A 59,269-nucleotide genomic window follows, 5' to 3' on the forward strand; every position below is an offset into this window, starting at 1 on the left:
GTGCTGAATTCGGCAGGGCTTCGCCGCTTCCCTTCTCCTCACCCCTCTCTTTTTTTCTGGATTTTTGGTGAAATTTTTGGACTCAAATGAGGAGGGAAGGGGGGGTTGGACCTTATATAGGGGAGGTCACCCCGGTCGCCCGCGGGGGGGGGGGGGGGGGGGGGGGGGGGGGGGCGACAGGCCCCCCTGCCGCGCCCGCGGGCTAGGCCCACTGGTCGCCCGAGGGGGGCGACAGGCCCCCCCTGTCGCGCGTTGGGGGGGCGACCGACCCCTTTTTTTTCAGGGAACTTGTTGCAAATTTAAAGAAAAAAAATTACACTTAAGTCCTGTCGCACTATGGGGGGCGACCGGAAGATATTTTTGAAATATTTCAAAACAGATATATATTTTTGAAATTTTTATTTTTAAAAAATATAAAAAAGAAAAAACCGCGCATAATCGCACCCCTGCTTGCCGCCTCTGTTGCCGCCAAAGCTCGTATAGGGTTCTGAACAGTGAAGCTAGTGTGGGCTGCCATTTTGTGACTTCGTGGGCTGCCGTTCCATGGGCCACAGTCCTTTTCTGGGCTATTTGCTTTCAGCTGCCGCTAAACAATCCATGAATTAGCGGCTATCGCCGGTTATCTCCGGCTATTAGCGTTGACCATTGTTTAGCGCTAAAAGTTGCATCTCCTAGCTATTTCTTTCCTCAGCAGCTATTTTCGGCTATAGCGAAGATTTAAAACCTTTGCCAACGACATAATAAAGGGACTGAAGAGGGGGTGCCACGAGGCCAAGAAAAACAAGGAGCACTCAAAGAAGCAAAAGATCAACCTCGAGTAATAAGCTCTGAAGGTTATTTATTTTTTGTCTAGGAAACCACCAGATCAAAGACATCTTCTCCTCAGTTGCTGTCTTAGGCCCTGTTTAGTTTCTAAAAATTTTCTTACAATATCCATTACATCAAATCTTCGGACATATACAAAGAGTATTAAATGCAGTTGAAAAAAATAACTAATTACACAGTTTAACTGTAAACAATGAGATGAATCGCTTAAGCCTAATTAGTCCATAATTGAATATTAATTGCCAAATAACAATGAAAGTGCTGCAGTTCCAAAACCCAAAAACTTTCTCCAACTAAACAAGGCCTTAGCCAAATGAAAGCCACTCACTGTTCTCAGTTGCTGTGTTAGCCAAATGGTAGCCACTTGCTGCTAGATTATATTGGTGGAAAGTAGTGGAAAGTAGTTTAGTGCCATCTTGTTAGGCTATAAGAACCTTTGTGGTGGCTGTCACAACAATATCGTGTACCACGCCGCTATGTCATCTGAATTCAGAGAGAAGCATGGAAATTTTGAGCCGTGACGACGATAGTATTTTACAATTGATCTACCGTTTGGTTGCTGCCTCTGATCTCTGGTGGCCGATGAGTTCAGTCCTCATGAATGAATGTCATTTCGATTCATCTGGTTGTGGACTTTGAAGCTGTTACAAATGTACGGTTGCTATGAAATCCTATTGGAAGGCAAAGTCGCCAACTGTCGTTTTGTTTGCTGTGATGCGGGCATCTAGAATGACTGGTGTAGCACGTTCTTGATTCTGGAATGAATAGCAGTAGGTTACAGCACATTTTGTTTTTTTTTAAAGGAAGCGGCAAGAGTTTTGTCGTTCTTGTATTAATATAGTAGAGTGAGAACAAAACAAACGGCCTAAGCCGAAAAAGAGAGAAATAAAGTTGAGCCCTAGCCTATTCTTTCAGCCATAAATCACTAAGACATTTAGCTCCTGCCAAGCACCAGGCACGAGCTTCCTCCTTAATTTTGCAAGCAAAGTTTGAACCGATGACTCCTTATGCCGGAAGATTTTTCCATTCCTCTCATTCCAAATTTCCCAGGAAACTAGCAGCAAAAGCGATCGCATCGTCTTAGGTGGCAGTTCAGTCGACGCGCTTGCAACCCCCCACCGGTGAGCTGCGCTATCACAGATATCCCAGGAAGCCATATTTATTGTCGCCGCAGGAACACTGGCCCCAAGCTCGGCCCAAAGGCGTCTGATGTAGCGATATTGCGCGAATAGATGTAGAGTTGACTCATCCATATGTCTACAAAGTGGGCACTTCTTCTGGTTCGACCACCCTCTCTGGTCCAGTCGATCTGCAGTCCACAACCGATTTTAGTAGGCTAGCCAAGCGAAGAATTTACATTTTGGTGGCGCACATGCTTTCCATATCAACTGATCCAGATCCGTGTCCATAGAGCCCAAAAATTGAGCCGCGTCCAGAGGTTGACAAATTCCACAAAATGCTGCTGAGAGGTGAGCATTGGAATCCTGATGTTCCGCACCCAAGAATTATTCTGAATCGCAGCTCTAACTGACAAGCTCTTTCTTTTACTGCAGGCAAACAAGTTGGGGGCCAAGTCTTTCGGTGCATGTCCTTCCAGCCACGCTGACTGGCAGAAATGAGCATTACTTCCATCCCCAACAGTGATTGTGGTGGATGCGTTGAACAACTGTCGGTCAGTCTCATCGCATGGGATTTCCGTTCCCACCCAAGGCTTGGTGTCGCTCTTCCAATAGTGCCAAACCCAGCGAATCCGCAGTGCCCGCGCAAACTTCCTAAGGTCAAGAATCCCCATCCCTCCTAGCTTAGTTGGCCTGTTGCATCTTCTCCATTTGCCCTTGCATTTGCCTCCTGAAATCCTATCCAGGCCAGCCCAAAGGAATCTTCTGCGTCTTGAGTCTAATTCATCAAACACCTCATCAGAAGCCCTGAGCGCAGTTAGTAAATAGATTGGTTGAGAGGAGAGCACCGTCTTAACTAGCGTGTTGTGTCCAGCAATACTTAGTAGGCGCCCTTGCCAGGAGCTCAATCTCCCGGCCACCTTGTCGATGAGTGGTTGGTAGTCTACCCGTCGTAGCCTGTGGATGGTCAACAACACATTTTGTGAGTTGAATTTATTCTGTGTCGGAGGAGCTAATGCGATCACGAAAGATGGCTCGTCTGCGCCCTGTCAAAGTGTGATACTCGGTTAATTTTCTCTGCTAGGTACACGATGTGGTTTGCGTTGGATACTTGTGTGCAAGTTCAGACACAGCAATGAGAACATCGTCCAGTTGTGTTGTGACCAGTACACGTGAAAATAGTGGAAACTAAAAAAAACATGCCATCAGGAACAAAGAAATGGCAAGGTAAGAGTTCATACACAGCCATGAGAACATCGTCCAGTTGTGTTGTGACCAGTACACCTGAAAATAATGGAAACTAAAAGAAAACATGCCAGCAGGAACAAAGAAATGGCAAGGCAAGAGAAAAAAAAATGAAAAAAGGATGGTGGTCTGTTGTAGTGGATCTCTAGGCCCGAGCGGGCCCATGGTGCAGCGGCCTGTGATCCTTCCACCGTTGGAAGCGGGCAGTGATCGCTGCTCTGTGAAGCCAGCCTCACGCCGTTCCTGCCACTCTAGGCCCGGAGAGGCCATGGCCTTCGCCACAGCCCCTTCCGACCACTACACAACTTGGAATGGGCAGGCCAACTATGTGACACCACAGGCCCAGGCCTGGAGAACGCACCAAACATCCTCACCACCCTGATGCCCCCACTTGGGTGACAAGCCCACGCTACTGAGCTCGGCGAGAGAAGGTGATTAGGACGAGTATTTAAGCTGGTGTTCCGATGATTAGAGAGGCGAGGTGGTGCTAAACAATGGAACAAACGAGAAGGTGACAGTGCACTGACTGGCTTGTTGTAACTGGTCAAGTGGGCCTCCGTTCAGGCTCATGTCACTGGGCTTCTATCTCGGTGGAGGTGACGACTGTTTGAGAATTCCTCGCTTGGAAAGCAGTTCATTTCTTTTAAGGACTAGGATGTGTGTCAGTTCGAGAAAGATTATCAATGATCAGATTGTACTTTAATCTCAATTCATATGTCCTTTCCATCGTCCTGTACTTCACCCAACAAAGGTGGCATTTCTACATTTGACCAATATCCTTTGTCTCCTCTGCTATAGCGTTCTTTGGATGAGATTGATGCTCCTGCAAAAGATTGTTAAATCTTCCGTGCCTTTGATTTTTCACGAATGCTAGAACATTTCTTTCCTTCTTGTTTGATGTAGATGCGCCTAAGAGTCATTTGTTTTGATTGTGGGGTGGCACGATCGACGAGGCGTAAGCGCTGCATAAACAGAATAGCTTCATTTTTCAGAAGTTATAGCACCACTAGTGTCTCACTTCAAAACTTGAACAATGCAAGGGGAAATTAAAAGATGCCCCGCTAGTGCCTAGTGCAGCACCAAAATTCTTGACTCGTTCTTTGTCTTTGTGTGCGCCTTCGTGACTTCGGCAGCGGCGAATTTCTGCAGTGAGCTTCAACATCAAGATGCATCAAATCTCTTCTTAAATTGGGTAAAGCAGGTAGAGGTAAAGAGATGGATAAGATGAGACCAAGGCTCCATCTTTCCTTCTCATTCTGAAAAAGACCAAGATTTTGGGTTTTGATAACTGGGTCAATGGGTCATTTAAAATTTTCTCAAAAGTTCCAACTAGCTACTTAAATAAATTTGCTCTTAAGCTTACTTTGATTTCTCCACACCTCTGCTGGCAGTAGCAGACACTCCCTCTATGTACAAAAGAGGTGGCTTCTTTTGAGCCTTTTCTTTTACATGTGTTTCTTTTGAGCTTAATAATGAGCAAGAGACAGGATCTTTATTCCCTTCTAGCATTTCCTTTAACTTTATTCCTTCCAAATTGGAGAAAAGATAAGCAGGCCAACACAAAAGGCACAAAAATCTCTTTTGTTCTGACATGAGCGAGAAATTTTTTACAGTATATAGGAAACGATTGATACTATGATTAGTCTAAAATGATCAATGGGCGGACAGTTCAGTTTGTGTTAAGCTCGTGACAATAATTAGGCCCATAAGCAACCACATATGGTAACTTCAATGATGAGTGCACCTAAAATAAATCCACCGCGAATGAACCTTACACGTGCATGAACAGTAAAATTTGAACCTGCTCTTGTTTTAAAAAGTAAAAAAAAAGACTCACTGTACTGTTATTGACAATTGGCATCCTATGAGCACCGATGAGCATAGATCAACTTCAATTAGAGCTCACTAGAACCCCATGAGGACAAGTAGTAACAGCCTCACACAGACGCATATGCTGCATTACAGACCATTGGGATGTATTTACTTCAACTTCTCCAACAGATTATACTGTACAGTGATGCAGTGAACAGAACAGAACAGACACAAGGCACAAAGCAATGAGAGCAGCATTTCTATTCCATGATCCTATTGTTCATGCCTTTATCTACTTTTCAAGTTAATTAGGGAACAGGATAGACACTCAAGTTAAATTTAGATTTCTCCACACCCCAGCTGACAGCAGCGCCCCCCCTCCTTTTATCTGTCCAAAAAACGAAGTTTCTTCGGAGATTTTATTTTGCAGAGGATTCTTTTGAGCTTATGAGTGAGACAAAGATCTTTATTCCCTTCTAGGATTTCCTTTCACTTTAATGTTCCATGATGTCATATTTCAATAAAAAATGGGAAATGATTGATACTATGATTAGTCCAAGGTGATCATTGTACAGACACCTTATTTTTGGCGGAGCTTGGGACAATAACTAGGCCCATAAGAGCATCTCCAGCCGGGCCCTTATATGGGCCTCTATCCCTTGTTTTAGTCTCCCAAGTGAAAAAAAAAACAGCTCCAGCCGGGTCCCTAAACGAGCTACTATTTTGTGGAGGCCACCAAATTTTGGTCCAGGGCCCCTAGAATTGAAGGCCCTCTATTTTCACCCGACACGTGGGTCCCACATCTTTTTTTTCCTCTTTCTCCTGCGACGCAGCGCCGCTTGCTCTCACTCGCTCGATCCGCCCCTCGCGCGCCGGCCGCCGCCGCCACCATCCAGCCTCGCCGTAGCCGGAGATCCTCGCCCGCCGCCGGTAGACTCCCCGCCATGACCGGATCCGCCACTCTGGGGGACGGACGGCCGGCTTGGGGCACCGACGGCGACGGGCCGAGCCGGACCAAGCCGCCGCCGCGCCTGGACGGGGCGCCGCTGCCTCGCGGCATCTCCGGCGACGGGCGCCCTCCCCGGCCGGCCGCGTCCAACCGGTTCAACACGGAGCCGGGCAGGGTCCTGCAGGTCGGGGCGTCCAACCGGTTCGCCGCGTACGAGGCGGACTTCGGGTGGGGCCGGCCGGCGCGGGTGGAGCTCGCGTCGGTGTTCGTGAGGGAGTTCGTGGCTGTGGTCGGGGCGCCGGACGGCGCCGAGCAGAGGAGCTTTCGCCGCCACCAAGATCCATCAAGATCCGGCGTCCAACTTGAGGACTTCAGGGAGGCCCCTCTCGGCAGCAGCCTTCGCTGGCGGCGGCGGCGGCACCCGGATAAATCTTCATCCGAGACCATCGACAAATTTCAGTATTTGAGATTCCGATTGGTTTCTACCTGCGCGTGTTCAGGATGGTTGAGAGGTCGGACCTGGTGGCTCTCGAGTTCCTCATGTCCAAGCAGCCGCGCGGCAGAGTCCGCGTCTCCGAAGGCAACGCCGTGGGAGCTCGCGCGCCAAACATCTTCAACGAGGTCGCCAAGTTCCAGAAAAGATTCGAGGAGGAAGCACACATCCGCAACAAGAGAATCCCAGGTGACGTGATTCATCCTAGAATCTAGTTTCCCATCTCCTCTGGCGTCGAACTGGTCTGAAATCTGAATTCTGCACGGCGCAGGAGACAGAGACAGTCAAGCAATCAAGGACTTCAGCCGTGCACACCATCAGATCCATGTCAAACTGGTGGTACTGGCGTCCATTCGGGTCATCGGCGCCAGCCACCATCATCCTCGCTTCACGCCTCCTACCGCCGCCGGCGGCAGCATCATCTTCTAAAGCAGCTGACCCCGTGGCAGACAGACTCCAAGAAGCTGTCGCCGCCCAGCGTAAAACGGAAGGCGCGGCGACCGCAGCCGCGGCGCACGCCCACCGCGACGACTACTGGACCCCGCAGCTGAACCTGCCATCGTCTGCCTCTCCACCGAGCATTCACCAGAGGGGAAGGGACGCTCCGCAAGGGCACAGCCGGCGCAGGCGCGACGCTGCCAAGCTCGCCTCCGCGGCGCGCGCGCAGAGGCAGGTCGGCAGGGAGCTCGAGCAGCTCGCCGCCGCAGGAGCTGGAGCAGCCGCGGAGGGCAGGGTGCGGGTGCGGCCGGCGCAGAGGGAGGGCGGCGGCGTAGCGCGAGCGCAAGCAGGGGAGGACGGGGGAGAGTTTACTTCTTTCGCTGACAGCTGGTCCCACTAGGTAGATTGATTTAGGGGGCCAACATTTGATCGGGCTGATTGGAGTTCGGATAGGATTTCGAGCCTCTAAATTTTATGGGCCGATCCAAAAATGCAAAATAGAGGCCCAAATTTGGGCAGCCGGCTGGAGTTGCTCTAAGCAATCACATATGGTAACAGTACTTTTCTTGTTTAGCAACTCACCTAAACAACTTCCATGATGAATATATCTAGAATAATTCCACTGTGAATGATCCTCCCATACGTGTATGAACAGAAAAATCACACCTACTCCTCTGTCCCACATTACAATTCTTTTGAGCTTTTTTAGATGCATAGTTTTTACTATGTATCTAGACATAGTGTACATCGCTAAAAAAATATATGTATCAAGAAAAGTCAAAACGAATTGTAATTTGGGATGGAGGTAGTAGTTCTCTCTTTTTAAGGAAAAAAAATCAGATCACTATACCATTACTGACAATAGGCATCCTTAAAAAAAATACTCCTTCCCATTCAAAAATGTAGATCATTTTAATTTTTCTAGATTTATAGTGTTTGTGCATTTCTAGATTTATAGTATTTGTTATGCATCTAGATATAAGTATGTCCAGGTCATATTTAAAGTTATGAAACAAAAAAAAATCAAAACGATCTACTTCACACGGACCCATAAAATGCCCATAGACTGCATCATAGATACTATCAAAAAAAAAAAGATTGCATCATAGATCATCAGGATGTATTTACTTTTAACTTTTGACTGTATTACTGTACCTAGATATTACTTTTACTTTAACCACTTGGAGCAGCCTGGAGGGAAATGATCAAAAGTAACAAAGCTGGACACTGGTACATCTGGAAAACAGTAGGGTACGTACGAACATATAATCAAAGCAGATTCGGCACCAAATATGACCAGACCAGCAAGGCAGCAATCAACAAAGCTAAGCAGAGAAAGAAGCATCATCACTACTCCAGTTAAAGCATAGGCACACCCGCACAAGCACCACATGTCCACATGTACTCAACCTGTAGCCACACGAACATGAAACTTATCATACAAGCAAAGAACCTTGAACACAGCTCTCAATAGCACCCAAGCGGCAGTTGTCTTTCGTAGAATCAACATGATCAAAACTGTCAAGCAAGTGGAGGGAGGATGGTATGGAAGGCTTTCGCCTTCAAAACACAACCATTTAAGTTTCCTTGAAGACACGGTTTACAAACAATCCATCTCTAAGAACAAAGCCATATACAATTTGGGGGGGTACAATTCATAGCATCCTTCCAATCCATCCAAAAAGAATTGGACAGTCAGTTTCCTGGTTGCCTGGATCAGGGTCCAGCCTGTCGTAGTAAAGAATGATCAGTGCCCTAACAAAACCAACAAAAATTGATATTTGGTCAAAACTTTCTGTACAGCAAACGGTGTGATCTAATAATTCCTCATCCTCTGGCTAGGTAAACCTCCAAATGTTTCCCTTTCCCTTTCTGCTGTGAGCTCCCAGATTGAAAACTGTACTCAATTCTCTTCCTGTATCCCATGGCTGGAGTTTTACTTCCAAATGTGATTTGATGCAGCTGCAAGAAAGCAAGCATACTTACTGCAAATACCGCAGCATTACCCAAAGCACCACCGATCTTGTCCAGACGAAATGAATTCTTGGCCAAAGACAAACTACATGATAGCATGCTTGACATGATCCTTGAACCACTGCCCCTGTTGTCCACTGCATCATCCTCTGACTGGGTCGCACAGACGTCTTCTGGTGAGATAAATCGACTCTTGTCACTAACTTCACCCACAAATGCCAAGGCCTCGTCGATGACTCTGTACCTCTTCCCCTGATGTTCTGCTAATCGCATAGCAAGGACTAGACGGCTTTGCTCCAGTCTAGCAATTGCAGCATCTCGCTCAGCCCGCTGTTGCGATTGAACAGTCTGTAGAGGAACACACCACAAGTTAGAAGCTGATCTTAAGTTAGGATGGAAATAACCGAGTTTACCAAATGCCCAGGAACTCCAAGTTATCAATTTATTAGCAAATTTCAGAATGCAACTTTCAGCTTTATGCCACAATCTATATAACACAATGATGCTAAAAGATCATTGGGCTGAAACAACCAGCAAACTTGGGACTAATTCCATTTCCATGTGTTAGGATTACAAAGCGAAATCAAGTATATCCTTATGAGAGAAGGCAAGGATCTACATCTCTGCATACCATACCAAACATGTATCCATGCTATCGCCTTATAAGAAGAGACAGATGCCTATAGAATAGGATACTAATATTTCTGGCGCAATTGGAATCCAGAACACGAGACACCAGGACTGGGAGGGCAGGCAAAGCCATGTGAATAGGTAGGATACCCTTAAAATCCACCTGGCTCACATGACCAACAAATCTGCACTCAATGCGCAAGAGACCAACAAATAGCACAATCGTGGAAAAGTAAATGCATCATCATGGCAAATCAGCAACAGCCCTGCTAATGCCACAGGGACATAAACAAGTTCGGCCGCAGTTCAGTTCCTACTTTGTACCGTGCGAACATCATGGCTCGGGATGGTTTCAAGGCGCGAACACCAGCCAATCCCCCTGGAGGCCGCATACCGAGTAGAGGCAGGGCAGGGCAGGAAATCAGGATTAGCAGTTCCCTCATGCCAGAATCTGCCCAGCCCCACGGGGGAAAACGCGAACTGCGGCGCAGAAGTGGCGGTCGTGGTCCACACCTGAACTAACTCGCGCGAGCAATCAAGGCGGAACCCTAGAGGAGACTGGGAAGCGGTCGGGGTCGGGGGGAGACGGAGGGGCGGGAGGGGCGCAGGCTCACGTGCAGGAACTGGAGGTGGTCCTCGAGGTCCTCGAGCGCGGAGCGGATGGCGTGCAGGCTCCGGGCCTCGGCCACGGCCTCCTCCGCGGCCGCCCCGCCGCCCTTGACGAAGACGCACCCGTCCCTCCCGCCCCCGCCGCCGCAGCGAGGGCGGGCCCCCCCGGCGGGCGGCGCGGTCGGGGGCGGGGGAGGCGGCGGGGGCAGCAGGAGGTGGGCGCGCGAGGACGCGAGGATGGCGTCGCTGAGGCGGTCGTGGAGGTCCCAGATCCGCTCGAGGACCGCGTCCGGCTCCGCCGCGCCCCACCTCATCGCCGGCGCGGGTTGGGGGGGAGTCGAAAGGGAGGGGGAGTGGAGGAAGAGTATCTGGCGGCTGGCTGGCGGCACGGCCGATGCGGGTGGTTGGGTGGGGGAGAGCCAGAGCTTTTCGGCTTTTGTTGGTTGCCGGGGGGCTCCCGCGCGGCGCGCGTCCGTTGGACTGGGAGAGAAGGCCGGCGGGCGACGGGCGGGGAAGCGCCTGGAACTGGAGGCGTTCCGTTTCAGCCAGATTTCCCCCGTCCGAAGGCAGCTAGATTCTCTCGAGTTTTCCTGCTGACTCGGCCGCGGGTGGCCATCGTGTTTCCCTGCCGATATTAGTTGGGCGGAAGACACGAAGCCCGTGGGCCGGTCCACGGCATGGAATTTTGGCCCGGCCCAAGCACACGGGATGGCCTTTGTCGTGCTCGTGCAGGCCCGACCTATGCCCCCTACTGTGCTTGGGCCGCTCCGATCAGCCTCCTCATCGGCTCACGTGCCGCGGCCGCATGCTTCCCTTCCATCGTGATAGCGACGGCCCGATTAGCCTCTTCATCTCCTCACATCTTGGGGCAGTGCTCGCTGCTGACGCCTGGTCCTACTCAGTGGCGAACCTAGCATTTCAAAAAAGTATGCCACGACATTTTATTTCACTTGCAATTCGATACAATCCATATATAATTCGGTAATAAAATTTAAACCTCACCAAAAAAATTGGTTACCATGAACATAAATTACATTCCAGATCTTAAATTAAATAGTTAAATACTAAAGTTTCATAAATTGTAATACAAATACTTCTAACATACTAGTTCAAATGAAAAAAAAAGCTACTGGTCTCCGATTTCTAATGCTCATGGAAAAAAAAGCTACTTGTCTGGTCTACGAGATCTACAAAGTTTATTTTGAACTTAAATGAGATCTACAAAGTACAAACAAAGTATGAAAGCGCATCAAAATCAATCGACTCATGAATCCATACACTAAAATCAATCGATTCATGAATCCATAAATCCTATGAGCTGCAGAGCTACAGTTAGGGTTCCAATTTCACAAATTTCATACCAAAAATTGATGCAATCCTACAGCGGCAAACCGGCGTCTGGCGGTCCACGGAAGCGGCGCAGGGACGCAGGGCGAACCGGTGACGGCGGCGTCCGACGGCCGGCAGAGGTGGCGCAGGGGGTGAACTGGCGAAGGGGGCGGCTGTGACAGTGCGGCGCAAGGGTGAACCGGCGTGGCGTCCGGCGATCGGCGGAGGCGGAGGCAGAGGCGGTGGCGGCACGTGGCCCAATCCCGCCCCCGCCAGCTCCGTGTGGTCGATGGGTCGAGCGCCGCCAGCTCCATGCCTCCGTCCGAGATGGCAAGAGAGAGGCACTAGCTGCTGGTTCAGTGTTCCTTGACCAAGTCAGCTTATGGGCCTTGGACTGAGGATGATTTTTTTTCTAGTTGGGCTGCAATTTTAGGTATGCCAAGGCATATCTGGCCCACCTACTGGGTCCGCCTCTGTCGGAGGACGTCGAAATCACCCGACGCCGGCGGTGTTCGAAATCACCCGGGGCGCGTAGGGCGGCGCCTTGCCCCTGCGGGCCGACGCGCTGTATGAGATCCTGCTGCGCGTCCCGGCCAGGGACCTCTGCCGCCCGTGGCGCTGCCTCCTCTCCGACCCGCACTTCATCGCCGCCCACGCGTCTGGCAACCCTGAGCCGCCCTTGATTCTCGCCGGCTACAACACGGCGCTTCGAGACTACGGAATCATCTGCGACGTCGTTGATAGTGATCGGGTGCTCTAGCCTAAGAGGGGGAGGGGGTGAATTAGGCACTAATAAAAACTTAGACCTATGGCTCCAACTAGTTTGCACAAAGCTTAAACTAAAACAAGCTATCTAGATGTGCAACTAGGTTGTTCTAGTGTAAAACCCCTATCCCAAAAGAGTTTAGCAACCTATAGCCTTTCCTATCAAGAAACTATTCTATGAAAGTAAAGGCATACAAATTACTAGAATGAAATGCGGAAGCTTAAAGAGCGGGATAGGAGATAGCAAACTCTTGACGCGGGTGTTTATCCCGTGGTTCGGTTAGCCACAAAGGCACACCTACATCCACGTTGTTGTAGCACTCACTAAGAGTATTGCTACTCGGCCACCAAGTCTCTTCCGTGAACACAATCACGGTCACCTTGGCCCCGGGTTCCACTAAGGAGCTTCTCCACAAAGGATGGGGGTCTCCACGTCCCCCGCACAAAGGTGTCGTCGCCGCTCCACACCAAGTCGGAGGGTCGATGACGTTGCCGGCGAGCTCCACGCTCCAAGGTGCCGGCGCACCAAGCTCTTATTTTGGTTCACTAATGAACCACAGCACAAAGGCTCTAAGCCTTGCAAACTCACTCACTAAGAGCTAATCCTTTACACAACACTCTCAAAGTGTGCTAAGGGCTAAGGATATGATCTTGATGCTTTTGTATGGCTTGGAGATGTTCTTGGGTGTGTGTGGGATGTCCAGCAACTCCAGCAATCTTCAAATGGCCGGGGTGAGGCGTATATATAGGCCACCAAGTCTTGTAGCCGTTGCTCCAACGGTTAGCTGAAAATCTGCGTACCACCGGAAGAACCGATGCCTCTTGGCAGGGTAGCGTCGGTTCATCCGGTCACTCACAACATGAAGTAGCCGTTGAAGTCCTGACAGCTGACGCAGAGACCACCGGTTGAACCGCTGCAATGCACCGATGCCTCACCGGTTCAACCGGTGCTGAAAGAATCTTCTCCTGGACGCTGACGTCATTACACCGGTGGTATGCACCGATGCCCCATCGGTTGAACCGGTGTTGAAGACACTTCTCCTGGGCACTGACATCGCCTCTGGTACAAAGGACGGCCAATGCACCGATGCCCCATTTTGACCCGTCGGTTCAACCGGTGCCTGTAGGCTGACTTGGCTTCGATTTCCTCCTGCACCAAACATCGTAGCGTCGGTTCTTCCGACAAGCGTCGGATGCACCGGTGCCCCTGGCGTCGGTTCTTCCCCCGTAGGGGCTGCCCTTCGGGCCTTGCTACGCCTATTTTCTCTTTCTCTTTGTCATCACTTGAACCTAAAAGTCTGAGAATGATCATCTTAACAATCATATTAGTCCAAGTGTTGTGTTGTCATTCGATCACCAAAATCACTCGAAATGGCATAAATGGTGCCATGTTCGTTACAGTCGTGGACCTCACCGGGCGCATCGTCAAGCGGGTCCGCGCGACGGGGGACGACACAGGGGGCATGAGTGCGTGATGTCCGTAGGAGCCGGCTTCATCTGCACTTCGAAAGGGACCGAGTGGAGCTTACGATTGATCGACCTGGCCACGGGAGCTGTACGTGTTGGGCCTAGTGTTTCGTGACCAAGTCTGCTTATGGGCCTTGGACTGGGATGATTTTTTTTTCTAGTTGGGCTGCAATTTTAGGTATGCCAAGGCATATCTGGCCCACCTACTCGTGTTCGCCCTTGGTCCTCCTTCCTCCAGCCTTCTTGCGCTGCGGCTGCATCCTCCCCTTTCTTCGTGATAGTGTGATGGCCGACATCACGCCCTCCTTCCCTTTGACCTTTCCGCGCTACCGCCCCCCTTCTCCCCTCCTATCACCGCAGCCGTTGCCACCCATTGGCCCCTCCTCCCCTCCGAGCGCACCTGCTTAACGAGCCAATCAGACTCATGGGCTAGTACAACACAGTTGAAATTGTCGCATGGTGTGCCCGTGCCTGCAACTCCGCCCATGGGCTGGCACGACATGACCCATTTAGTAATCGTGCCTAGCCGGGCAAGCAGGCCAGACCTAAGAGCAACTCCAGTAGGGAGAGCAAATAGGCAGCCATATAAAAATTTAGTCGGTGGATATAAAAAATCAGTCTCCAGTAGATGGAGCAAATGGGCTGCCATTTTGGTAAGCCTTCCAAATTCTCCCCCCCCCCAATTTGGTGGCCCTTTATTTGGGCTGCCAACTGTTGGAAGCCCAATTTACTTAGTCTGCTGGAGTGGAAACCCATATTTAGATAAGTAAAATTTAGAAGTGGGCTTCTAAATAGGCATTTGCTCATCCAAATTTAACAGCTCTACTGGAGTTGCTCTAATGATTCAAGCATTGAATGATTCCAATGAGTGAAATGAACCCAAGCAATTCTCCTCACCTGGCTTGGGTATGTCGTGGTTGGTCCTGAAAGCCCTTAGTCTTGAGGTCTCTCCTGAAACTCATACTCCTCGCCGACCTCGAGGGGGACCAGGTTGTGCTTGAGGTCGAACTGGTCTATGGCACGGTGCACCTTGAAGACCCGCTCCACGGGGTCCCGGAGGCACGTCGGGACAAAGATGGTGGCCGGGCGCAGCCGGAAACGCCCCCGCGTAGCCACGGATCACCCTGCCAATGGGCTGGAATCCACGCTATACCCACCCTAGCCCATATGCAACATCAGATGATTATTTAACCCACCCCAACCTGTTAGTTGATATGCAAAATCCAAACCACACCAATCCATAATTTCCTTTCACCCCATATCTAACCAAACCAATGCTTTATTCATGGGTTCCACCCATTAAAAAACCATGGATTATCCACATGCCCCGCACACAGCATATCCACACAGGTTTTGGCGAGGGGGCGATATCATGTCGAATTGGGAGTGGATCCAAATAAAAAATCACAACGTATGCACACAGGTTTTGGCGGTGAGTGAATTGTGCCATATGGCCATACATATGCTTACATGTGCCACTAGATACAACATAAATAAGACTCCGGTAGGTAAAGCTGCTGCTGCAGGTAAATGCAGGTTTATACACTTTTTTTTACTGCTGAGCCTCCGGTTCTTTGTTCTTCATATACCTGTCAAATTCAGCTTTGCCATTTGAGTTGCATATAGTTATTCGGCCAGTATGGCCCAAGGGACATAAGGATCCCTCATTATATATATAGGCAACTTCACCAAATATGATGTTGCAATGTGGATGACTGAAAAAGAAAAATGAATTCAGCGCTGCAGTAAGCTTACCTCATAAAGAGTCTTGAATAGACGCACATGGCTGCACCAAATGAAACTGTTTGATCAATATCCATCGAGTCATAGACAGATGATTGCTGTAGTTAAAAATGTCTCAAGTATTTTTATTTCATTTACCTGCTGTCATATTGCCAGATATCGTTTCAGATGACGCATAAGAAGTTTGGACCCTAACCCTTCTCGCACGAGCACCCAAATCGGAGGAACCACCACCAGCCATGGCCGGCGGCAACGGCCAGAAGTCCAAGATGGCCCGTGAGAGGAATGCCGAGAAGAATGAGGCGTCCAAGGGTACGTACGCCCGCCCTACTACCAGATCCCCTCCCTTACGCTTCCTCCCATCCATCGATTCGTCTTGTTTCGGGGGCTTCTGCTCGATTCCTTGCAGGCAGCCAGCTCGAGGCCAACAAGAAGGCCATGAACAACTAGAGGGAGGGCCGTACTCACCGGCGGAGGCGTGGTAGCGGCGAGAACCGGCGACTGCGAGGCGTGACGGAGGTGGCGGGAACCGGCGATGCGTGGCGACGGCGGCTCCGCATCCACGAGCGTGGTGGCGGCCAGCGGGTGCTGGGAGGCGTGGCTGCAGCGGGCCGGCAAGGCGTGGCGGCAGCGGGTCGGCGAGGCTGGCCGACGGCGACGGTGGCCGGTGGAGGCGTGGCGCCGGCGAGGCACTCGCGACCGCCTGGCGTCGTGGCGGCCGAGGGTGGTGGAGTCGCAGACTCGCAGGATAGGGTCTGGCCGTCCGGGGCAGGTCGCAGCATAGGGTTTACCGTGGATGTCTAACCGTTTCCAATTCATAGGCTCGATCCATTTAGAACCAAATCATTTAGGCCCAATCCAAATCAAGCCGAACTATTCATTCGAGCATCCAACTCAAACCAAACCAATTAATATGGTGAGCCCATTTAAAACCAACCAAAACAAGACCAGAGCAAATCCAATCCACTAAAATCACTCTGGCCCAAACCATTTGCAGGTTGAGCCACGGACATGGGGAGGCCCCCGATGTGGTCGAGGTTCCTATGGGAGACGAAGAGGAACTCCTAGAGACGGCGCTCTGTGGTCGATTCGGGTTTTCAGTTTTTAAAGAAATTTGGTTTCTAAAAAAAATAGGAACCGATGTTTCAAGAAATTTCGGGAATTGAGTATTTCGATTCTTAGTTATTTTGGTTCGGTTACGATTCTAACATAACTAATTGAATTTTTTACCAGAAGCTAAAATAACAAGAAACACATATATGTTCTATAGAAAATGTAGATAATACTTTCTCTATTTTAGAAAATAATAATTGAGAAGGGAATGATAATCATATAGTAAGAGAAATATATAGCAATTGAAGTATGATACATCACATATAAACTAATCTTACAAAATGCAAGGTTTATGTAATTTAGTTGATTATATTAACCGAGAGTAGAAGCCGATTTTTTTTTGGTTATTTCGTTTCTATGCTTATTGGAATCAAATAGGGAACTGATTTTTTCAGTTTTGATTATTTCGATTTCGATTTCAATTATTTCTAATCAGTTTTTGATTCTCGGTTAATCATACCCACTCTGGGTGCAGGCAGATTCCATCGCGGACTCGCTGAGACGCTGACCTTGGCCATTGCGCAGCTGCCTCCTCCAAGATGGATGCTGGCCCTAGGCCGATCTTCTGAATGAAAATGGTTGCCAGGCCTGGGTAGTCGGCCTCGGGATTGACCTATTTGCTAGAGCGGTTTTTTATTTTTATATTTTTTAAAAACATTTTTATAGTAATATATTTTTGGTTTCACATTTTACAGTTTTATAACCCTACCACCTGGGAGGGGGGCGGCAGGGGGCCTACCGCCCAGCAAGAGGGCGGAAGGGACCTACATGTAAATAAATATAATTTCTTTTACGCGGAGGCCCCTGGCGGGAGCCTGCCGCCTCCCTGCCGGGCGGCAGGCACCTGCCGCCCGGTGGAGGGGCGGCAGGCTCCCCCCAAATATAAAAGCTGAGCCCCTTCTCTCGCACCCTCATTTCCTGCCCACGAGATTCAGAGAGGGGAGAGGGAGAGAGGAGGGGTGAGGGAGGTAATTCCACCGGCGAAGCCTTGCCGGATTTTGGATCCGAACCGCAGGTAGCCAATATTTCTCATCTTTCTCATTGAAATTTTTTTGTATGTTTAATTCTATGATTAGTATTTTTTTATTATTGCAATCACTTAGGGTTCAGATTAGTGGCTATAATTCGCCGAGACTGGACCTTCCGGGAATCCAACGGATGGGTCGGCTCCACCTACAAGAATTCGCCGTATGTAGTTGTGCACGACACACCTTCCAATGTATTTGTTTGTACGAAACTAAGTATATTGTGTATGTAGTATGCCTAAATGTATTGTTTAATTAGTTGGTAGTGCGTATTTCTATAGAATTTGGTTGTAATGAATGAAATCTTCAATGTAATATCTTATGTGGTATCTTGTTTAATGTTCAATTTAATTTTCATTCATTGTATCAAATTGGTCAGCCCCAAATGCTTGGACACATGGTTTGTGACCACCTTTAGCACAAGCACCAATTAAACAAATCAAACAATTCTGAACGCCAGCTCTACTTGACCGAGTCATGGAGCCACACGAGGTTCAAGGTTCACAAAAAAATATAATCATTGCAATCAAACATAGCAAACATATAAGTATTGCAATTAAAGGTAGAGGAGGCCTGCCGACCCGTCACAATTTACTTCACAATCTAGACCGATCAACACCATAACATCATATGATACACATCCTGTCATTTCTTGGAGGCCATATTTGTGGGGGGGGGGGGGGGGGGGGGCTGCCGCCCCCCTGCCGGGCGGGCGGGCTGCCTGCCGCCCGGCAGGGGGCCGGCAGGCTCCCACCAGGAGCCTCCGCGCAAAAAAATTTATGTTTATTTACATGTAGGTCCCTGCCGCTCTCTTACTGGGCGGTAGGCCCCCTACCGCCCCCTGCCGGGTGGTAGGGGTATAAAACTGTAAAATGTGAAATCGAAAATATATTTATATAAAAAATGTTTTTAAAAAATATAAAAATAAAAAATCCGCTTTGCTCGACCATCCTGCGGCCCGACTTGTTTTAACTTTTGAGATTGGGCTCAAGCAAGTCTCATCTGGGGTTGAAGATGGGCCTAAATGGCTCAACGGGGAAACTATTTGGTACAAACTGATTGCCTATTTTCTAAAAAAATAACAAAACTGATTGCTTGTAATTAGAAAAGATTTTTTTTTGCCTCCCTTAACTTTGGACTGAATCTGCTTTTCCTCCCTGGACATTGAAATTGTCTGTATAGACTCCTTAGACTCGTGAAACCGTTCACATAACCTCCTTAAGCAGTTTGAGGCTAAGGTGGCAGCGTTTTTTCCTTCTTTTCTTTTATATTTATTTTGATTGATTTTTTAAAAAATTATAATAAATCACAAAAAATTATAAAATGGAAAATCTAATTTTGTTGGACTCCACATAAGTAGATCTATACACTGAACATATTGTATGGTATACTTTTGTACAAATTTTTTTTTGTTGTAGCTTTAGATATATACTTTTCTATAATTAATTTATTGCTACAATTTTCGTCGTCCAATTATGGTAAAAATTTTATGATGGTATAGTTATTATATAATTGAGCTGTAGTAAAAATTTTATGATTATTGGATCATGTATGACTGAGGTATAGATTCATCTATATAAATCTAGATAAATCTATATATAAATCTGGACGAACCTATAAATAAATCTAGATAAATCTATAACTCAGTCACATATAATCCAATAATCATAATTTTTTTTACTACAACTTAATCATATAATGATTATCCCACCATAAAAATTTGAGCATAATTGAAAGATGAAAATTATAGCTATAAATTAATTACAGAAAAGTATATATCTAAAATTACAATAAAAATTTTGACTAAAGTATACTATGTAATATGTTCACTACGTAAATCTACTGATGTGGAGTAAAAAGAAATTGGATTTTCTATTTTATAAATTTTTATGATTTTTCAAGATTCAGTCAAAATAAAATATAAAAGAAAAAGTGAAAACCCTCTGCCACTTCAGTCTCAAACTGCTCAACCAGGTCATGTTTCACGAGTCCGAGGAGTCAAGATCGCTGCAACTATATATCGCGCGCGCTGCAAAATTAATAGCCATCGTATGAAGGAATTATATGGGCCACCATACAAAATCGGCCCAATAAATTTGGAACCGCCAGCTTTATAGATCCTGCGGCTTGTGCTGTAGCTGTAGCCTATTAGCTGTAGCCTGGCTGCACTACGCACGCATGCTGCAGATATGCTTCTTTAGTTTTTTTCTCTTTACTTTCTTTTTCTTTTCTATGTTTTCTCTTTCTTATTTCTTTCTTCCTTCTTTATATTATTTTATTTCTAATCTAAACATAGATAAATCTTCCATTATCTGCTCCTCTTGGTTTACTTTTCTTTCTATATTCTTTCTCTTATATCTCTTCCTTTCCTTATTCTTTTCTTTATAGTTTGAGAATATTTCTTTTCGGTCCATAAAAATTTAAGCAACAAAAATTACTGAAAAATTGGTGTGTGTGAAATAATTTATTTTTTATACACTAACTTGTTTAGCATGTGTATATGTGTTTATAAAAATATTTTTTACAATGTAGATGCATTTGTTGTCATGTAAAATTATTTATCTGTGTATAACTAATTTGTTCGAAAGGTCAAATTATTTATTCGCTTAGTGAATTAAATTGTTTCGTGATGCTGGCTCGTTTTTTCGTGACATTAATTTTTATTATTTATTCTATACAAACAAATGTTCGTGATATGTAATATTTTGTTCGTTGTATATTATTATTTGTTCGTTATGTTTAACTTTTTTGTTCATGTAAAATAATCAGTTGTTCGTGTAGTTAAAATATTTGTTCGTATGAGTTGAAAATAATTATTTAGTATTAAAAAAATATGATTATAAAAAATGTCGTAGAAACATAGTCTTGTGTGGTCTTGTTTTGAAGATCTTGCTATAAAAAAGATAATGGTGTAATCTAAATTTGATTTGGATGCTCGATTTGATAGATATCACTTTTTTTAGTTTCAAATTTGTAGTGGACACATGAATGACGACTTCATCATTGCTGTCTTTTTTACATGCGCATATATACTACGATTTATGTACTGTTGGCCCATTAAATACCGTGCAAATTTATTAATCTTGAGGCGATGGTTCCTGTTATCATCGCCTCTGGCGACGCATAGTCTCACCCAGTCGTAGATAGGGAGGAAAAGCAGATTCGACAGAAGAAAAAAATTCTTTTTCCATTGTAATGGTACCTCCACAGCTCCATACGTGGGCTGGACAAGTATCTGCACGCATGTTTTAGGACACGGGCCAGCCCACAAAGCACCCTAGCCAGCCTTGGACCCGCCCCTGGTCCTAGCTCCGGCCCTTCGCCCCAGCCTTGTACTCGCAGGACGCAGCCGCCGCCCGACCAGGTACCCCGGCCGATCGCCCGAGCGCCGCCGCTCGCCGGCGAGGAACCTCCGGCAAGGAGGAGCTCCGACGGCAGTATCGGGTGAGATTCCCGCTCTCCTCCCCTGGCATTCCTCTGGATTGATGGTTTCTTCCTTCCATTTCTTTTCCTCTTTGATTTTCTCCTCCCCAGCCCACGTTTCTGATCTAGTGGATTGTTCTTCAATTCTCGAGTAGACTGCGGCATCGAGCAGTGCTAGAAGCGTAGGATCTGCAGGCGCGATTGACATCAAGGCTCCACTGCGGGCTCATATTTGTTATGTACTGACTGCTATTTGCCTATGTTCAACTTCCATTACTTTGTTGTGCATTGTTATTTTCTTTGGAGTAAAGTCCTGTCAAAAGAGAAAATAAAAAAATGTTTCCAATAGGGAAAAATTGCTATCTAACAGTGGTAAAATTCTAGAAAATAATAAGAAGCAAGGAGCACATTTTAGTTGGGAATGAACGGTGGAGGGGGAAGATCGGGGAAAGCCAACCTGTCAGCCATTCCGGAGCATTATAGTTAGTAGTGGACAATACATACGTAGATTAATAATTGTAAACCTCATAAGAAATATACACTGTAAGATAAATTACAGATGCAGTCATATCTAATGAAAACCTCTTGTGAAGACAAATTACAGATACATTTATAGATAGTTAAAAAATATTTCTGCAAAAGGAAAACTCAATAATTGTTTTACCAATTTTTTATATAGAGATTATATGCTATCATGCTATTTATTCAGTAAACATTATCACATCAGCTATATATTGTGGTGAGCTAATCACTGAAGGTGAAAGATAGTGTGAAGAGAAATGCTAATGTATGCAAGGAACTGACACTTTTGAGTTCTCCAGCGGTGAAAAAAATACAAATTAGAACTGCAGCACATCTGGGGGCAAATGCATATGATCTTATTCCAGTGAGCCTATTTTATATGTAAACTACAAGAGCTATATTGGAACATAAATTTGCAATGACTGATGAAAGAAAATTTCAGTTTTCTTCAGGGTCATCCATTCTCTATTTGAGTTCTGCAAATGAGCTTACTTTTTTCTTTGCTTTCTTGCACAACAATGAGATAACAGGCATAAGATGCATTGCAATCACACATTGGGAAAATAAAAAGTTCCCTTTTTTAAAAGGGATAAAACAATTTAAATAACTTATACATTGCTTCAGCATGGTGTCCTGATTTCTACTACTACTCATTTGTACTATCACATCAGAGGATCAAAACAATTGCACAACCCTAAAGAAACCTAGGAAAAGGAGCAGTGATAGTGTTATCACAAACCTCATCCATGGTGAAGTCAAAGTGATCACACATGGGATGGGGAATCAAATCTTGTTTTCCCTCATGAGCTCTGACAACATGAAGAGATAAAGAATGTTATCCGTATATGTGTAATCCTGGTTATTAAAACGACGTTTAAACGTCGTGAAAACGACGTTTTCACGAGAAAACGTTCTTGTGAAATCGACGTTTAAACGTTAAAATGTCCGTTTAAACGATAAAACGTCCATCGTTTCGTTAAAATCTACCCTCTATTCGTTTTATCGTTTTAATAACCCTGTGTGTAATAACTGGAACCTGCCCTGCTCTGTTTGATTAACTGCCAGCATGAAAATTCTATGCATATCCTGCAAAGAGAAAAGAAAAGGTCAAATAATTATGTTTTCCTGATTTATGCAGAATGGCTTCAATTTCACGAAATATCATGTTTCGACATCTCAAGACACTAACTATGAGCCCTGCACTGGCATCTGGAGCGACCAGTCAGCATCACCAGCTTCAGCAGCGTGCACCAGTGAGTGGCACAGCCAAAGGAAAGGCTAAGCTCAAAGCTGGCCAGCCTTTGAAGCGTTCCACCATTGGAGCAAAGAAAGGGACCCCTTCCACTGGTGGGGGTGGAGGTGGAGGTGGCCGTGGACGTCGTGAGGCCATGGAGCGCATTACCCAGATTTCAGAGTCTTGTCTCAATGCATCTACTCCCCTGCGGCACTTGCCTCCCAAGGAGCGTCTTCGTGAGGCCAAACGTGAGGAGCTTGGACTTGTCTCCAAGGAAAGGCAACATGAGCTTGATATAGCCAAGGCCAAAGCTAAAGCCAAATCCAAAGGTACTGGTGCAGATGATGGGGACCGTGTGCTGATGGGACCACCGGGCCTTGACTACATCAGTCTTGGGCTGGTTGATGAGGATGCAATCCCCAAGTATGAGCTCACAGTCGAGGATGGTCGCCGACTAGCCAAAGAATATAGTCGTGTGCTAATGCGGCGGCACCGTGCAAGGCAAACAGCAGAGTCAACACTTCTGGCGCTCAAAAAGGAGGCCATTGCTGCACTCCCTGAGAAGCTGCAAGCTGCTGCTATGGTACCTGACATGGCACCTTTCCCTGCAAACCGGTACATGGCGACACTCACACCGCCAATTGAAGGATATATTGAAAAGGTGCGGGATGCTGCCAAGAAGCACTCTGTGAAAGAGAAACTTCGCTGAGATATTCTAGGGAGGAAACTGCCTCTACATAAGGTGAGGAGAATTTAGGCATTTCTTCTTCATTGATTTCGTCTGTATCTGGGTGAAATGTTGTTTTCATTCGTAGAAAGGAACCCGTGACAATCATATTTTCTGATAAATTATACTTCCTGTTTCAAATGCTCGGTGTTCAGGATTTATTTCTAAACCCATTTGTCTTATTAGGAGCATCTTCATATCAACTGATTCGTTTTATTAAGAGAAGAAAATTTTGCTGCCTCTTTGTGACCCTCAGCAGTGATAGTGCTGTAGCAACTAGCAAGATAAGCTAGAAAGTGCCTTGTCCGATCTTTCCTCCCTCAGTCATACTTGCTGTTGATTACTTTGCATTTTCAGGACTTGAATATGTTATGTGATTTGCATCCAAATTCTAGACTATTGCTTACTGCTATTGATGTGCTATAGAATTCAAGATAAATCAAATATGATGTTTTATTTGAGTAATTAAATTGAGTCCCATATTTTAGTAGCCAAGTGCATATAGACATAGTTCAATAATAGGAAATGCACGGTAGTAGTATCGGATATTCAGAATATAGGCTGACAGTTTTGGATAGTTTGTTTGTGAAATAAGAGTATGAGTTGTTACTATTATTCTTTGTGAGACAGATGAACTACGGAAGTTTAACTACGTTATAGTGCTGAAGACAAAAAAAAATGATCAGTTTCTGTTTCTGTTTTCTGTTAATCTCTACCTTGCATTCCTTAAATCTCTTGCACTTACATGTCCAGCATCACTGTTCTCAAACCTGCTATTCTCTGTAAACTGTAAATGGTCTTGTACTCTTGTGTAGTTTGCATCTTTTGTCACTATTGAATAGTGGTCCAATTCCTGTAATTCATTTCTTTTGCATTTTGCACCAGCCAATTCTCACTATGTGATTCTCCTCGTGATCTAACTCCGTTCTATTTTTTTTCCACTTAACTTTGTAGGTGAATGAATATTCAGCCTAATATAGAAGAACAGCTTTCACAAACTGTCTCTTTGGACAAGCTACAATTATCAAATTTGGTGATCTAGTCATAACTCATAAATCCTTTTGCAATTTCTTTTGATGCAATGCTACAGGAAAGGAGCTTTTGAAATTTTTGCTAGACTGCCACCATTTCCATACGGATTTAGGATGTTTGTTGTTGACAGCTGACTTGTGTAATAAAGGCGCAGCTGCAAATAATTGAGACTGACATTTAGACTTGGGTTACATGTTTTTGGCTGCTAGATTGCTCGAACACCTGGGTTATGATGCAGTGTTGGCATGGAAGTTATGTATGAATCAATGTGCTTCAGTCATGATTATGCTTTTACTTCTGATTTATACCTTCTGATTTTACTTTCGTTTGCACCTTTCCTTGAGGCGATGTTGTATTCTGTACATCAGTTCCCTAAAAGTTTCTATGTGACATCAATTGTGAGCAGGCCCGATTCTGATCTCTGACTTCGCTGCAGCTTTGTTCTAGCATGGCCTTTGATACATGTTACTAATATGGATGTCCTTTTATTGTTTTTTCAATCTTTTTCAAATAAAAAGAACACAAAACACGCAGTCTTCAAAATGACCATATGCTGGGCCGTTTGTGCATAACAGGTTGAGGGCTCGATTCTTGAAGCCCGGAGCTCCTTCACTAGCCGCAGCTCCAAAGCAAGAAGGCAAAATTTGCTTCCAGACACTCTTCAAAGGTGGTATTTGCTACAAAGCCACTAAAAGAATTTGGCACCATAAATCTCCTGCACGCAAAATTAAAATCAAATCTAAAATGAGGCTCTTTTCTTTTTAGTATTTCCGTCAAATGGGCGCTGCTGGTGTCACCCGTGTGACCCTCAGCAAATCTGTCACACTAGCTCCATCCACCCTAGATTTTTATGTTTTGGGCCAAAACTAGTCTAACAAATCAGTCCACACGTGTAATCCAGTCAAATTTGTTCTAGAACAATTTTTTTGTTCCGAAACAATTTTTTAATTGTTCCAGCAATACAAAAAATTTGTTCGAGAGCAAAAAAATGTTTTAAAATAAAATAATAGTTATTGGACATTGTGTGATAGTTTCACTGCCAGTGGAGCGACTCCTAGTATTTCCGTCAAACGAGGCTCTTCTAGTCTTCACGATTTTGTTGGAAAAAACAAATAAAACTCAGAACAGGCCGTCATATTCAAAATTTCATCTGCTGGGCCACTTGTCTATAGGTTAAGGCCCAAACTCGCTTGATGAGCTTAGCCGCCTCCGGGCATCACGGGGGCACGAGGGAAACCAAACCGCCGGAGGACAATGGCGAACCTAGGATTTCAAAAAGGGTATGCCACGACATTTTATTTCACTTGCAATCGGTACAATCCATATATAATTCGGTAATAAAATTTAAACCTCACCAAAACAAATTGGTTACCATGAACATAAATTACATTTCATATCTTAAATTAAATAGTTAAATACTAAAGTTGCAAAAATTATAATACAAATACTTCTAACATACTAGTTCAAATGAAAAAAAGCTACTGGTCTCCGATTTCTAATGCTCATGGAAAAAAAAGCTACTTGTCTGGTCTACGAGATCTACAAAGTTTATTTTGAACTTAAATGAGATCTACAAAGTACAAACAAAGTATGAAAGTGCATCAAAATCAATCGACTCATGAATCCATGCATCAAAATCAATCGATTCATGAATCCATAAATCCTATGAGCTGCAGAGCTACAGTTGGGGTTCCAATTTCACAAATTTCATAACAAAAATTGAAGCAATCCCGCAGCGGCAAACCGGCGTTTGGCGGTCCGCGGAAGCGGCGCAGGGACGCAGGGGCGAACCGGTGACGGCGGCGTTCGACGGCCGGCAGAGGTGGCGCAGGGGCGAACTGGCGAAGGGGGCGGCTGCGACAGTGCGGCGCAGGGCCGCAGGGGTGAACCGGCGTGGCGTCCGGCGGTCGGCGGAGGCGGAGGTGGCGGCGGCACGTGGCTCAATCCCGCCCCCGCCAGCTCCGTGTGGTCGACGGGTCAAGCGCCGCCAGCTCCGTGCCTCCGTCCGAGATGGCGAGAGAGAGGCACGAGCTGCTGGTTCAGTGTTCCGTAACAAGTCTGCTTATGGGCCTTGGACTGGGATGATTTTTTTTCTAGTTGGGCTGCAATTTTAGGTATGCCAAGGCATATCTGGCCCACCTATTGGGTCCGCCCCTGCCGGAGGACGTCAAAATCACCCGGCGCCGGCGGTGTTCGAAATCATCCATGTCCGTAGGAGCCGGCTTCATCTGCACTTAGAAAGGGACTGAGTGGAGCTTACGATTGCTCGACCTGGCCACGGGAGCTGTACGTGTCTTGCCTGATCCTCAAGGATTGGCGGAAAAACCTGTAGCACACAAGCCATACACCACTTATTTTGCCAAGGTTCCATCCACAGGGGAGCACAAGGTGTTTCGTCTGCTTGACATTTCAATCACGATGAGAGACAGCTGTACGAGGTCTGCACCGTGGATAGGAGCAGCAATGCTTGGTGGAAGGGAAAGAAGCCCGTACCAAGAACTGTTTGTTTGGGCCTTTGGTTAACTATAGTTGGCCAACTGGGCCGAGCCCGACGGGCCAGCACGGCCCTAACCTGGCCCGGCCTGTGACCCCACGGGCTCGTGCCGTGCCCGTGCCAGAGGCCGGGCCGTGCCTGGGGCGCGATTGTGGCCCGCGGCACTAGCACGGGCACGGCCCCGCTAAGGTCCCAGCACGGGGATGCACGGCTTCGGCCCGTTGGGCACGTTAGGCGGCCTGTTTGGCCCGACGGCAGCCTCCCCCCGGTCGACCGTTGGATCTGCCCGTTGGGGGGCGATCTGCCCATTGGGGGAGGGGTGCGGAGGGCTATATAAGGCCCGACGCCGGCTTTTCCCCCTCCCAACCCTAACCCTAATCATTTCTCCCTCCGCCGGCCGCCGCTCACCTCGTCTCTCTTCTTCTCGCCTCTCAGGCTCTCACCCTCTCGCCTCTCGTCCTCTTCTCTCCTCAATCTTCCTCTCATCTCGTCTTCCCGAGCTCCGGTGAGTAGCTCGGAGCCCTGGAGGGTGAAGGCCGGGGTGCGGGGCTGGCACTAGCAAACGGCATGGTCATCCAGATCCATCGTCTCGATCTTGCACAGACGATGTAGCGTCATTATCTCCTTGTCCTCCTCCTCGTCATCTCCGTCGCCATCGCCGCCATCGGACTCTGGTGCTCCGGATCTCCCCCTCGCGTAAGTGAAACGAATCCTCTTCCTCTTACTCTCTTTCTCTCTCTTTCTCTCTATCTCTCTCACTCATTTCTGTAGATTTAGTAGAGATCCGTTGAGGAACTAGGGCCGGAGGCGGAGGGCTGGATCCGAGCTTCATCCACGTCGCCGGTGCACCTAGTGCTCCAGCTACAAAGGTACGACCCTAACCCTAGATCTAGTATTGTTTGATTCGTTTCTTCTCCTCGATTTAATCCTAATCCCAGTTCCTTTTTGTACTGCATTATAGCTGTAGCTGTTGAGGAACCAGGTCACTGGCGAGTGAGGATGGCCAGATCTGACGGCGAGACGGTGGAGGTGGGAATGGCCCTATTCGGAGCGGCCGCTGATTTTCCTGTTCCCCCCTGTGCCGCAGAGGCTGAGGAACCTGAAGCAGCCGACGGTAACAGCGCCAAGCGCCCACGCCCCTCAACCTCTCCGGTCTGGGCTGACTACGAGAAACTCTTCAAGACAGTCAATCGTAAGACAGTTAGGTATGGAGCTAGGTGCCTTCACTGCTCTAAGGAGTACTCTGCTTACTCTAGTGGTGGTACTGGTCACCTTTCCCGCCACATTGCAGTTTGCGTTAAGAAGCGTGAAATGACTACTGTCCTATGCGCGCTCGTACTGAACTTGTTCGATTGATTACTAGACTTGATGTTCCTATCTCTCTTGGTGAATCCAGGGCTTTTGAAGAGTATATTAAAATTGCTCACAATCCTAAATATGCTAAAGTGTCTAGGCAAACCTCCTCTAGAGACATACTGAAGTACTTCACTGATTGCAAGGCTAAGCTTGTTGAAAGTTTTAGTACTTCAGTTAATTGTGTGTACCTAACCTCAGACATTTGGTCTGGTAATGACAAAGAGGACTACATTAGTGTTGTTGCTCACTACATAAACTCTGACTGGCAACTAGAGAAGAGGGTGCTTGGTTTGGTTCTTATTGATGTGTCTCACAATGGACAAAATATTGCTGATCGTGCAGCATCTGTCCTTGCTGATTATGGTTTGACTGAAAAGGTGCTTGCTGCTACTTTAGACAATGCATCTTCTAATGCTTCTGCCATGCAAAAACTGAAACCTGTCTTGTCTAAATACCTTGGTTTTGATGTTATTGAAGAACCTGAGTATGCATCATCTAGTCAAAACATTGCATCATCTAGTGCAGTTAACTCTATGTTCTTGCATCAGCGTTGTGCATATCATATTCTCGATCTAATTGTCAAGGAGGCACTAATTACTCTTAAGCCTTTCATAGAATCATTTAGAACTGCAATATCATTTTTAAATTCATCTAATCAGAGAATTGCTGCATATAGAAGTTACTGCATTGCAACTGGTGTTAGGCCTAGAAAGTTTCAGCTGGACATGGAGGTTAGGTGGAATTCTACCTACCTAAATGCTTAAACATTTGTTTCCTCATAAGTCCCCTTTCACTACTTTCATCCAAGCTCAGTATCCTAGGGATGAAGGTGAGCCCTTGCTGTTAGCTGAAGACCATTGGATGGTGGCACAAAAAGTACTTGTCAGACCCAGGACAGTGGGACTACTTATAGACATAGAATGTTCTAGAGTAAGGGATATCTCATAGATGTACCTTACCTCTTTTGTAACTACCCGAATAGGCATAGAACTAGCTGCAGTACAAAGGAAACTACCCGATTGTATTGTAGTAGGACTCCAACTGTACTCGGCTAGGACTTTCCATGTAACCCTGTCCCCCCAGATATATAAGGGCGGACAGGGACCCCCCTCCAAATAATCATCAACACCTAAGGCAATACAAATCACACAGGACATAGGGTATTACGCAAACTCGCGGTCCGAACCTGTCTAAATCTTTGTGTTCCTTGTACCATCGAGTTCTAGAGCAGTCGATCCCTACCTACAAACCCTACTGCTAAGGGTATCCCTGAGCAGCCTTGGTGGTAAACACCGACAGCTGGCGCGCTAGGTAGGGGATTTGGCGAGTTCACCAACGAATTCGATGGCCGGATCAAGCAACGCCAACAGCGTGCCAGAGGGCACGACTTTCGTTTTCGGTTCCTGGGCTTGCACGGCTGATGGAACGGGAGGCTTTTCCAGCCACCTTGTCACGCCTAATTCGCCTAAATCGAAAACCCGCTCCCAACTCGCCGGCATCCGTGAGTCCGCGGATCTCGACGAGAAAAGAGTTCCACCCGAACTCGACTCGGACAACCCAGGAAACGTGACAACTCAAAACCGAACTCTTGGTTTGGTCGAGTTCGACACAAATTCTGATTCCGAAAAGCCTTACTTTTCCAAAACTCTTGGAAAATACTTGGCTCATCTGAAGACAATCAAACGCCCTAAGATCAAGAACTCAGAACTACTCGACGGGGTGGATCAAGTTTCACGATCGATAGAGGGCTGCATCAAACTTGCAGAAACCGCTCTCACCCCATCTGCACAACAGCAGAACCCGAAAGCACTAAACCCACCGCCGAAGAGGTCGGGCGACATGCTCTCAGGGATCGATCGGGTAAATTCAAAGCTTGCTAACTGCATCAATGTGGCTGAAAGCACTCTGCAAAACAATGAGCAAAAATCGGGAGGAGGAATCTATGGGGGAGCTGGTGAGACAAACCCCCGGCTTGTTCGGATGGGACCGTCTATCTCCAAGATACCTCAGAGCCCTTCACAGGAACCTGCTCACACTCGGACTCCAAAACCAGTCGAGTCCAAGTTCGATCAGGAATTTGACCGCTTCATGAACGGTCTCGAGGACTTTGAACCATTTGACGATCTTGAAGAGTGGTCAGACAATGTCGAGCTGTTCATGGACGCCATGACCAAACCAACCGAGCATGCCGACGCTCTTTGGGAACCGGCCAAGCTTAAAAAAGGAAAAGCCAAGGCCCCAGAATAATCCAGCGACTCAATTTATGACAAACCCTGGATTAAGGAGCCTGAGGGGCAAACTCGTACTCAATCATGGCTACACTGGATGAACGAGAATGCCCTCTATGTAGAGATGGGCATACCGCTTCTCGCTCACCCAAAGCATACATACTCAAAAATCGGTGGGATAACCGACTCCGAATCCGAGTACTCCTCCGACTCAGAGGAACAACTGGATGACCTAATGCAGTATAGTAAACAAGTCGAGTCCAACTCGGCTAAGAACCTCAAGTCCGACCAGGACTCCCTCCCTAACCTGATTATATATGCAATGCCACAAGGACGGACAGTGCACCTCAGGAAGACACAAGATCCCAACACTTCTGCCTCACAGCTAGAGGATCTGCCCTACCAACAGAGCACTCCTTTAGACCCGTCTTCAAGCAAACAAGACTAAGAAATTCAAGACCTCTGCCGTGAAATCCTCATGGTTCGTATCGCCGAAGAACCTGAGGACGATACCACGGAGCGTCTCAACCTCGAAGACTACAATTCTGATGATTTCAATGAGTACCTTTCCGACAATATGGAAACTACTCCTCCTACAATCACAGAAGCCCAAGTTACTACCAAGGAGAATCTACCTGCTCCTCCTCCTCCTCCTCCAGCGGTGACCGTCACCGTCCAACTGGATGAGCAGCATCCAGCAGAAGATTTCTACGAACGTCGTCGCCAGCTCAACCAGAAGAGGGCATTCAGGCGTCAGCGCCTTGCTAACAGCCTTCAGGAACAACAAGGCGACAACTACGACTACTCGAACTGCGACCTCCGTAGTGTGATCAACGTTGGGCGCGATGCGCGCAACGTTATCATCTCAAGACGAAAGGAACGGGAGGAAGTCGAGGCATACAGCCATTCTTCCAACTAACGCATCCCGCCAAAGGCTTCCGCATCTTTCAAGAAGTACAAGCCGGCAACCACCAGTACCCGTCCTCAGGGTAAACCATGCACCCAGCATCAAACTGAATCATCTCAGAGCGGAAACAAGATCAACAAAGTACTGCTACGCAAGTGCTTTATCCACCCAAAGAGCTCTCACACGATCTTCCAGTGTGACTCACTCCGCCAGGCCCTTGGGGCACCTCTCCTAAAGGAGACACCACCAATAAATCTAGTCGACCTCTGTGTCGACTAGTGGTACTAGTCAACCATCATATCGACTAAGTTTCTTTTTCGAATAAGTCTTATTCAATCATATAAACCATTGCTCACGTCCAACGAGCAAGGGGTAGGTCTCAAGAGTCAGAGTCTGTCACTTTACAGTTATTGTAATTTCGACAAATCCAAATAAAGTTGATTTCTCCCATATCGACTACTTGGCTCTCGCCCACATGACCAATACCCCACCTCGAAAGACCTGCTCAGCATTAGAGCAGCTATCGAGTAGTTTTTATGGTTCTCACTCGAGTGCTTTTTTGACATTTACGTCTTGGGCAACCCGATGGAGTTCGTACCTAACAGTTCTGTCCTAAAAGACACTCTTGTCCTCCGGTAGGACACCCTACTCGCCCCGCTCGAGTAGGTCTTGGATACTCTTTCGGCACCTTCATCTTGGGCAACCCGACGGGGTTAGTACCTAACAGACTTGCCATAAGATTTACTCCAGTCCTTGGTTAAAAGGACACCTTACTCGCCTCGCTCGAGTAAGTTTTGGATATCTTTTTGACATTTACGTCTTGGGCAACCCAACGGGGTTCGTACCTAACAGTTCTGTCTTAAGGATTACTCCAGTCCTTGGTTAAAAGGACACCTTATTCGCCTTGCTCGAGTAAGTTTTGGATATCTTTTTGACATTTACGTCTTGGGCAACCCGACGGGGTTCGTACCTAATAGTTCTGTCTTAAGGATTACTCCAGTCCTTAGTTAAAATGACACCTTACTCGCCTCGCTCGAGTAAGTTTTGGATATCCCTTCGACATTTACATCTTGGGCAACCCGACGGGGTTCGTACCTAACAGTTCTGTCTTACGGATTACTCTAGTCCTTGGTTAAAAGGACACCCTACTCGCTGGCTCGAGTAGGTCTTGGATACTCTTTCGGCACCTTCATCTTCGACAACTCGACGGGGTTAGTACCTAACAGACTTGCCTTAGAGTTACTCCAGTCCTCAAGTAGGACACCTTACTTGCCTTGCTCGAGTAAATTTGGGATGTTTCTAGAATATTCACGTCTTGGTTAACTTGACGGAGTTCAATCCTAATAGTCCTATTCTAGAAATCAATCCAGTCCATTAATAGGACATACTACTCGATACGATCGTGTAGTTTGGGATATTCTCGCAAACAGTTGCATACTATCTGGGTAACCAGACAAGGTCTATCCTAAATGGTCAACTGCGAAAACCCCTCAAGGAGTACATATAAGTTCTTGACACTCTAAAATAAGTTGACACAAGTTTTCCGCTTGCTTAGTTTACTATGGGAATCTCCATTACATAATCTTTTTGCCTCGAGTACTTGATGGGTACTACTCGCTTGCTTGAGATACAAAAAGAACTCCTGTTTTCCCTTAATAATCTAAGTATTTGTCGAGAGCTTCCCATCTTCTTATCTATCGAGAAACTTCTTAAAACTCCTAAATACTCAATAAGAGTTCTTCCCCCATTTGAACAACAAAGTTCATATTAGCCGCGTGCTAATTGAAAATTTTTCCTCCAAGAAGGAAATTGATACTAAGCTACGGCTTCTCACAACTTTAAGTGCTATTCCCACTTGGTTAATCCCGCGGGATTCAATCCTAACCGGTCAGCACTATGGCTACGATTCAGAAACATACAAACTCGATTTGATTCGAGAATATGTTGCCTCCTAAGGCACCCACGGATACAATTCATCGTATCTACTATTATGACTGAGTGGGCCCGATGCTGCCTACACTCAGAACCCACAAGTACAACTACTCGACACATTAAGGGATTCCACAATCCTAACAAGTACTTGACTTTACACAAACATCCAGTATTTGTTTAAAGTACTTCTGGCTCACATGCCAACTCAAATACAAGAAAAGCTTAAGGAGACTCTGCTCTGCTCAAGGCTTCTACAATCTGATCAGCCACCCCGGAAGTTTCCGCCAAGTACTGACGGAACTGATCATCAGTACAATCAGCCTTGGCTCCTTGCCCAAGAGCATCTAGATGAGTGGTTGGCCAATAAGATTTCACCAGCCCAAGTACGTGACCTACGTACTGGTGGGTAATGTGGGAAACAAACCTCTCGAAGGCCCCAGGCACCCTGCGAAGCCTCCCGGCCAGCGTGAGTGGTTCATCTCCATCTCTAACTGGGATATCCATGGCCTCGGCTACCTCCAGGGCGGCATCTCTGACTTCTTTCAGCTCCACGAGCTCACGCTGCATCGAGTCTCGAGACTCTGACAAAGTCTTGAGTTGTTGCAGCATCGATGCTGCCTCACGGTCAGAGTCCTCTTTAATCCTCTTAAGCTTCTCTATCTCATCTGCGTTTCGGTACATAAGAATCTTTAAATCCAGTACCAAGCTTTCCTGAATCTCTAAAGATTTGGCACAAGCTGTGTACTCGATTAAAAAGAAAATCTTATGAACACCAAGTGGATCTACTAGTCGAGTGGATATCAAATACTAATGACTAACCTTTCTTCGATTAGGAAAACTTTTTCAGCTTTCCTTCAAGAGCAGTCTTCTCAGATGAGAGCGTCTTAACCCTCTCCTTGAGAGCATTTAGCTCTGTCTCATCTGGCGTCAGGACACCCTTTCATCCTGGTGCCTCCTGCAAAACAAAAAGATCAGTATACTACTCGATCTACTATAAAAGTACTCGAAGCTTTCGACTACTTACCTCCAGCAGCTTAAAAGCATGCTCCACTTTCTCTCGCGATAAATCACTTCCCGATGTTACTTAGGAAGTACTCGCCACAACAACAGCCTTCTTGGGCACTTCTTCAATCCTTCCTATAGTATTCCCCGTGTTTTGGGAATCTAAAGGAAGAACATGCTACTTCATCACACTAAGAGCAAAAGGATACCTTTCTACAAGGCACTACAAGCTTACCTGCAGGAGCCTCCGCAGGCTGTTTATCATCGCATCCCTTAGGAAGCTTCTCGCCTTCTTCTTCTCCTGGAAGCCTGCTGCTTTCGTCATCCTCTGGGATTTCCTCATTAGTCCTCTCCAAGTTCGGCAATGGAGAATCCAGAAGCATAGCGTTGGCCATCGCCTCTGCATCATGAGTACTCATCTCAGGAGTACTCGGGGGCTTCTCCAGCCCCGGCTGAGAATCCGAGTGGCTCTCAGCCCCCGCGTCCTCACCCAGAACTGCATCTCTGCAAAAACAAAGTAATTACAAACTACTGGATTCAAAATAGACTCTACACATACAAGTTCTAAAGAACTTACGCATGAGCTCTTATTAGGGCAAATTCCTTGATGCCAAATTTGCGGGCAGGCTTTGTGATCATGGCCAGCTTATCCGCATCGACTGTCTTATTTATATTGGAACTACTCATTGAATGAGTAGCCCTGATCCCACTTGATGGGTCCACTATGGTGGGGCAGTATCATCCCCAGATGGTGAAGTCCGTGGCATCTTAGCCGCCGGACTGGGAAAAGCAAAAACACAAATCAAAACTTTCAAATCGACAACTAGAAAGTACTCGATTGCAAAATAACTAGCTACTTACCTGTCGCTAGTGGTATGGGAGGAGCTGCTACGCTTCCTTGCCGTTGACCGAGTACTTCTTGGGCGCTCGGTCTAAGCATCAGCACTTGGAGTGGGGCTGTGCTCCTCATCACTTCTTTCCCTAGACGCTGCCTCATCTGCACATCCAAGTCTGGATATTAGTACTATTTATATGAAATCTCATATGTGCATACCAAGATTTGGTTAAAAGATCGAGGAAATTAGAATAACAAAAGGGCGAACAAATGACTGGTAGCGAAGGACTACTCTTAAAGCGATCCACGTCCTCCTACATAAAGCAAATCCTATCAATTTTATACTATAGTAAAGTACTCGATTTCTATGAATCGACTACTCTTATCAAGTACCTGCTTCGGTGGACTCGCAACAAAAAATGTACCAAGAACAACTGGGATATTATTTACATTCTTCAAAAGTCGTTGTATTCGACTAAAAACTACATCATCCGAGATCTCTTCCTTCGAGTATCTTGACATATCAGTTGTTCCCTGATACTGGAATCCAAGCGATTCCAGAGCCTGCAATGGCTGGATTCTTCGCTTCATCCAGTCAAACATGACTGTCTCTCCAGTCAACATACTTTGCCTTAAAATGGCAATCTGTGCGAGTAGTTCAGAGATTTGACTCTCGTCGGTTAGTTTTTTATTCCACTCGGGCCATTGGATCGGAGGGCCGGGAGTAATGGATGGAAAACATCCCGACTGGTTCTCGATATAGAACCACTTGGGTTTCCATTCGATTACTTTATTACTAAGGTCATAAGAGATATACACTCTATCCTTCTTTTGCCTAAGTTGGAGACCCACGCCCCCTACTACATCTAAGACGAGTCTATTGGGCTGCGGTTTCAAATGAAAAAGAAAGCGAAAAGCTCAAAATGGGGCTCGATGCCCAGAAAAGCTTCGCATAAATGCACGAAGATGGAAATATGGACAAAGGAATTTGGGGTCAGATGATGCAATTGGATCTTGTAGTAGCCCATGAGTCCAGAAAAGAAAGAAGAGCAAGAAAACCCCAATCCGCGTTCCAAGTATGAGGTGAAAGCAACGATTTCCCCCGTATTTTCACACGGATGATCTTTCCCCAAGGCAGGATGCAATTGGATAACAGATTTGGGAACTAAAAGATCCTGCGACACTAGATAATCTAAGTCAGATTGAGAATACTTACTTGTGTTCCAACCCTCATCACGAGTTGGCTCTGCAGCCACACCCTTCCCCTTGGTCGCTTTCTTGGGGGCCATCCGGAAGTCTACGGATCGCTTCACTCGCATACACTGGCGGAAATCCTAGGCCGATAGTGGGGAGCAAAAGGAAACAAGAACTTTGGATCTGGAAGCTCGAGAATGAAAAGACAGATCTAAAGCAGTAAAAACAAGTGGCGGCCGGTGGGGTAAAACTTAAGTTACCGCTCCATTTTATAATGACGGTGGCAACATGGTAAAAACACCCAACATGCCAACAATCCGTTGCAAATCGGGGAAATAATGGGATTTAAAAGAGACATTCCTTTTTCTGAGATTACATTTTGGAAAAAAAAACACTCACATCCCTAGTCGACCACTCGACATCCTTTTCCTTAACTAGGATTACATTCCAAAACAAGGATAAGTACTTGACATAGTAAAACTACTCGACATTACAACTCGAGTACTTTTTACATAACTTTACAAAACAACTCGGGTCTGCACGCACAATTCTTGGCTTCCTGAGAAGCATGCTGCAGCTAGATCGGCCCGAGACTGTGACAAAGTACAAACTTGTTATTCCCATCAAGGGAATAATGATACATGTATCCTAGGAGAAAAGTTTCAAGAGTATGAAGGCAGATTACAGTAATCACCTTGCAAGTACTCTTGTAGCATCTTCTGGAGAAACTTCTCCTTCTCCCAGAATACGTTGTGGCAAGATTAAGCTTCCCCGCCAGAGATGTTAGTTCTTGGGCAGTCTCAACCTGGGAACTCAAGAGTATGACACAACTAGACTCAACCAATCCACAAAGAACCTGCCTCATTGGAAGATGCAAGGACATGATGTCCAAAATGGATCCAATGAGAGCATGGGAGTGGTAGGATGAGGTTGCAGGGATTTCTCTTGTCATTCGCAAGTTCTCTTCTAGCATCTTTTGCTGGAAAGAACTACACAAATCTCAGAAGGGCGAGAGCAAGAACACCAAGGAAAAGTCATGATCGCTACACTTTGGTGCTTCTGGCAAAGGCCTCTCCCCTGCCTTTTATAGCCACAAGGAGACTTACTGAAGGAGAACCCGTGAATCAACAGTGCACGTTTCACGGACGCATTCATGACAGCATTCATGGACGCAGTCAAAGCTACAATAATGCAAATTCTCCAAACAGTAACGTCTCATGTGAGCACTGAATAAAGAGCCGTACATCCCGGGTTTTATTCTTGAAATTATTTCGGGTGCAATCAGTGTGGTGGATCCAATTGTATCATTTTTCTGGGATTTTACCCGAAAAAGAGGTCTTTTCGGATTCCGGTTCTGATGAATCCTACAAATAATCTGAAGGATAAAATCTGATGCCACAACTTAAATCCTTAATTCCAAATCTATGCTCGGGGGCTACTCGTAGCAAAAGGGATTTTGATTTAAGGCTCGGGGGCTGTTGGATATGGGCATCAGAGATTTATTTCTCATTTTTTTTGGAAAATAGACTGAAGTGACCCTCAGCCTAATTCTGCAATTCAACCTAAGGCTCGGGGGCTACTCCATATGGAGCGCGAGTACTGCGCGCACCATATATGATCAAGATTTCAGGGCTTGAGCACCTCATAGCCTAGAAGCAAACGGAAGTACTTGAAGGACTACTCGACGTATTTGAAGGAAGGGCCAGAAGCAACCAGAAGGATGTTCTGACTACTTGAAGTACTCGAAGACGCCCAGCCAAGTACTCGACGCCTGCAGGACTCGGCTATGAAGAGCTCGGGGGCTTGTCAGACCTGGGACAGCGGGACTGCTTATAGACATAGAATGTTCTAGAGTAAGGGATAGCTCATGGATGTACCTTACCTCTTTTGTAACTACCCGAATAGGCATAGAACTAGCTGCAGTACAAAGCAAACTACCCGATTGTGTTGTAGTAGTACTCCAACTGTACTCGGCTAGGACTTTCCATGTAACCCTATCCCCCCGGATATATAAGGGCGGGCAGGGACCCCCTTCAAACAATCATCAACACCTAAGGCAATACAAACCACACAGGATGTAGGGTATTACGCAAACTCGCGGCCCGAACCTGTCTAAATCTTTGTGTTCCTTGTACCATCGAGTTCTAGAGCAGTCGATCCCTACCTACAAATCCTACTGCTAAGGGTATCCCTGAGCAGGCTTGGCGGTAAACACCGATAGTACTGTCATTTCTTGAGTTGTTTTATGATGCAACTGTTATATTGTTTGGTGTGTACTATCCTATATCTCCACTTATGATTCATTATCTTGTTAAGATTGCTCTGCACCTAAAAAATTATGCTAATGATGTGCACATCAGATCTGTGGTGCAACCTATGATAGACAAATATAATAAGTACTGGAGGGACATACCTTTGCTTTACTCTTTTGCATTCATCTTGGACCCCAGAGCTAAAATGAAAGGTTTTACTAGGGTGCTTAGAAGATTGGGTGGTCTCACCAGTACTGATTATTCTACTTATTTGGTTGGCACTCGAGCTAGACTTGCTGATGTTTACAATAAATATGATGAGAAATATGGTGCTGTTAGGTTGAGGAGGACTGACCCTCCTGTCCTGTCTGGTAAGTCAAGGTCTGCTTGGGATGAAATATATGACGATGATGGTGGTGCTGTTTTGGGTGGTGGTATCTTTCCTGGTAATCCTAACATGTCTAGAGATACATCTGCAACTTCTTTGCTGCATGCAGTGAGGTCATCAGCTTCTAATGCTTCTGAACTTGTGTCCTACTTGGATTGTGACACTGTCAACCACCTAACAGATGACTTCAACATCTTCGACTGGTGGCATCAGCACAAACTAACATATCCAGTACTCTCAATCATGGCTAAAGATATCTTAACTGTTCCTGTGTCTACCGTATCTTCAGAATCCACTTTTAGCATGACTGGCAAGATTATCGAGGAGCGGCGAAGGAATCTGAAGCCTGAATGGTGGAGATGCTGACCTGCATCAAGGACTGGGAGGCTGCTAAAGCAAGGATGCAACAGAATGTGGAGGACAAGGAGCTTGAACAAGCATTTGAAGACCTTTATCTTGATTCATGATCATTTATGTAATGAGACTCTAATATTTAGAACTTATGAACTCTAGAACTTTAAGTATTGAACTGTGATGTAATAAACTTTATTGGAGCTTGACTGTACTCTTTTTCCCTCTCTAGGGTTTCTCACAAGGGTGAGTTTTACCTAGAGATGTTTTTAATGAGGCAGCCATTGCAAAAGCTCCTAATAAAATTGATCTTTTGTTATGTCTTAGTATTTGTTGGTGACTTTGTTTGATTTTCATTTTCTCAATTTAAATCTTTATCAGTTACTTATTTGAATGTTTGAAAGTGCTTGAAATTCTGAGTTGAAAGAGGTTCTTTGGCACTATAGTGCTAGTGCCAGCTAGCACTATCGTGCTCCTCAGCACGGCACGGCCCGGCTAAGTGTTAGCCGTGTCGTGCTAGTGCTTGGGATGCGGCACGGCGGCACTAACGGGCACGACACGACATGTTTGCCGTGCCACTTGGTGCCGTGCCAGCTCGTGCCATGCCTAGTCTGGGCCGTGCCGTGTAGTGCCGTGCCGGCCCGTTTGGCCAACTATATGGTTAACTGTGGTCGTCAACGGGATTGTATACTTCTTCTATAGTGAGCAAGATCGAGCTCAAGATCCTGTACTGGACCGCATAGCTTCCTTTGACCTTGGGATTGAAGAGTGGAGGGCAAGTCTGCGAGGACCCCTAAGCAGCATTATGGTGGATGCTGCTGTTTGGCCCGACTTTCGATTATTTGCTGATGAGCTAACAATGGCTGCCTTGAATGGCTGCTTAGTTGTGGTCCATCGCTATTCGGTGTTCTCGATGGACCTATGGTTTCTGATGGACTTTGAAAGGGGCTTATGGGTCAAGCAACACAACATACTAGTTCCATCCATTGTCTGGCATGCTTTACCTCCGCATCCCTTGTTGGTGTTAAATGATGGAAGAATAGTAATTTTTTACATAGGACATGGTAACGGATCGATAATAAGAGTTTACAGTCCAATGAACAACACTTCTACTGATGTGGCAGAGATGGGGGATTATTGTGCAGTTGGTTTGTACACAGGAAGCCCATTGGGCCAGTTAGTGAGGTTAGTATTGCAGTTGTTCATGTTTAATATATGATGATGTGTATCCAAGCGATAACTTCTGTTATTTCTAGATAGCACAGTTGTTTCCAATCATTTGCTGATAGTAAGGAGAGGCCATAGTAATGCATGCTTTTGGTTTTTATTTCTAAAAAAATGGAATCTTTCCTCTTCTGTTTCAACTTCACTACTCAAAATGGTTAGTTTGAGTGCCCTTCAAATTGCTCTAGAACTTCTTTATCTAGGTGTTCTAGTATTAACTACAAGTCAAGCACTTTCTATTTACAAATTTTGTTTTTTGGTGTTCTTACCCCTACTTTGAAGTGCAATATAGAACACGCCATTTTATTTGTGATCTTCAAGTTTCATTTCAATAACTGAGTTTCAGTGGGTTCATGCATATAGAACAATAATAGTAGGCGCACAAAACTTGGCAGTAGTATGTGGAATTCATAATTTATGTTGACAATTTTACATGAGTGCCTTTGTGAAAAAAACATGAGTTATGCCTCTTATTTTTGTGAGATAGATAATCTGGGGAATGTTAACCACATGAATGGCTTAGCTATTCATTGAAGTGAAGCTTGAACAAGATACATAACTCAATAGCAAACCTATGATTGAGTGCTAGGCTGCTAGTGCGTCTACTTGTGCTTTGGTGCTCTGCTTTGTTGTAGTTCTGTTAATCTGATACTTGTGTGGATTTGTGGTGTGTACCTGTCTGCCTGATGCATGTGTGTGTGCTGCCTTTTGCTTGGCTCGTGTATGTTGCCTTTTGTTTAATGATTGCGCGCTCCTAGTGTAATCTCTGAATCTCTATGTTGTGCCTGTTGTTCTGTTCAGTTACTAAAAAAAAAATACATAATCGCTTTTATTTGTGCTACTCGGTTCAAAATGAGGGTATGTGTATGACGTCGCCTCGCCACGCGCCTTATTCACCTAGGAAGTGGGTGGATAGCCATGCCTCGCCTTACCGCCTTAAAAACAATGCTCTGGATCACTCCTTATCATGTCCAAAGCACGTGGTTATAGCTGGATATCATTTATAACTTAGCACATAATAAACAAATGAGTTTTGCTCCAGTGGACCCTTCCACAAAGTTTGCACGAATATTAAAGCATCTGACATTTAGTTTTATTTTTTTCCTGAGTGGGTTTGTTTGGGCCTGGCCCTACTCGTGCCCAATTGAGGCCCAGTCCAAGTTGAGGACCCAGATACGCTTCCCTGAGGCTGTCTCCAACAGCGGACGCATACCGCGACCCAAACCCAAATAAGCGTCGCGCACATTATTTTGGGTACTAAAAACAGCCTCCAATAGATGATGCAAACCGGCCACCCATTTTGCCTACCGGTCGGGGCGGGACACAAAAATGCGTCCCTCTCTCCCCACGACGCATTCGGCCTTCGTCCCTCTCTTTCCAGCACGCGGCACCTGTGCTCCGTCCTTGGCTCCCCATCGTTGGCACCCGTCGCTACAGCCCGACCTCCGTCGTCATCGCCGGCACCCGCCTCCTCCGCCCTTGTTGCCGGCACCTGCCCCAGGATCCCGCCGTCTGCCACCGGATCCTCGTCTTCTCCGCGCGGCGAGGAGTGACCATCGGTACACGCAGCACCACGCCGCTGCCACCGGCACGGCGGTGGCCGGTTCCGAGGCACGGAAGGCCAGAGAGAGAGGCGGGGGAGCTGCGCGGGGTGGAGACGATGTTGGTGGTCCGAGGAATCGGCCCGGGACCACCTAAGGGCAGGATTTGGCGGCGGCGCGGAGCTTCTTTGTTTCAATCATGGCGGCGGCGGCACTGTCGGACGCAGTGGCGGAACGCGCGGTGTAAGAGGGCGGCGAGCGCGTGGCGGCGGCGCAAGCAAGAGCTCCAGAGCCCTCCGACAAACTCCTATGTGGGGTCCTTTAGCAAAGAAAAAGGCGGCGGAATGGTCCTCACCGCGGTGTGGTCGGCGGCCATGGAGGCGGGAACGAGGTCGCCGTGGAGGGACGGCTACGGCTGCGGAACGGCCGGGCTGCCGCTTGGAGAAGGTGGCCGAGGTTGTGGGGCAGCTTGGGAAGGGAGGAATCGACCGCCGGCGAGGTGAGACAAGCTCGCGGCGGGGAGCGCCGGCACGGAGAGGAGCTGGTGGCGGGGAGCAAGTCCACGGCAGGGCGCGGAGAAAAGCTGCCTGCGGGGAGCAGGTCCGCGCCGGGAAGCGGGGCATGGAGAGGAGTCGCCGGCGGGGAGCGGGTCTGCGGCGGGGCGTGGAGAGGTCACCGGCGGGGAGCGGGTCTGCGGTAGGGAGCTGGTCCACCGGTGGGTCCGTTGGATTTTGCGTCCGCGGTTGGAGAAGCAAATTTTTGGGTGACAGACTCTTCCCCTGTACGCAACCCAAATCATCAAATGCGTCTCTTATTTGCGTTCGAGCTGTTGGAGATAGCCTGAACCCCGTCATTCCGTCCGCTGCCCCTCATGTTCTTTCTTCTCCATCATTTTTTTTTGCGGCGGGCTGAGCCGACGGCCGCGGCGCAGTTCGTTCCCCGCCCAACCTCGCACGTCCCTAGTTGCTCACCCCTCCTCCGTCCTGCCCCTGTTCTTTCTTCGCCATCATTTTTGTTGCGGCTAACTGAGGTGGCGGCAGCGGTGCAGGTTGTTCCCCGCCCGCGTCCCCTGCTGCTCCGATCGGCCGCCTGATCTTGTTTTGCCCTTTTTTTGTTTTGCAACAATTCTTTCAATGTTTCGATTCTGATAAGAGTACTGTGAATGAAGCTACAAGGTAGCAAATTAACATTGCAAACGAGATGCATCATTTTATTTTTGTTAATGGAAGTTCCATACAGTTTGGCGCAACCTGTTTTAAAATCTATGAACAGAATGCATGGCATGAGTAGCAACCAATAATTGTTGCAGAACAAGAGAGCACAAATACAAGCTGATGTTACTGGACTCGGAACGATATTTGGCACAGAATCATCAACGTTAAAAACATTCATAAGCAGCATAACTCCTGAAGTGAAACGATAGCACATAGAAGCTGCAAGTCATATACACAAGACATCAGCTTGTAGCGGTTTGCCACATTTCTGATGTTGCGAAAGTCCCCCATCGACTTCCTGATGTCACTTGCAGTGAATCCCGTCCGAGAACCAAATATCCATGCAGAGTTATCTCGCAGTTGGCTTGAGGAAAAGGCAAGAAACTCCAAGTGCTTGACACCAATACTGATGCCATTTGAAATGACTGACAGAACTCTAGTATAAAGAGCCATTCTCCAGGCATCGTTTCCAGAAGCAGAAAGAGGTGATAAATCAATTGATCGGAGCTTCTCACAGTCCTCATCAACAAATGAAATCCGAAGCAAGTTATCTAAATCAGCAGAGGGAGCCGAAATCCCGATGTGGAGAGGGAGCCGCCGCCGCTCCGTCTGCCTTGACTCGGCGATCTGCAGAAAATGGCGAAAGGTCCAACTGTGAGGGGGGATGGAGAGGAAAACGGGCATGGATGAAACAGCGAGGCAGCCGCCACAGCACCTGACCAAACCGGATCGGGGAGAGCCGCCGCCATCGCTGCAGTCCGCAGGTGAGAAGAATGGCGAGGCCTTCGCGAGAAGAACGGAACCTGACTCCTCCGTTGCAGGCAGCGACTACTACGTGGGTAGCAGCCCTTGATTCGCCGACGCCGCCGCGCCTGATGAAAACGGATCGGAAAGAAGGGGGGGGGGGGGGGGGGGGGGGGGCTTGCCGCCACCGGTGCCGGCCGCCGGACGCGAGAAAAAGAAAACGTGAAGGAGCAGCGGACGGAGGGGGCAAAGCCGCCGCGGGCAGAACGGACTTGTTGAATCTGACCTGGTACTGGCTATTGGACTTGGACCGTGTCTCAATTGGCACGGGTTGGGCTGGGCCCAAATAAACCCACTCAAAAAAAATTAAAATTAAATGTCAGGTGCTATAATATTCGTGCAAATTTTATGGAAGGATTCACCAGAGCAAAACTCCAAACAAATAAACAAAACATAGCAGCTTTGTGCTAGTTACATTCCCTATTTTCTAATGTTATCTATAATTCTTGTATTTCTATAGTATTCTGAAAAAAATATGTTTATACTTATCTCATAGTAGCACTATGAAAATGATTCTTTTTCATATTTATGTTTAGAAGTTCATTGAATGAGTTCTGGACAAACTTGTACATTTATTTGTGAGCAATTAGTGGGCTGCGAAGGAAAAAAAAAGGGAAGTTTTTTTTTCTATCCTAAGTCAGTTTCCCAAGTCCAAAAGTTGAAAAAGCAGTGTTTTCACGGCATTCAGGTTTCTAGTTTTGCATACTATCTTTACAGAAAATTTAAGTACATCGCTTCTGATATAGTTTTTTATTTAATAGCAATCATGAAGCAGGTATGTGTATAATTTTCTTGGTAACAAAGTGGTCCTGTCATCAGCAACTTTTCTACATGCACTGGTTCTCAAATTGTTTGTATGGAGTTAGGAAATGACACTACCCCGTGCCAGAGCACAAAAGGATATTTTATTTATTATTTTTATGTATCATTTTAATTTTTTAAATGTTAATAACCACTGGATTTGATTGTTCATAACTTGTAATGGTGAGACAACATCCCAGCTTTTGTGATATTTATTTTTTCAGTTGCCATGTTAATGTTCTTGGGTCCATTGCCAAGTGGTGGATTAGTGACAAGGAACACAGAATCTTAATATGTTTACTGCTACTACTGCTTCTGCTCTGGAATGGAAGTGGAAACTAAAATGTATTGATTTTCCAGGTCAGGCGATAAGCTGGGCAAAGATACGGAATCTGAAGACCAAAAGATTACCAGGACCGCGAGGAACTGTACTGCTAGGGTACCGATCGTGGTGGAGCCGATCGAGGATTCCATCTGCAAGCTACAAAGAATGCAGAAACAGTTTTTTTTTATATATAACATACAGAAACAGCTTATGCTCGTCAGCCCAAGTTACGCTGGGAGAGCACATATGGCTTTTACTTTCTTGCTGTGCATGTGCTATTTGCATGTTACCTTAGGCAGTTTTCTTTTTTATCACTACTGGAAAAACGCACATTCGTCCACGGCCATTAGTACCGGTCACGGCTTTGGCCGGTACTAACGTGCAAATTTAGTACCGGACCAAAGGAACAGTGACCCTGGGAGCCTATTAGTACCGGCTGGTGACTCCAGCCGGTACTGAAGTCCGCCACCGACAGGCTCTGACATCCGCCACCGACACCTAGTGACAGTTTAGTACCGGCTGGAACCACTGGCCGGTACTAAATTGCAGTGAGGAAATTTAGTACCGGCTGGTGGCTCCAGCCGGTACTAAATGTGCCGATTTAGTACCGGTTGGAGCCACCAGCTGGTACTAATGCGCCCACTATAAATTGGCCCCCTTCTTCCTCCCCGAGCCCGAGCCAGTGCCATTTCACCTGAGAAGCTCGAGCTCGGGTTGTTCTTCCCTTCTCTTAGAGAGTTGCCGCCATTTGTTCTAGTTTTTGTGAGTGTTCTAGTTATCCAAGTACGCCAAAGGTTTGCAACTTCATCCTCTCTTCATTGATAGTATTTATTCTTCATTTTATGCTCTGTAGTTAGAGAAATTTGTGACTTTTAGAAATAGTGAGGATGAGTATGACTTCTTTGATTTATGCAATGATTTGAGATATATAGAACCGATGACTTGAATGTGGGAGTAGGTTTATTGGCTAGGTTGAATATGAAAAATTTATAGACATATTTTTCAATCATTTTCTATATATTACAAATGACCGTAGGACATTTTTTATTTTTAGATTCAGATAAGCATGTAGATAGTAGAAATTTTTAGAATGAGTGTAGACAAAACATGTGATTGTAGTAGATATAACCATAATGTGGATAGTTAAATTTTTTATAATGAACTAACAGAAGAATTATAATAGATTTTTTTATTATGAATTGATTATTTTGACACTCTAGTGATGTATTTATTCATGCTCACATTGAAACTATCTATAAGCTAAAAAAATCTTTATTTCGAAACAAGTATACGTCGTTAATCTCCATCCAATAGTGATGACACTACCTTTCGGAGAAACACTATGCGCTATATGGACGTCGCGAATCGGTTGGTCGCATCACCAGCACTTCCGATTGATACGAAGACTGCATTTGACGCAGTCAGCGTGGTCGTTGTTGCACTGAGAGCATATCAACGAGCACGCTGCCTGTGCCAAGTGCTGTGTTCCTATTAACCGGAAATATTGGTGCTACGACTGGCCGATTGGTGACATCCTTGTACCGCACCGTGTCCCCCCGAAAGGCATTGTCATCACCGCAGGGTCGAGGTTACCGACATATACATTTTCCGAAATAAAGTTTTTTTTTTCTTCTAGATGGTTTTTGGATATTGAAAAGAGTGTTCTCCTCGAACTGAAGGGTGTCAAAATAATTTTGAGTTATAGAGATTTATTTCAATTAATTAGAGATTTCTCTCAATTAGTTGTATTATTTTGGCACTCTAATGATGTATTTATTGGGGCTCATATGGAAACCATCGAGAATATTAAAAAATGTATGTTTCGGATCATGAATATGTCGTTAACCTTGATCCTTCGGTGAAAACTCTGATATTTGGGGCTAGAATCGATATCCACGATGCGGTGCGGTATATATGAGGACGCGGTGAAGGAGTACGGTCTTGGTCCCAATAATGAAATCCTCGATGGTTTTAGAGGAAGTGACCCTAAAACAAAGCCTTTGCAACATGTATTCATTAATTTGGACTTCTATTAATTTTGTATGTCAATGTTAAATTCGCAAAAATAGGTTTTGTATTTCATTATGTTATGTGCCAATTTAAATGATATGAATACAAGTAAAATAATATTGTTACTTAATTCAAAATTGTAGATCGATGGACCGACAATGGATGTACGACGACCGGTGCACCATGGCGTGGATTAATGGTCTAAAGTCTTTTCTCGATGCAGCGGAGGCCCACAAGTCATCGAAAGGTTTTATGTGTTGTCCGTGCCGCGTTTGCCAAAATAATAAGGAATACTCTAAGAGGAGCACTCTACACGCCCACATTTATGAAAAGGGTTTCATGGATAACTATACTCTTTGGACCAAGCACGGTGAACCTAGAGTTGTGATGCAAGATGGTGAAGAAGATGATGATCATAATATTGCAGACTGGGCTCATCTATATGAAGCAGGAGCCTTTGAAGATGAACCCATGGACGATGCTGAAGAAATGGACGAGGCTGGAGAAAATGTAGCAGAAGACCAACCACCTGATGAATTAGGTCAGGTTCTAGTGGATTCACAAAGAGACTGTGAAACTTTAAAGGAGTCAAAGAAGTTTGAGAAGATCTTGGAGGATCACAAAAAATTATTGTATCCAGATTGCAAGCAGGGGCTTAAAAAGTTGGGTACCACACTTGAAATGCTGCAGTGGAAGGCAGCTAATGGTGTCACCGATAAGGGATTTGAGGAGCTACTTGGAATTGTAAAGAACATGCTTCCAGAGGGAAATGAACTGCCCTCTACAACATAGAAGCAAAGAAGGTTGTTTGCCCTCTTGGATTGGAGGTACAGAAAATTCACGCATGTCCTAACGATTGTATTCTCTATCGAGGCGAAGAATATGAGAAACTGGATGCTTGTCCTGTCTGTGATGCAAAACGGTACAAGATCAGGCAAAATGATCCTGGTGAGGTCGACGGGGAGGCTGTCAAGAAAAAAGTTCCTGCTAAGGTGATGTGGTATTTCCCAGTAATACCACGTTTGAAGCGCTTTTTCAGAAATAAATCCAATGCTAAATTGATGCGGTGGCACAAAGAAGAGCGTAAGCAAGATCAGATGCTGAGACACCCTGCGGATGGGTCCCAGTGGAGAAACATGGATAGAGATTTCCCAGATTTTGATAAGGACACAAGGAACATAAGGTTCGGTTTAAGTACGGACGGAATGAATCCATTCGGCGAGTGGGGCAGCAGTCATAGTACATGGCCTGTGACCCTCTGTATGTTCAATCTTCCTTCTTGGCTATGCATGAAGCGGAAGTACATGATGATGCCGGTGCTTATCCAAGGCCCAAAACAACCAAGCAATGATATTGACGTGTACCTAAGACTGTTGGTTGATGAACTTTTGTTGCTGTGGAAGAAGGAAGGTGTACGTGTTTGGGACGAGTACAAACAGGAGAATTTTGACCTGCGAGCATTGCTTTTTGTTACCATCAATGATTGGCCTGCACTTAGCAATCTGTCCGGACAGTCGAATAAGGGATACCAGGCATGCACTCATTGTCTAGAAGAAACCGACAGCTTGTATCTAAAAAATTGTAGGAAGGTCGTGTACATGGGTCATCGTCGATTCCTTCCCCTCAACCACCCCTTAAGAAGAAAAAGAAAACATTTCATAGGAGAACCAGAAACTCGTGCTAAGCCTATATTCCGAAACGGGAAGTGTGTTTTCTCGATGGTGAAGGATGTCCATGTCGTGTTTGGAAAGGGCCGTGGAGGCCAACAAGTTTCGAATGATGAAAACGGCAATGCCCCAATGTGGAAGAAGAAGTCCATACTATGGGAGCTCCCATATTGGGATATCCTGGAGGTCCGCAACGCAATCGATGTGATGCACTTGATGAAGAATCTTTGCATGAACCTGCTGGGATTCCTTGGTACGTATGAGCAGTCAAAAGATACACTAGAAGCAAGACGTGATTTGAAAGAAACAAAACAATGAGAAGACCTACGTCCTGAGAAGAGAGAAAATGGACAGCACTACTTACGTCCTGCTAGCTACACTCTCAGCAAAGAGGAGAAGGAAAGCATGTTTGATTGCTTGAACAGTATGAAGGTACCGTCCGGTTACTCCTCGAATATGCAGGGAAGAATTAATATGAAAGAGAAAAAAATTCACAAACCTAAAGTCTCATGATTGCCACGTTTTGATGACCCAATTGCTTCCAGTCGCGTTGAGGGGTATTCTACCAGAAAATGTAGGATTAGCAGTGGTGAAGCTATGTGCCTTTCTTAATGAAATTTCACAAAAGGCAATCGATCCAAATAAGCTCACAAGGCTACAGAATGATGTGGTCCAATGTCTTGTCAGTTTTGAGATGGTCTTTCCACCTTCGTTCTTTAATATTACGACCCACCTCCTGGTTCATATTGTGAAAGAGATAAATATTTTAGGCCCTATATTCCTCCACAATATGTTCCTTTTCGAGAGATACATGGCAGTCTTAAAGAAGTACGTTCGGAATCGTTCTCGGCCAGAAGGATGTATCGCCAAGGGCTATGGAACAGAGGAGGTCATTGAGTTTTGTGTTGATTTCATTGATGAACTTAGTCCGATTGGGGTCCCCATGTCACGCTATGATGGGCGATTGGAAGGAAAGGGCACACTAGGTAAGAAATCTAATATGCACATCCCTGAAAGTGAAATCCGCAAAGCAAATTTCGCTGTTCTACAGAATTCATCCCTCGTGGCCCCATATATGGATGAGCACATCAATATTGTCCGATATGAAAACATAGGGAAGTCTGAGGCATGGATTACACGTCATCACATAGATAGCTTTGTGGTTTGGCTAAGAAGAAAACTCATAGGTGACAGCACGATTGATGTACAACTACAATGTCTTGCTAGGGGACCATCGGCCACAATCATGCAATACCAAGGATACGAGATCAATGGATATACATTTTACACAAGAGCCCAAGATGAAAAGAGCACGAACCAAAATAGTGGTGTTCGTATTGATGCAATAGGCCATGATGGAAATAAGGACAGCTACTTTGGTGTCATAGAGGAAATATGGGAGCTTGACTATGGCCCCTTGAAGATTCCTTTGTTTTGATGCCAATAGGTAAACCGAGCAGGTGGCGGTGTAACAATAGACCGGTATGGAATGACAATAGTGGACTTCATAAAGATTGAATATAAAGACGAACCATTCGTCCTCGCCAAGGATGTGATGCAGGTTTTCTATGTGAACGACATGGCAAGCAAACCTAAGAAAAATCAAGGCAAGTCCGACGACAAGCCAAAACGCCACATAGTCCTTCCAGGAAAAAGAAAAATCGTTGGAGTTGAAGACATTTCGGACAAGTCAGAAGACTTTGATCAGTTTGACGACCGTCCTCCATTCTCTATCGATGTTGACCCTAGCATCCTATTGTCCAAAGAGGACGCTCCTTACTTACGCCTCGATGATGATCAAGGGACATTTGTAAAAAAAAAGGTTGTCAACGTTCCATTAAACAATGATGTGTAATCATTATGTTATACTTTCATGTTCATGTAACCAAGTGATTGATGTAATATATTTGAAACTTATTTTGAATTCAATATGACGAGTTCAGAGCGTAAACCTACAATCGATTTGATTCTGAAACTTATTTTTTCATTTTTTATGCATTTGTATAATACTTTAGACACTAAAACACTTTTGACACACTAATATAACAAATTTTGATCTCAATACGATAAATTAAGTGCTTAAATAATAAATATATGCTTTTGTATAATACTTTAGACACTAAAACACATTTGACACACTAATATAACAAATTTTGAACTCAATACAATTAATTAAGTGTTTAAATATTAAATATATGCATTTTTATACATTTGTATAATACTTTACACACTAAAAACACATTTGACACATTAATATAACAAATTTTGAACTCAATACGATTAATTGAGTGTTTAAATATTAAATATATGCATTTTTATAATACTTTAGACACTAAAACACATTTGACACACTAATGTTACAAATTTTGAACTTAATATGATAAATTAAGTGCTTAAATAGTAAATTTATCTATTTTCTAGGCTTTTATTGAATTTGAAATTTGAAATTTAGTGTCAATACTTTGAATTTAGTGCAAAGACTAATACTTATTAAGATTATAGTATGTTTAATAATAATAATGTAATTTTGCATGGTGAAAATAGTACATATATCTATTTTTTTAATCATTTATTGAATTTTATTGCACATAAAACATAAAACGAATTACAAAACAATTACAAAACTGGAAAATCGTTTTGGGAGTTTAGTACCGGGCCATGGTTGCAGCCGGTACTAAACTGCCTCCCTAATTTTTCCCGCCTGTTGGGGATGTTTAATCCCAGCTGGTGCCACGGCCCGGTACTAAACTGGGCAGTTTAGTACCGGGCCGTGGCACCAGCCGGTACTAAACTGCGCTGTCGGCAGTTTAGTACCGGGCGCAGCCATGGCCCGGTACTAAACTGCCTCCTCTATATAACCTGGAGGACTTAGCGTTCGTCGCCATCCCCCCCCCCCCCGACGAGATCGATTGAAGCCGGCCGCCGCCCGTCGCCGACGCCGCCGCCGCCGTCTGACCCCCTTCGCGCATGTCGCCTGAGGCTCTCTGCACCGCCATCCTCCGCGCCAGCCTCCTCTGCGCCGCACTGCACCTCGGACGTCGGCCTCGCGCCCTCACGCGCGCGCTGCCGCCGCCCGGCATCGTCCCCTCCGGCGCCGGCCTCCTCCCCCGCGCAAGCACATCATCCGTAGGTGTCCTCTGTACGCCGCCGCCCCTCCGTACGCCTCCGTCCCTCCGTACGCCACCGCGCAAGCCCTTCGCCGCCTCTGCGCTCCGTCCGAGCCCCTAAATGAGTTCGCAATCTCGCGAGCTCACTCCCCGTACAAACCGCACTCGAAAAGAGCCCCAGACGGCCGATTTCGGCCTACGCCGGCGAGCCGCCGCCCGCACCGCCGCGTCGCGTACCAGCCGCCCGATCGATCCAAGGGTCCAGATCTGTCCCAAGTCGAGTCAACCAGCCAAGTGCCGGTCAACTCTGGCGTTATTGCAAAAGAACCCCTCTGGTTTTCTAAAATCAACCCGCCGTCCAAGCCTTTTTAAAAAATAATCCCAGTTTAGTCCTTTTCTTTATGTTTTAGCCCCTGTTGTTTTAAAACCTTTACAAATAAGCCCTTATCACCTTGTTTTAGCCATAACTTCAACGTTTTAAATCCGTTTTCAACGATTCTTGCGCTCACGCGATCCTTGCAATGTGTAGAATAGTTTAGGCCCTATTTTTGTACTGTTTATATTGTTTGGTGTACTGTTTCTTATTTGTTGTATGTGTTTGCTTGTATGTGCTCGTGTGATGCGTAGACGACGCGCCGTTCGAGAGTCAACAAGAGCAAGACTTTGAAGACGCCGTTTAGAAGCAGCGTTTCGAGGAAGGCAAGTGGCCCCTTGATCATACTTTTGTTAGAAGTTGATACGCAATAGTGAAAATTGTAGAAATTGTAGAAAACTTGTAGAAAATAATAGATATTTGTTCAATATATAGTAAATTTGTTGAAATTTGAAAAAATTTGTAAAAAATTGGTAGATATATACATAGAAAACTTCATGTCTTTACGGGCTTCACATTTATATCTTGTAGTAATTATGGATATTGTACAAAAATCTTGAATATTGTAGAAAACTTCATGTCTTTACGGGCTTAAGATTTATTGTTTTATTTGGTATTTTTGAATTGTATATTTTATGACATGTATATGATGTAAATTTTGTCTTGTACAGCTTTATCTTTTGAATTTGTAATTTTCTTTGTAAATTTTAGGTTGTTATACTATAAACAGGTGAAATTAGTAGAAAATGGTAGAAAATCTTAGAAATTGGTGAAAATTGTAGAAAAATAGTTGAAAATCTTAGAAAATTCAGGGCACATTTTATAAAATTCTAGAGCACATTGTATATAAGATGTATATGATGTAAATTTTAGAAATTTTGTCCTTGTATGCGTTGTACGGCTTTATTGAAGGTGCACTTGTAAATTTTTTATACATTGTCAATTAGTACAAAATTGCATATCAAACATATGTTGATTCACATAGGAAACGAAATGGAACCCTTTCACCGTGATGACGATGAGGCCTTTCTTGCGGACATAATTCGTACGGGCACGCACCACAACAAAGAGGATGCTGCCGAGGACGATGGCAGCCAATACCTTAACGATACTGGCGATGGCGATGATAACCAGACAAAACAAACGACTGTGCAAGATGATAGCGCAGAGGTATATACAATTCGTGCTTATATATATAAACATACACATTAATTCTGTATGTAAGTACAATGCGTACTAAATACATATTTTTTAGGCATCCGGATCGACTAGGAAACCAAAACGGAAACGAGGGTCGAAGAAAATCATGGAGGGGCACACTATTATCACTTCATTGAATCCTAACGGTGAACCAAAGTCTCCGAAGGGTGTGAAGACGATGGTGGTGAATCAATGTGGATGTTATGTCAGGGACCACATTCCCATTAGCTTCAAGCTATGGAAGAAAAGTAAAGCCACATATATCGATGCTGACGTCGTTCCCGAGACCGAGAAAGAAATGTTATGGGCAGATGTCAAACGGCACTTCACCTTTCCGGAGGACAAAGAACAGTTGTTTAAGGATTGGGTCATGAAGAAGATGGCTATTGCTTTTCAGACGTTCAAGAAAAATTTGAACAAAGATTATGTTAGAAAGGGACTCACGCCGGACTTCGAGAAAAACTTCAAGAATCAACGTCCTTATTGGGAGGCATTCGTGCAGTACAAGTCGTCCGAGGATAGCGAGAAGAAGACAGCCCAAGCCAAGGAGAATGCGAGCAAAAAGAAGCACTTCCATCATCTTGGGCAAGGAGGATATGCGTCGGCGATTCCGAAATGGCAGAAGATGGAAGATGATCTCGTTGCCAGAGGAATTGTACCGGCGACTTTCAACTGGCCGTTGCGAGCAAAACATTACTTCTACGCTCATGGAGGCTCATTGAATATGGAAGATGGGTCGTTCGTCACTAGCGATGCCATAAGGGAAGCGGCCGACAGGCTCGAAGTGGCACTAAAGGGCGTGTCCGAAGGCAGCTTCAAGTCGGACAGAGAGAAAGACGAGCTGACGTACGCTCTTGGCACACCGGAACACACAGGACGTGTGTGAGGCATGGGCGTAGTTCCATGGAAGCATGGCTTCAGTGGCGACATAGAGACGTATCGAAGCCGGCAGAGAAAAAAGGCTGAAGTAGCAGAGAAGGTGCATGCCCTAGAAGAACGGGTTGCTTCGATCGAAGGTGCACTTATAGCTAGCCAACAGCAGCCACCAGAAGCCAGATCAATGGCTCAGCTGGAGACTAGCCCCATCGGCTCGCAGCGTCGTAGCAGCATCGCTTCAACGGAACACCCAGCCGCAGATCGAGAGGAAGCGGTTGTAGAACATTACCCCGTGGACGACATCGCCGTGAGGACCCCCTGTGAGCTTCTATATCAGCTCAGGAAAAAACTGAAAGTAGTCGCTCACGGGGTTGCTGAAGTCCCCGTTCAAGGCGGGACAATCCATGGCATGGCAATCCCAGAAGGATATGCTAGAGTCATGGTTGACCGTGTCGAGAATGGATGGGAAGACCTTGACCTGGAGATCCCTGGAGGCGATGGAGAAGAGGAGTTAGGATAGGCCCTCCACACTTGAATCTGTTGGAAGAAACAGTACATAAGAATTGCAGGAAGGGATCCTAGCCCGTCTCCGAGGTCACCGCCAGCTGCTCAAAGGTCTCCGAGGCCAAGTGTGGATCCACCGTCACCGGCCGCTGCCCAGGACCCCAGCGTTAGTCCATCGCCGTCACCGGCCGCTTCCGGGGAGCCCAGTGTTAGTCCGCCTCCGCCATCTCCTCCCCCCGCAAAGAAGAAGAAATCTGCTTGGGTGCCGCCACCGCCACCTCCAAGGCCGAAGAAGACCCAAGCACGAAAGAAGAAAGAGAAGCCCACGCCAGAGAAGTCAGGTGACGAAATGACTCCAGAGGAATTGACTGCTTGGGTGCAAGAAGACGTGCGCAAGCAGTTGAAGCCAAAGAAGCCTCCGCCAAAGGAACTAGTGGATCCAGCAGCGAAGAAATTCTATCTATCCATGATGTGCCAACCAAAGCCTCCACTGATGTCGGACTACGACCGCTCAATTACAAAATCGTGGGAGAAGAAGAGTAATCGGAGGTACAACCAAGTCCCCCAGCTCGGCGAACAACCCAAACAAAGCGTACCCCCTCTAGTAGTGCTTTCAAAAGAGGATGAAGCTACTGCTGAGTTTGTCAAGGAAACAAACCTCACAAAAGCTCAGCTCCTAGGTCTGGAAAAAATCCCTCTTCACCAAGGGGCAGGAAAAAAACCATTTGTACTGGGGGAACCTCTGATGTGGCCAGAGTTGATTGACACCCTACCAACAAGAATGCGTGAGTTACATCAGTGGTACTTGAAAGCATGTGCAGAGGGGTATATAATGCTAGCTGCTCGAATTAAACATACCTATTTCTATCGGGGAATGGATGACATTTGGATTGATTTTGTCCATTTTTGGTTTCTATTCAATCAAGACACCCTAGACAAGTCCCTCGTCAGTGTACGGTCTATGTAAGTGTTTTCTGTCAATTGTATACTCTAACTCTACTAAGTCGTTTAGATTTCTCATTCCCTCCTTTTATTTGTAATCGTGCAGGATGAAAATGCAAGAATACCGGAAGAGCGGGATTTACAACGTTGGCTTCATAGATCCGAATGTTATACATGAGGAGTGTGTACGCCAATTTCCTAATCGGACCGAGAATAATTTAGTCATGTCCTTGGAAGGGCAGCACGACCGCACATTCATTCTGTTGCCGTACAACTTCAAGTGGGTCCTTTCACTTTTTGAGTCACTTCAACTAGCCAATAAGTGTATATATCTAACATTTCTTGTATCCATATGTATGTATCAACAGTTTCCACTGGATCCTACTTGTGATCGAAATCGATCGGTCCCGAATTACTGTGTGGGACTCCTTGAGGAAGCCACCAGAATTATATCAAAATCTCATAGACCTCATGCAAAGGGCATGGTCTCGGTTCCTCAAAACACAATTAGGAGTAGCGTCAGCACCGACTGAGCTTGAATTCAACCATAACAAGCCGGTACGAATATCGCACATCTACTTTCATTTATTCAAACAGCATGAATATTTCATAACATGTATATATGTATATAGTGTTTGAGACAGAACCAAGAAACCAACCTCTGTGGATACTACGTATGTGAGCACATTCACTTTTTTTGCAGAGAAACCAAGAGGGTGACACAAGAAAACTTCGAAGTACGTATAACATTAGTAACAATTTCTTGTATTTAATTCCATGCAGGCACTAAATTAAACTATTGGTGTTTATTTGTTGTTGACAGATTTGGAGAATGAAAGAGAACCTCATCGAACCGGAAAGAATTAGGGCAATTCAAGAAGCACTCTGTGGATTCCTGTTGGATGAGGTGATAAATCCAAATGGTGAATTTCATTCCGATCCAATGATAAGTGTGGATCGAGTGGATAAACTCAACAAACGCCGCAAGAAGGATGCCGGTGCCGATGACGATGCAGATGATTAGAATTATTGAAGAATTTGTCGAAAAAAACTTATGAGAATTCATACTTGTAAATATTATTGTCTTTTATCCATGTATGTATATAATTTCTTTTATCCATGTATGTATATAATTTTTTTATTTGCTTTGCTCCATATACAAGTACGAATTCTAGATACGAGTACGAGTACGAATACACAAACCGCTGCGAGTACGACTGCTAATACTAATTAATTGAAATTGAAAGGAAAAGAGAACAAATATAAAGCATCAAAAAGAAAAAAAATCATTTAGTACCGGTTGCTATTACTGCTCGGCCTAGCTGCTGGCGTGGCCAGCAGTTTAGTACCGGTTGGTGTTACCAACCGGTACTAAACAAGCCGTTTAGTACCGGGCCAGCTGACCGGTACTAAGTGCGCGTGCACTTAGCACCGGAGGAGCGGTACCGGTCGGAAAATCGGTACAAACCGGGGTTTCCCGACTGGTACTAATGAGAGATTTTCTAGCAGTGTATGCATTGGTCAGGTGTTGTACCTTGATGGAATTGATGACAGATCGATCATGAATCCATGTGTTAGTAACCTTGGGCACCAAATTTTGGGCAGGCGCTTTGTTACTTGGAAATGGCAGGGAAACTTTGCATCGACAGAGCTCAGTGCCAGTGCTGCTCAGTTTGGAACCGGTGGTCATAGCTGTCGGTTCCATTCTTTCTTTCTTTAGAGTTTTTTCATTTTTTTTAACAACAGGTGTTTCTACTACATGAGAGGGTGCGTACAGTTTCAGTATGTTGAGATCGATGAAGCCCGGTGCCCAGGGATCGGATCAGTGTACTTTATTTTGTTTCATTTATGACCGGTGCAATGCTTCATGGAGTAGGTAGTGCATGTGTATGGAGCTATAAATCTCAGAAGAAGAAAAACTCGCTCAGCCCTTATGAATGTCACAAATTTGAAGTTATCTTGTCATCAACCATAATTTCTCAACACAGTTCATATGACTGCAATGGGAAAGCAGAAAAAATGTGTTTGCCTCTATCGACTTCTCAAAATGTTCCTATTGGCGAGAGAGGGTGTAATAAAGAGAGTTATGGATCCCCAATTGTATCGAGCTTCTAGTGCTCGGTATACGCATCCAGAATACCAATATCGAGCCATAATACCCGTGTCGCTACCATTTCTAGTATAAATGGACCATACAGTATACCTTCAAGTCTGAAGATTTTATATACATAATATATTATTTATATCGAGCAATTACTTCTCATTTTTACCTTCACACTATATTTCAAAAATAAAATGTGATCTAATAACGACAAAAATTCGAGCGCACTATATATATATATATATATATATATATATATATATATATATATATATATATATATATATATATATATATATATATATATATATATATGACCGGTCTATTTAGCACCCCGGTTGTTGAATATTATTCAACATCCACGGCGGAGCACCACCAGCACTCCGGCGAGGGAATATTACGGTGCAACAATGGAGGGCAGTAAAATCCTTAGACTTTGTGCTTTCAATGCATAATTGGCCATAAAGACTGTTTTGGCGCAGTTATTGACTGTATTAATGCACGACTGACTTTCTCGCACATCAATAAAGCATTGAATTAACATTAAAAATGGCGCCATGCATGGGTCGTTCAAATATGATCAAGTCAGCAATTTCAGGGATGCACGGAAATGCGTGGAAGTAAAAATAAGTGGTTCATCCGTTTTATTATTCAACACCCACGGCGGAGCGCCGCCCCTCCTCCGACGAGAGGTATTTACAGTGCTTTGTTAAGACGGGAGTAAAGTATAGTATTGAGTTTGCATTTAATATAGATTGCGGTGGGTCTGGTCAAATTCGCATGGTTTGACGTGGGACTGGAGTATTTATTACGATTTCAATTTTCTGCATATTTTTTGAGCATTGGTTGACCAATGAATATCAGCGCTTCATTACTTTTCGAATTTTAAGTAGATGTGAAGAGTGAGTATAAACTGGATTGTGCGAAAGTAAAAATCTAGGTTACAGTTACGTGCGGGTCATGGCATCCAAAAAAATGTTGTTCCAGTCGCCTGTGTCTTATGGGCTACCTTGCCGGCGTAACTCTGTAGTATAAATTAGATTGTGTGAAAGTAAAAAGTAGTGTTTGATATAAACAATTCTCTGCGAAAGTAAAAAGTTACGTCTGAGTTTTGTAGGTTGTGTGGGTGCATCTGTATCTAACCTTGCCTACAATCACGGGCCAGAAA

General features: G+C 45.5%; 3 protein-coding genes and 1 long non-coding RNA gene across 4 annotated transcripts; 2 read left to right on the forward strand and 2 right to left on the reverse strand.

Moving 5' to 3' along the window:
* Positions 1-8,329: 8,329 nt before the first annotated feature.
* Positions 8,330-10,599, reverse strand: LOC120697092 (plastid division protein PDV1-like). Its single transcript, XM_039980231.1, has 2 exons — positions 10,099-10,599; positions 8,330-9,202 (listed from the first exon to the last, which is right to left on the reverse strand). The coding sequence occupies exons 1-2, from the start codon at positions 10,405-10,407 to the stop codon at positions 8,708-8,710; spliced, it is 804 nt and encodes a 267-aa protein (XP_039836165.1). The 5' UTR covers positions 10,408-10,599; the 3' UTR covers positions 8,330-8,707.
* Positions 10,600-20,814: 10,215 nt separating this feature from the next.
* Positions 20,815-24,790, forward strand: LOC120697102. Its single transcript, XM_039980239.1, has 3 exons — positions 20,815-20,979; positions 22,619-23,456; positions 24,396-24,790. The coding sequence occupies exon 2, from the start codon at positions 22,620-22,622 to the stop codon at positions 23,421-23,423; it is 804 nt and encodes a 267-aa protein (XP_039836173.1). The 5' UTR covers positions 20,815-20,979; position 22,619; the 3' UTR covers positions 23,424-23,456; positions 24,396-24,790.
* A 3,176-nt stretch (positions 24,791-27,966) lies between these two features.
* LOC120653078 lies at positions 27,967-39,427 on the forward strand. The gene is made up of 3 exons (XM_039931009.1): positions 27,967-28,172; positions 28,364-29,054; positions 38,738-39,427. Exons 1-3 carry the CDS (start codon positions 27,967-27,969, stop codon positions 39,425-39,427), a joined length of 1,587 nt encoding a protein of 528 aa, XP_039786943.1.
* A 4,075-nt stretch (positions 39,428-43,502) lies between these two features.
* LOC120651558 lies at positions 43,503-44,313 on the reverse strand. Its single transcript, XR_005666230.1, has 2 exons — positions 44,107-44,313; positions 43,503-44,018 (listed from the first exon to the last, which is right to left on the reverse strand). It is a non-coding gene; the product is annotated as an uncharacterized LOC120651558 (long non-coding RNA).
* Positions 44,314-59,269: the final 14,956 nt, after the last annotated feature.

The sequence above is a fragment of the Panicum virgatum genome, chromosome 1K, assembly GCF_016808335.1.
Source record: "Panicum virgatum strain AP13 chromosome 1K, P.virgatum_v5, whole genome shotgun sequence".
NCBI classification, from domain to species: Eukaryota; Viridiplantae; Streptophyta; class Magnoliopsida; order Poales; family Poaceae; genus Panicum; species Panicum virgatum.

Excerpts from the sequence above, each read along its gene's own strand:
- LOC120653078 (XM_039931009.1), top strand. The coding sequence starts at position 27,967 with ATGGCCAGATCTGACGGCGAGACGGTGGAGGTGGGAATGGCCCTATTC. Across the intron at positions 28,173-28,363 it reads GTCAATCGTAAGACAGTTAG|GGCTTTTGAAGAGTATATTA; the intron begins GTATGGAGCTAG and ends TGGTGAATCCAG. Across the intron at positions 29,055-38,737 it reads AGTTTCAGCTGGACATGGAG|ATTGCTCTGCACCTAAAAAA; the intron begins GTTAGGTGGAAT and ends TATCTTGTTAAG.
- LOC120697102 (XM_039980239.1), top strand. The coding sequence starts at position 22,620 with ATGGCTTCAATTTCACGAAATATCATGTTTCGACATCTCAAGACACTA.
- LOC120697092 (XM_039980231.1), bottom strand. The coding sequence starts at position 10,407 with ATGAGGTGGGGCGCGGCGGAGCCGGACGCGGTCCTCGAGCGGATCTGG. Across the intron at positions 9,203-10,098 it reads ACCACCTCCAGTTCCTGCAC|ACTGTTCAATCGCAACAGCG; the intron begins GTGAGCCTGCGC and ends GTTCCTCTACAG.